The sequence below is a fragment of the Triturus cristatus genome, chromosome 4_1 (assembly GCF_964204655.1).
Source record: "Triturus cristatus chromosome 4_1, aTriCri1.1, whole genome shotgun sequence".
NCBI lineage: Eukaryota > Metazoa > Chordata > Amphibia > Caudata > Salamandridae > Triturus > Triturus cristatus.
This window is the reverse complement of record NC_140585.1, coordinates 395,799,637-395,871,725: the sequence shown is the minus strand read 5'-3', so window position 1 is coordinate 395,871,725 and position 72,089 is coordinate 395,799,637.

Sequence of the window (72,089 nt, the reverse complement as noted above, 5' to 3'; positions counted from 1 at the left end):
CAGTGTAATCTGAGACGGGATATGCCTCTGTCCAACGGGAAAGAGCGCATACAACTACGAGGACATATTTGAATCCTCGACATCGTTCCATCTGGATATAATCCATCTGGAGGACTTCAAAAGGGTGATCGGGAGGTTGAAATCCACCCTGCTCTACAGGTACGCCTTTACCTGGATTGAACTGACAACAAATCATACAAGTTCGGACTTTCTGTTTGGCTGCAGCTCGTAAGTGTTTGTTGAACCAAATGTGTTGAATACTGTCTAACATAGCTTTTTCTCCTAGATGTGCTGGACTATGTATTGTGTTAATGATAATTTGAACCATTGAGTCGGGGAGAAACCATATAGATTTTCCCTTCGTCATCCATCCCTGATCTGTTTGGATCCCTCCTAATTCAGTCCATTTCTTTATTTCCTCTGCTGTAGCATGTGTCTGTATGTCAATTACATCAAGGGCGGGATCCCTAACTGTCATGCAGTGTGTCGATGTCGGAACTATTGTCTTTGTCAAGTCAGTTGCATGAGTCCTATTCTGTGCTGTTTGCTTAGCTGTTCGGTCTGCTAAGTCGTTACCCTGGGAAATAATATCGGTGACTTTTGTATGGGCTTTGCACTTCATGATAGATATTGAAGTAGGTAGATGTATCGCATCTAATAGAGCTTGAATGAGGGGACCGTGTTGAATGTTGGCACCGTGAGAAGTCAAATAACCTCTCTCTCGCCAAAGGACTCCGAAGTCGTGTACAACTCCGAATGCATAACGTGAATCTGTGTATATGTTAACCTTTCTATTCTTGGCTTGAATACAGGCTTGTGTCAGGGCAATGAGCTCTGCTGCTTGAGCTGATAATGTGTCAATACAATTTGTTTCAATAACTTCGGTGTCTGTCGTGACTGCATAAGCGGCCACTAACTCTCCTGTACTTGGTCTCATACATGAACCATCTACATAAAATGTCAGGTCGGGGTCTGGTAATGGGACATCTGTCAAGTCTTGTCTGGGTTTTGTCGTAACAGTAATGACTTCAATGCAATCATGTGCCAGTGGGTCTGTTCCACTTAATGGCAAGAGTGTGGCAGGATTTAATGTACTACAACGTCTGATTTCTATATGTGGTTGAAACAATGTTAGTTCGTAACCTGTTAGTCGTGCTATAGTCAAGTGTTGTGTTTGTGTCCGGTTCAAGAGAACCTCTACTGCGTGTGGTACTTGTACTGTCAATTGATGTCCTAATACTATGGAATCGCTTTGTCTGATCGCTAGAGCTGTCGCTGCGACTGATTTCAGGCACGCAGGAAGAGCTTGAGCTACGGGATCTAATGTGCTAGAAAAGTAAGCACATGGCTTGTGTGATCCTGCTTGTTCCTGAGTGAGTACTGACAAAGCAGTACCTTCACGTTCTGTAACAAAGAGTGTAAAAGGCTTACTGTAACATGGTGTCGCTAAAACAGGTGCTTGGCATAAAGCTTTCTTTAAGTCTTCAAAAGCTTGTGTATGTTCTGGAGTCCAAGGGAGGACAGTCGATGTCACTGCCTCCTGGGTTGTCAACTGAATGAGTGGTTTTGCTAAAAATGCGTATTGGGGAATCCACTGCCTACAATACGAAGTGAGGCCTATGAAGGCCCGTACCTCCTTTTGTGTCTTGGGTGGTGGCATGTTTACAATAAACTGAATGCGGTCAGGTGTGAGCTGTCTCCCCCGTTTGGACAGCAAGTGCCCTAGGTACACAACTTGCTGGGCACAGAATTGCAGCTTTGAAGGGGACACCTTGTGCCCCTTGTCGGCCAGAAAATGTAAAACCGTCAGTGATGCTTTTTCACATTCGGGTTCGCTTCGGGCGGTGATCAGCAGATCATCGACATACTGAAGCAGTGCAGTGTTTACTGGCATGTGGATACTGTCAAGTTGTCTTTTCAGTGTTTGGCTGTAGATGCTAGGACTTTCTGTAAATCCTTGAGGTGCGCGTGCGAATTTAAAACTTCGTCCATTTAAACTAAATCCGAACAAATATTGGCTTTCCGGATCGATTGGGACGCTGAAGAAGGCGTTCTTGAGGTCAATTACAGTAAAGAACGTTGCTTCTGAATCAATGGCTGTCAGTAATGAAGAGATATCTGGGACCACGGGATATTGTGGTACAATGCATTTATTCAATTCGCGCAGATCAATAACTAATCGATATACTGGGGGTGCTTTTGGATCAGTTCGTTTAAGAATTGGAATGATCGGAGAATTACATATATTGGAGTCGGTTTCCACAACCACTCCTTGTGCAATGAGCTCGTCAATGATTTGCAGTAAGGCCACTACAGCATCTGGAGGTAACTTGTATTGTCGCATTCGTGGTAATACCACTCCTGCTTTGAGTGTGACTCGATATGGTGTAATGTGCATACAACCTACATCAGTGGGGCCTTTTGCCCATAAATGTGCAGGTAGATTCTGTAACCGGTGATCCATGTCTCTTGACACGTAGTGACCTTTAAAGTCACGCAAAAATAGTCGTACTCCGTCCGGAGAACAACATATTATAGCTCCTAGAGCTTTCAATGTTTTTATACCTAACAAGTTTTCTGGGCATGATTTTGTAAGCAATAGATCTGTAGTCCGTGTCAATGGACCAACTGTAAGTGCAAGCGGTTGCGATACTTCGTTAATAGTAGGCTTTCCTGAGAAACCAAGGGAAATATTTTGTGAGCCTGAGAGAGGTGCCCCTGGGACTTCGTTATGACTTATAGTTGTTCTGCTTGCCCCTGTATCAAGTAGAAACTTTCTGTCTTTCCCTAACACTTGACTCTGTACATAAGGACCCTCTTGATCTACAGGAACCTCAATAAGGGGTAAGCCAACTTCCCTCTCTAGGCTATTTCATGTGTATCGTTGATATTCTGGATAGTCATTTTGTGCATACTGGTACATCTGTTGCGTCGTGTTCTGTGTTGCGGCAATAGGTTGTGACTGTGGTACCACTACGGTCTGTTGTGGAACCGGCATAGACTGTGCATGTTGAGGTGCTTGTTGTTGGATCTGATCCTGTCTAGGCGGACGTGGTCTCTCCTTGGTTTTACCCGTAGAGATATTATGTTTCAGAACTGCACAATCGTTTATATAATGACCTGGCTGTTTACAATAGTTGCATGTCCCTTTAACGGGAACCGCTGAATTACTGGACTGTGTCGCACCCTTTTTATGACCGTCAGCTGGAACTGACTGAGCGACGAGCATTTTCATTTTTGTGTCTTTCATACGTCTTTGTTCGTGTTCTTGTTCTTCTCTAATTCTATTCTGGTGATACTGTAACATTTGTAACATTTGTGAAGGAGTGTTAGCTTGCCAAGTGCTCTCAACTTTCAATACTCTATTTTTAACCTGTGGCAGGGAATTCTCGACTAGTTTTGTTACAAAAAGATGTGGATATGAATCGCTACTTGCTTTCAGGCCGCTATTAATACCAAAACATTTTTCAAATCGGGAATAAAAATCACTAGTGTCTTCATCGGGTTTCTGTTTACAAGCTGAGATTGCTCCCCAGTCTTCCTTTTTCGTAGTTAATAAACGTGGCAATACTTGTACTAATAATCCTGGTAATGCTTTAGTTTTGTCCCCAAGCCCTACACCTGCAGTTCGGGCATTTTCTTCGTTTTCTAATACTGTCCAATCAATCTTTTGGTCTCTCACTTCCCACTCTTTTTCTTTGAGTTTCTCATAAATACCGGCAGGCAATAATACTTTCAATATTTTCATAATATCAGGATAGGTATAATCACCCATGAGTAACATGTCCTTTAGTTCACGGTGAAAACCTGCTGGATCTTTGTCATGGCTGGGCACTAATTTTTTCATTTCCAATAGTTCTATTTTAGTTATGGGCGTGTACACAAACACGCGTCTAAACGTATTATCATCATTCCTGACTGGGTGTACTTCACGTAAGGGATTCTGTCTGTCCATGTAATACGTTTTTCTTTCCATGGGAGGAACTGGATCATGTTCTGGACACAAAAAGGCACTATATCTATGTCGGTATTCTAGAATTACTTTAATTAGATCGGTACCTAGACCTCTCCATTTATTCATGAGTAGTTCTATCAGTATATCAGGTAGGGGACCAGGATCGGAGTGTTGGCCTTTATATAATATAAGGAGATGTTGTATCATGTATATACTAGCTAAACGCTGCTCATCTGGTGTGAGATTCAGAAACGTGTGTGCTAGCGCATCATCACTGTATTTTTCAGAACTGTCAGCCCATTGTACTGCTGACCTGGCTAATTCTTGTTCATCCATAGAATCGAGCACATGGTACCCCCTTCGTTCTCGAAGTAATTTATCAGTAGCCTGGAATAAGTGTTCAGGGGTCCTTGGATTTGAGATAGCTGTTTGAAAAATTCTGTTACATTCTGGACGTATCGGACGTATCGGATTGTTAAAAGATCTTCCTTTTCCCACATAAGCTATCGTTTGTCTAGCTGGTAATTCTAATTGTCCTGTGTTCATTTCTGACTGTTCCTCCTCCTCTTCCTCTGATTCAGTTTTATCTGCTTCTAATCTTCTTTCATGTATTCGTTCTACTTCTTTTCTGATCTTTCGGTGCATGACTTCTATATTCTTCTGTTTATCATGTTTTCCGTCTGCTATATTCTGACCCCATCTGGTAAGTACTTGCATTTCCTCCGGATCTACCTCAGGCCTATCTCTGTTTCTGATTAAGCAGTTTATGAAAAAGCGTAACAATAATTTTTGCATATCTACTTTCTGGTATTCCATGGCCTCGCCAATACTTTCAGGACCTTGCCCTGTTTGGACAAAGCGATATATTTTGTCTAGATGTTCAACCATTCCTGGTAACGTCATTAAATAGTTTGCGACTCGTCGTAAACGTACTGAAGATAGCAACATTCTGTCGTGTTTACCTGGCACTGGGTCATATCTACAATCTGTAAGAGGCTCATTTAATATATTGTCATTAGCTCTTTGAGGTGTACGTTGGTGTGCTAAATCCCTATAAGTCAATCTAGTTGCTGGCGGTGGCGTGGAAAAACCTCCTGTCGCACCTCCTGAGGTGCCAAGTCCAAAAGGATTTGTTGGGTGTAGGGTAGAGAGTGTCGGTGCAGGACGGATTGTAGAGACAGATGGAACGGTCTGAACGTGAGGAGGAGTTTGTTGCTGCGGAGGTGGGTGCAGCTGTTCTTGGGGTTGAGCGTCGTTAACAGGTGGTGTGCGTTGCTGCGCACCATTAGCATATTCGGGGGCTGCATCATCTAAATAGGAAGAAAGGAAAATGTCCTTTGCGGTCTTGGGATGTACTTTAATCGGAAGTAATGGAGGTGGCAGATCTTTTGGTACTTCCAAGGTGGCCTTAGGCAAACCATGGGCCAGAAGAGGATACATACCATTCATAAGAGTGTTTCGTTGTCTGTCTACTTGTTCTGTTTTTACTCGGATACCTTCGTCAATTACTACGTTTTCTCTGGCTCTTTCTGAATCTTCCCTACTTTTCTCTTCCTTTCTGAGCGCTTTCTCTGTGCGCCTATGCGATTCTTTACGCCATAATTCAATGGCATCTTTCTGTGACTGTCTGGCTTTCTTTTTCCATAATACTTCTTCTACTCTCATGATGCAATCTGCATCCCATGTTCCAGCAGCGGGCCATCTCTGACTCTCTGCTAAATCCTTGGTGTAGTCCACCCATAGATCAAGATATAATACGGCATCTAGGCCATGTTTATGGTACATAAAGTACCCTGGAGTGTCCCTAGGTGGAATGGGAACAGCTTCCTCGAGTATCCCTTTTCTAGTTTTTATCTGTCTTAGTTTTGAAAATAACGGCATCTTAAACCTTGCTACTTGATTCTTACTCGGACTTGAACACAATAATTACAATAAACACAATAATGAAGATCGAACAATCACTCATACCACGACATTTAAAACATATCACAACATTTTAGAACGAACAATAATAATTAGAATAAAACTAGTTAACTGCATAATACTAGATATACTGTATGTACTGCTAAACAGTACAGATACACTGCTAAAACAGTGCAAACCAGGTCTGTGTACCCAAACCCGTCTTGACCGGCACAAACTAATGTGCACGTCTAGATGCGTCCCCAGCAACGGTACTCACCGGGAAGCACGGAACGGAAGGCCTCGGAAGTCTGGACTGGACTAGACCAAACTGGACTGGACTGGACTCGTGACTTAGATACTTCGGAACTTCGGAATCTGGTGGGCCTCTGTATACCTCGGATCTTGCTCTCTCAGCTAGGCTCTGGTCGGGATTCTCCGCACTCCTCACCGCCTCGTCTGGGTGTTGATCGCAGCCTCAGTCGCCCCCGTTGGCCTGAGGGAGATACAGGAAATCCTGCGGGTACGCGTAATTGTCCGTCCGGCTGTGGCAGGAGACCGGGTCTGCAACGCACCTCCGGCGCGTGGGGTGTGAGAGGTGTCCCTATTCGGGCGCCAATTATGTGGTAAATTTAAATTACCTAGACTTAATTTATGCGGTAAAATTCAATAAGAATAACTCAGTAAAAATAAGAGGCAGAATCCGTGGTATTTGAGGTTATAAAAGGGAATTTATTCCTTACAAAGGAATTATGGTTCGAACCAGGCAATCGAGTTCCGTCACCACGAAGGTTCAGGAAGGGATCAGCAATACATTATTGACAGGTTATCATATTTATAAGAAAATGCATTACAGTAAAGACAGATGCAGGAGGCGTAACAGCTGATAAGAATACACATACGTAATGAAAAAGGCGTTACAATAGGCGTGCAAAAAGGCGTATCCTAGAAACGTCATTATGATGATGACACAAGTGGGTGGATCCATAAGAGAATCCTGCAAAGTCAGCAAAAATACATGGCAGAGATGCGCGTGCAGCCGCATGACGTGTGATTGACGTGTAACTAGAGGGTGAAGGGAACTTGACATTTAGCCCTACATGTGGAGACAGAAGTCTGGGATGTCAGGACAACCTAGTCCCAAATCATATCTAATATCTTGTGTTTAAGGAACTATATTATCTAGAAGGAAAAGTCTTTTCGGACAAAGTCTATTCTATACTGACTGCTAGTGCGTGTACAAGCGTCTAGGTGTCTACATGAGATGCGAGGGGGCATGGGCCTACCATGGTAACGAAAGTCATGAATTACTTGCACGGAGACAGTAAGGCCGGGCCCTTTGCTCTGCAGCTGGAGGGATGTTTACCTAAGCTACTAGACAGGAATGCATTTCTCGAGGAGCGGAACAGATAACTTGAAGGCTGAATACAGTTTTGGCAGGCAACATGCCGGGCTAGGCACCGTTAGCCGCGCAGGAAGTAAGACAAAGTTCATGGATGCAGATGCAGGTCCAGGCTGGAGCATTCAGAGGCAGAGGCAGGAAAAGCTTGATGGCAGAATTCAGGGCCTACCTTGCCAGAGCTGGAAAACGTGAAAAGTATACCATAAAAAGACGGTGGCAAGGCATACTTAGGAACGGAATATCTGACCCATTCATGGCAGATCTGAAAGAGGACATATTAACGTTGGACACAATTGTATTTGCGTCTTCATAGCTTGAAGTGGAGGGAACATACATGTACCTGTAGCATGTACATGGAGCCGTTGGGGTCTAGATAGGGAACACAATTGATCATAAAAAATTCATATTTCCTCACAGCAACAATTGATTGTGGTTTTGCCCAGTTACCCACCCCTCCCGAGGTGGGTCTGCCGAGAAAAGGCCGGTGTGCAACCGCAAGTCCACTCGCTCTATGCATAGTAGGAGGAGGCCTCTGAGGATACATCCACTGTACCCATTATCAACTTCTTCCCAAGTTTTATTGGAAACAATGACCATCCTCGCTCTGAATTCTTCGTCGTAATGAAGCCAGGCAAAACCCCCAAACTCCATATGAGCCTTTCTGATTGTATCCAAATATTTAAAAATAGACACCGATCTATCTTGAAACATTCCCAATAAACGCTTGCAATGATTAGGAAAGCTGAAGTCCAAGAATCTATAGATGTTGGAACTCTTGGCCTCATAGCTTGTTCCCAAGCTTCTTCCCTAGAAACCTCAGTGGATTGAATTTCTCTATGAAAAAGCTTCTATAAAATCCCCTTTCCAGATTTTCGCTTTTGTATTTTTGCTTAAATGAGAGCTCAGAGGCATGGATAAACCCATATATGTAAGTCTTTTTAAACCTTCCACCTTCGATTTCTCATCTTTTTCGTTACATTTTTCTTCTTCATTGTGTTTAGTTTTATTTAATTCTGACAGATCGCCCTCATTTTTAACTTTGTCAGATGATATTTTTTCGGGCAAAATGAAAACCTCTGTCCCACACCTTTATCCTCAATAATCACCTCAGTTGATTTCCGTTTTTTTAACTTTTGATACACAGTAACTATCACTAAAAACTTTTTCACCTGTTCTTAAAGGTTTGTCCCAAATTGATGTCCTCCTTCTTCTGTCCCCTTCTTGGTATACTTTGCGCTTCACGCCGTCCCTCCAGTTATTCTCTGTGTCGTTATCCTGAAAAATATGATCCTTGGACATTTGTTTAGAGACCCCCGCCTACCTGGTTTAAAAAACCCTGAGGGTAATTCCTCATTGTCATCCCCAATTTCCCCTTCTTCTAATTCCATTGAATCATCATCCCCACACTCCTCAAATTTAACATTTTTGTATTTGTCAATACAGCCTAGCTGTACACCATCCCCCACCCCACCATCATAAATCCTCCAATTAACATCCTCTTGAAAACGTGAAATTCTTTGCTCGTCCAAAATTGAGCAGGACGCTTTAGACCTACTTAATAGCTTATTACTGCACTTCACTTCCTTTTGCAGCGTTGTTCCCACGCTGGCCTGCAAGTCGCTAAAACTTGCTGCCACAGGATAGTCTGGAACCACTGTTGATGATATGCCGTTCCCTATCTTCCCATCATGAACCCATACCCATTTACCTGAACTTTCCTGACCCCTCCTGGATGTACGTCACATATCTGTATCCTTAACCCGTTCCGTGCTCATGACGGAACCACTCCGTCATGAGCCATGGGTGCGCTGTGCTCATGACGGATTGGTTCCGTCATGCTGCGGCCGTTGGCGGCCGCTACGCCCACGCGGCGCTAATTCCCCGCCTGTGCGGGCGATTAGCGCAGTGGGCGGAGACGTGACGGAACCACTCCGTCATGAACACAGCTCACCCGTGACTCATGACGGAGTCGTTCCGTCACGAGCACGGCCGCACCGTAACTGCCCCCAAACCCCCCCAGCGCCGCGGCGGAATTCCTGCCGCGGCGAAGGGGTTAATAAAGCCATGCTTAATGCATACATTCTCTTTATTCTGACTCAAAATAACAGCTTGACCCCCCCTTAAATGCTTGGGAGCCTGATTGCATCCATCTTATTTCCATGGAAGCCTCGTCATCTGGCATGTTATTCTGATGCAACATTACATTGTCCTTCTCACAAGAAACTATAGGGTATAATAACATCTCATCTGTAAGTCAGTAAATTTTGAGCCATTTGTGACCTTTTACCAAAAATAGGAATATTCCTTTTTACCTTACTTAAATTCAAAGTAGCATCCTGCTCAAAAAAATTATTTCTGCATACAAGTCACCACTAGGTGGCATTAACGCGACATTTTCTACCAAAATCTCTTCACCTTTAATACTGCAGGCTCCTTTAAGGAATTTCCCTGTTCCTAGGAGCCTGCCCCTCACCAAGCGTGTGCGTGACCTGCCTCTCCCTCTTTTCAAAACCGGGAAGGCAGGCTGCCGGAAAGAGATAGATGATTTTCATTGTTAACTTTTTCTTTATCTGCCAAACTGCTAGTCTTATGACACTCGTTAATAGGAGAGTCATCAGAAGAAGAACATGCTAATACGGCGGCACAAACGCCGTCTGCTGACGCCCTCCTTTTCTTCTCTAAACCTGTCCAGGCCTGCCCAAGGATGCCTGGAACCAATAAGTCCTGCCGCCCCGCCTCGCAAGGAAGTCTCAGAGCCTCCCTAACTTGTGCAGACGACTCGGCCATAATTAAACCCAGAAACGGCCGTGCAACGTAGAAAAACGCTTTGCCTACCTTTGCCCTCACACTGTGACTGAAGAACGCAGCGTTCTAAACGTCGCGTTCTAAGGCAGGCGCCTCACCCGCCTGATCGCTGCTGCCTGGACTATACCATTGGCCCGAATCCGCCCGGGGGTGGACATTCTTCGAATACCACCCCCAGGAGCCCCAATTGAGCACATATATCAGTCATAGCATGCTCAGCGTGCAACTTTTAGTGTGACGTACATGGTGTAAATGGAGTGTTTGTGGCCAAGTGCACAAAATCATTAAATAACTTATGGCCTAAACCGCAAGCACAAGCTTTGGTGTAGTGGGGGTGCAAGTGTGTGGAGTCATCATCACCTCGACTTCAATCCCAAGCGCGAGCTCCTAGGTGCGAGGAAACAGTGTCCTGAGCATGCCAGTGGTGCGCCAACAATGTTGTAACCAGCGTGCCTGGGAACACGCAAAGGGGCACTCAGAGTGACATGCAACAGAAGACTAGATTGCATATTATCTGTAAGTCAACGCCAAGCGAGAATCAATGGCGTCGGCATCATTGTTTATGGAAACACGTCGAAGCGGCGTGCAACTTTCAGAGAGGCCAAATCGCACTGTAAGATTAGTTTAACTGTCCAACATTCGGGTTGTTTCCAGGTACTTTCTCCTAGTGCAGGTATTGGATGAGATACATTATGGTGTGACATTATGTTGGGCACCTAAAGAACTGTAAGATGTCTCTAAAAGAATTAAATATGTGCTTAAAGTACTATGCTTAGGTTCAGGTGAGAGGTCCTTCACCAGAGGGGTGTTGAAACTGCGGCAGAGAGTATTGTTGCTTGTGTTTACTATTTTTGTGAATACCATATTGAAATTGCATCAGATAGTATTGATACTTGTGTTATCTCTATTTTTATTTAATGCAATATTTTAATTGTGGCAGAGAGTATTGTTGCATTTGTTCCAGTGCCCCGGACCCTGTTGTTGTATGCAGAAGGAGGCTGGGTGAAGTGGTGATGGTTGAGTCCTTGTTTTGAGTACATACTCCTGGTCCTGTTGTATACAGTAGGGGGTGAGTCAGAGCCTGCAGTATAGGATAAGTGTGGTTGCAGGCTATAATTTAATGTGCTCTTCCCTTAGGGGTTGAGGAGATGTTGTTAGTGTCATGTGTGTTACACCCTATGTTTTCAAGAGTCCTTCCTCAGGGGTTAAGGATTGTATTGTGGATTGCATTTGGTGTGTATCGTCCTACCTTAGGGGTTGAGGAGTGGTTAGGTGAGGTCATGCAGTGTCACACCCTAGATTTTCGAGAGTCCTTCCTAAGGGGTTAAGGATTAGTGTGTGTACAGTAGAGGGCTGTGAGCAGTCTCTGGTCTTGCCATTTATTTAGTAGGTTTATAAAGGTGTGTACAATACAGGGCTGTGAGTAGTCCCTGCTCCTGTTGAGTCCTACCTAAGGGGTTAAGGATTAAGTATGTGCAGTAGAGGGTGTGAGAAGTCCCTGGTCCTGCCATGCATTGTATAGCCTTGATAATTTATTTTATTGGTGTGGTATTTGTATTACTTGTGATAGTGTGCAGTAGGAGGTGCAGTAATTGTATTTACCTGTTGTGATAATTTATGAGTGTAATTGTACTTTCCTGTTTTGCTCATTTAAGAGTTTTAATATTTGTAGGACTTAATGACTGTCATATTTTCCATTTTACGTCCTGTTGTACTTTCATTTATTTCTTCAAGGGGAGGAGATGTGTTGTTATAATGCATCCTCTCCAAAGTTACCCAGTTGTCTGCTGCTCAGCCAGTGTGTGTGATGTAATGGAATGTTGATGAGTGCTTTTGCCTGGAAGAGTGTTAGTTGGAGAGAGTGAGCTGAGCAGTGAGGATGCTGCTTGTGGTGGGCTATTTCACCTGCAAAACTAACGTATAACCTGTAACTTAACTACAACTTCTTCAATAAACTGATGACTTATATTCCATGTGACCAGGCAGCCCGACTTCCTGCCTACTGGGAGGATAACTTTGTTTGCAACACAGTCTTAGCTGCACCTGTTCACAATGGTTGGGAAGTTTGTTTATGGCCAAGGTATAGTTGTTCTATAGAGAGGGGTGTTTCCACTACTCTTGCCCCATCTTGTAAAAAAATTATACTTTGAATGCACTTCACACAGCATGCCAAGGCCAGTTAGAAGCTTTTTTTGAACAAGAGCAAAAATTGGTTTAGTGACATTGACCCAGAGACCCTAGTTTCAATCACAGCTTCCCAGTTTGACCAAACTGTGTGATCCTGGACAATTACTTGTCTTCCACTTGACTCCTTTTCCAGGATCATAACACTTGAGAGCACCTTAAAACAATTCAGTTCAGGATGTGCGCTGTATAAAAAGCTCGTATAAATAGTTTGATTGACGATCAAGTTGCTTCTTATAGAACAGCACGGATGGCATTGTATAGGTGGCAGAAGACAACTAACTTGCTTCTTGGGCACTAATAAAATTGTCATCAGGATAGAAGGGGACGCATTCGATACCCATCCAGAATCGGAATTCCACAATAGCTACTTAAGAAACCTGGTTTCAATCCTAGCTTTCAAGGTTGACCACACAGCATGACCCTAGGAGGTTCCATTTCTTCCTTGTACATTAGTTTCCATGATCGTCTCTTCTTAAAGAACCGTCAATAGATGCAGTTTAGGATACACAATGTACATCAATCTGTAGTGTAGAAGACCATAATGTTGTTCAATGTATTAAAATAAGAACTTCTATAGGAGAAACAAGACAACTGAATCGGGTCAGGTGTATTGCATAAGAAGCATGTCGACGAAAGCATCGCTGTACATGGGAGTCCAACTCTCAGACATTTGCTAAGCAGCTATGTGGAAAAAGGATTGATGGAGAGAACGCATCAGCCTGAAACAAAACAAGGCAGTCTGAGAAAAGACACTTTGCACAGCAAAGCAGCTTTGTACAAAGCACTCATAAGAGGGCCCACCATGCAGAAGTAGCTGACTCTCTAAAAGGAGGGAAGTTGCCTCATCAGTAGCTAGACACAGCTAGCCAAAAGGGATGCATTGGTTGCTCTTATGGGACAAAGAGGCCAGGGACATCAATGATACTTACTAGAGCCCTAAACATTAAGAGTTGTGCTAACTGCAAAAATAAACATTATTAGGGAACCGCAGATGACTGCATTTAACATTCGAATCCATGCAAACACAGGCATGCAACAATACAAAGACTATTTGTGTTATGTTGACGAGCAACAAGCCTCTGTTTTGCTTTTGCCTACTGTGACTGTTCACATTTTATAACCCAAACTTGAGGTGCCCCATAGCATGTGTGCATTTATGTGTTGCCTTTGCTTGTATGCCCCTGAATAACAAAACCAGAGATGTGATGTGTCTTTGCTGATGATTTGATATCAAGCAAGTGTAGATATTTCTGTGGCGAAGGAGGGAGATTCAAGAACTGCTCCTGTTAAAGATGATGTTGATAAGTGTAATTAAGATGCCTTTTGAAGCAAGACCATAGGCCAAAGCACTGGCAGATGCACTTTACAAAATTGCCTTAACAGAGTCAGTGGATGAGAGTGAGTGAGAGAGAGTGTGTGTGTGCGTGCGTTTGCAGGCGGGTGTGTATGCATATATATCTGTGTGTGAGAGCTCGTGTGTGTGTATAAAATGGAATAAGAGTAGAAAACTGATGCAGTTGTTTTGAAGAAAAAAATAATTTACATATCTTGAAAAAACACCAATAAATTGGAAGTTTGCAGAACCAGGGGCGCTAGGTGGTGCACGACCAAAATGGCCGCACGCCTGTGAGAATCCTCTCGCTTGGCGGCATCATCCTTTCAATATCCTGATGAGATACACACTCACACCGCAAATGATGCTCGCTGTGTATCCCTGAACTCAATGCCCAGCTCCGACTCGAAAATTAGCCGTCGGGGAGTCCGCCTGCTGCTCCTGAGCGACGCTATGCCCTGAACCCCTGCTAAGTGGGTTACCACGCTGGATGCGCGCCTGGCTTTGCCTGCTACGTGAACTGGGCCTTGGCGGAATCATGCCACGAATCGGCCTGCTACCTGGAGCTGCCTGGGCTCCCTAGTACTGCCGGATTGCAGCCTCACTCTCAAACACTACTGACTGGAATGACAAGAGTGCGGTAAGAGGCGGCGGCTGAGCCCCCACAGTAATCGCGCTGCTGTCCCACGCCCTCCCGCAGATCATTCCATACTCCTGGCTTTGACGAGCGGAGTGAGGGGGATGCTTATGCCTGCACTGGCTGCTGCTCACCACTAAACGTTCTGCCTGACAGAGTCCACATCTCCACCAGGCTCCTGGCTTAGACCCTACCTGCAGAGACATTATTTCTGGAGCCAGTGCTCGTCGCGCCAAACCAGGGTGCAAAGTGGTGTGAGTTGCTGCTGCTGGGCCCCTCTCACTGGATACTGCAGAACCTTCTATTTCCCTCTCTGCTGGCTATCCCAACGCTACTGCCCTCAGGTGTAACACTTCTGCGGGGCTCCTTTTCCTGGGCCGGTTGCACACCCGGTGCCCCTTCTTCTTCACGTCGGACACGGGAGGGCGGCAGACTTTATCGTTCCCCTGTCCTCAGGGACATAGCCCTCCCTTGCTGAGGTACAAGGTGCTGATCACTATTGACTCTCCAGACACAAGCAAGAAAACTCACCTGACGCTGCCCGAAGGGAACATTGACAGGAGTGCTGTTAGATGACCTCTCCACTCTCTTGGTAACTGCTAGGTTCTGTCGCGGCTCTATCCCCCCCCCCCCTCCTTCAGTGTTTCCGCCTGCTGAACGTCATCTTCTTTTGATAATGGAGAAAGCAGACGGTCGGCAACCCAAGATACATTTTGAAACTGCTACAAGATCTAGCTCGGACGAACCAGAACAACCCAATGAAGAGCAAGCACAGACGCAATCGGCGACTCAAGAAGCTGATATCAAAAGCTTATTACTGGCCATATAACATAGCCTCGCAGACATCTCCAGCAAAATGGATTCCATGAGCAGTCGCATGGATTTCATAGTTCAGAAAGTTGACGAGCATGATGGATTAATCAAAGAGGCAGAAAGGCGAATTTCTGACAACGAGGATGCTATGGTGCAGGTGAAGCAACAAGTCGTGCAAATGAACAAACTCCTCAAAATCATTGCTGCTAAAAATGAGGATTTAGAGGTGCGCAGTAGGCACAATAACATCCGCGTCATTGGGGTTCCTGGAGAGCGGCAACACTGGGCGCATAGAAGACTTCATCACCTGCTTCGAGACACATTTGGCGCTTCACACGTCCTTGACTGCGTCTGGATTTATTCCGGCTCCCGTAGTCCCTTACGGAGTGCGTACACTCATTGGACTTAACCCGCCGCCACCCAAGCCTAATTTTTCCGAGCGTTGCCCTTCATTGTACTCGCTCGTCCCCCTCGACGTTGGACTTGCCACCTCTGACCTCCTCCCGCATTTGATTGCTTCCTCAAGTCACTTCGCCTTTGGGTGCCAGATGTGTAGGATCCTTCTTCTGGATTCCCCTCTCCCCCCACATTGATTGCCTACAGAGCACCTCAAATTGAATTGTGTAACCATCATCCTGATGATGACCTCAAGTTAGGAAGGTCGAAACGCCGTCGACTCTACAACGCCAGTTGCGGCATTTTTATGGGTCACCACAAACAATGAAATTATGTTTTGTGATTGTAAATACTTTGTTTGACCTTCACTGATTACCTTATTATTCCTTTGCGCCGCCTCACGTTGTTCCCTAATCACCTGTGTCACTGCGCCGTTTATTCACCACAACACATCCAGTGCACATCTGATTGTTATGGTTACTGCAATTTAGTTGTAATTCTGTGCCTCTATATGCAAATAACAACCTTCTCACTGTCCTTTGGTCTCCCTTGTTCCTTTCCTGTGCTATGTGATTGATACACTTTTTAAACCAGTCCCCCCGCTTGATTTACCTGTTGAGATGTTGTTTTATTGTTACATTTGGCGCTGAGGCCTTCTTCTCTCAACTGATAGTGGAGAAGGCACACCGATCACTGAGCCCTAGGCCTCCCCCCGGCAGCACTCCTCGCCCGATTGTAGCCCGTCTGCTGAATTACCAAGATCGCCACGTGGCGCTGAGATTGGCTAGAGAACGAGAAACCCTCTACCACAATGACACTAAATTCACCATTTATTCAGATTTCACGTCTGCAGTCCAGGATGCAGGGCACAAATTTCTACTGGCCAAACAAAAGCTTCGGAAGACGCAAATTGAATACGCACTTATGTACCCGGCACACCTGCGAGTTATGTACCAAGGTAAACAACAATTCTTCATGAATGGGCAGCAGGTGGATGACTTTCTCAAGAACATCAAGAAACATTCTTCGTAGCGGGAGTCCCAGGAACGCCTCTCCAGATCTCCATCACCAACTTCGGATTGAATCTTGATGGCATGACTCTGATCCCTAGTGTTAAAGCTTCATGTGCTGCCTCTAACTGTACTTTATATCTGACTCTAGGTGCTTGGGCAGACACACATAATTATGATCTGCTGCCGACGAGAGGAAATATGACCCGTCTTTTGTGCGATTGGATCGACTTGTTGCTTACCAGAGAAAGATACGTGTTCTGGGATTTGTATGTACAACAGGGTTTCGGGGTGGCGGGCACGGCCTACCTTATGATAATAATTCGGACTATGCCAAGCACCCCCCTTTCCCCGCTCCCCCCCATGTCATTGGGAAGATGTCCTTACAGCTATGGGAGAAGGGAGAACCTCGCTGCCCACTAACGACCCCCCTACGGGTGTTCCCCATACTAGATTGGGGTATCTGATTCCGACTATAATGATACTGTTTGGTTGGGTTCTGGGAGGGCAACAAAATGCCAGCACGATTGGGGTGCTGTTGTGGGAGGGGGTGGGTTGGGAATTTTTCACTCAAGTTTTTATCATTGTCCTTAACCAGCAGGTAGTCAGGAGAACATGCATTACTTTATATATCCACACTCATATGTCCGGATCACAACATGATGTTTACACAACGTTCAACTATGCCTTCGCAGACTGAAGCACTAAAATTACATTTCCTCACGTGGAACGTCAGGGGACTGGGGGATCCACGTAAAGGTAGGAAAATACTTACCTATCTTGACAGGCACCAAATTCATATTGCCATGCTCCAAGAAACACACTTTGATCCACATCACAATCCCATGTTCGCCAGTAAGTGGGCTACAGACCTAGTCTTCTCCTCGTATTCTACATACTCTCGGGGTACGGTGGTCCTTATTAACCCCTTCCATGCATCGGACGGCCCCCGGCCGTCCGACGTCACAGTGGGCGTGTGCTGAGGATGGCCAGGGGCCGTCCGAATTGCGCACGTGTGGACGAAGCGGTTAAACGGAAAACTCCTTTCATTCTGGGTGGGACATATAATTCGCTGGGGAGGAGCTGCATGATCTGGGGAATGCTTGGCACACAGTCTGTCACTCTGGTGTGTTGCTATGGTCCGAATATAGACAATCCGGTGTATTTCACTGCTTTATGGGGCAAATCCTTATGACTGGATCCACTCACATCATCTGGGGGGGGATTTTAACACAACTTTTCATCCTGCCACTGACAGAGCCAACCCTCTCCCTCACCACTACACCAAAACTCAGGGCACTTTGGCAGACTTGTTCACCGCTCATGGGCTTACTGATGCGTGGAGACATGTACACCCATGTGGGAGAGAAGGTACACATTACACAGCGGTACACTCTACCTGGGCGCGGTTAGATTACTGGGTTGTTTCCCATGGGGTAGTTCCGTGGATCAATGATGTTGAGCATCTAGCTAGAACCTACTCTGATCATGCCCCAGTTCGCAGATCGATCTCACCACCAATTCAAACGCTACTCCAAGATGCTGAAGGCTCATGCCAGAGGCTTTGCTGGACACTGCATTTAGGGCTGAACTGGGTACAGAAATGACAGAATTTTTCCAGAGAAACACAGGCTCCATTGCGCACATGGGCACAGTCTGGGAAGCCTTCAAGGTCACGATGAGGGGGTCCTGCATTGCTAAAAGCTTCGGTGTCCTACGGGATATCCAATGCAGTTTGCGGAAACTTGAGGACGACTGAAGCAACTGGAGGGGGGGTTGTGGCAGGGTACTGTCAGGAATTCCCACCACACAAATCATTGTTTATCCTGCGTTATTTGCAAACACCCGTATGGTGGAAAACTTCATATTGCAATACTCCAACAAAAATTGCCTTAATTGAAACCTGTGTCTTTTGTTATGTCTTAGTTTTCTATTTGTTTTGGCCAATACTTATTGTCTATAGGAATCCTTTGCCAATGTTTGTTGAAGTGTATGTATCAATGCTTGTTGTGTTTATTAAGCAGTGACACCTGTATTAAAATGAGGGCTGCTCTTGGCAGTTGAGAACATGAGCACACACCCGGACACCTGTATTAAAATGAGGGCTGCTCCTGGCAGTTGAGAACATGAGCACACACCCGGCGACACCCAGGATCCTGACTATAAATAGCCCAGGGTTTCTGTCACTCATTGCTTGGCTTTCTGTTTTCCCATCAAAGAAGGATTCCTCTCTGCGCGTCATCAAGGAGAGCATCATCAAGGATTAGAGCCTCGCCGTGTCAACATCACGTGACCACGTCTTCAGGAAAAGCTCTCCGTCTTCGAGCCGGCTCAGACGGAGTGTAGGACCTTTCAGAAAACCAGATCACGTGTGCAGGGCAAATCGGCCATCGCGTGAAAGAGCTAAGTGTTCTTGTTTATGTTTATGTTTTAGAAATTTTTATAGCGCGCAAACACCCAGGGGTGTCTCGGCGCTTAACTGATCAGATGATGGCTATAGCAGATCTTAATGTGGGAAAAGCCAGGTTTTTAATTTCTTCCTAAAACTAAGGAGAGTGGGGGCAGTTTTGATGTTAAAAGGGAGTGAATTCCATAGTCTAGCTGTGGAAATTACAAAGCATCTGTCACCCCAGTAGGCTTTCCTTGTGCAGTGGACATTGAGCAGATGAGCTGAGGATGAGCGAAGAGTTCTGGGGTTTTCGAGAGGACGAAGGGCATCTTTAAGAAACTGCGGACCTGAGTTGTTGGTGGCTTTGTAGGCAATACACAGTGCCTTAAATTGTGTACGGCTCCTGACAGGAAGCCAATGAAGCTGTCGGATGTGAGGAGTGATGGAGGTGAACTTGGGAATGCCCAATAAGATTCTGGCTGAGGCATTCTGCACCAACTGAAGCCTATTAAGAGCTTTTTCCTGTGCATTGAGAAGGAGGGCATTACAATAGTCCATTCTGGCAAAACCGAGAGTGCTGATCAGAGTTTTACCAGCTGAAGTGGGGAGGTAGGGAAGAAGCTTCTTGATTTTCTTCAGAGTGAAGAAGGAGGTGGAGACTACCGAGTTGACGTGGTGGTGGAAGAGCAGTCTGTCATCGATTATGACTCCGTGGTTGCGGACCTTAGTGACAGGTTCTGGTGGAGATCCCATCTCGTTGGGCCACCATAGGGGGGACCAGGCAGGTTCCAATTTCCCGAATGTCATAACCTCTGTCTTTTCAGAGTTCAGTTTTAGACAGTTTGAAGACATCCAGGAGCTGATGGCGAGCATTCCCTCTTGAAAGTTTGCTGCAACTGTAAGTCCATCATTATGTACAGATAGAACCAGCTGGGTGTCATCGGCATAGGTTGTGAGACTAATGCCGTAGGACTTAATCACCCTCGCTAAGTCCGAAACATAGATATTAAACAGGGTCGGACTTAGCGAGGAGCCCTGTGGTACTCCGCATGGAAGGGAGAACGTGTGGGAGAAGAAAGGGCCCAGTTTTACAGCCTGTGAACGATTGGCCAGAAAGGAGGCGAGAAGTTCTTTGGCGTTGTTCTGGATGCCAATTGCTGAGACACGGTCGATCAGAGTGACATGATCGACCGTGTCAAAAGCCGCAGATAGATCAAGCAGTATTAATACTGCCGCGCCGCCTTTGTCTAATGTCATTCTTATTTCGTCAGCTGCTTTTATTAAGGCTGTCTCGGTTCCGTGTCCCTGCCTAAATCCAAATTGAGTGTCGTCCAGTAAGTTATTTTCATCAATGAATTTGGAAAGCTGTATATTCATTACTTTTTCAAATATTTTTGCAGGGAAAGGAAGACATGCAATGGGTCTGTAGCTGATTGGGGAAGCAGGATCAAGGGTGGGTTTTTTCAAGAGAGCCTTGATGATGGCTATTTTCCAAACTGTGGGATATGAGCCAGTAGTGAACATAGTATTACAAATGTTGGTCAAGGCGGGGGAGATGGCATCAGGGATGAGGTTGAGGATGGAAGGTGGACATGGGTCTAGGGGTGATCCTGATTTGGTGTTGGAGATTAGACGAGAGACTTGTTCCTCAGAGACTGATTTGAAGTTACAGAAGGAGGGAACGTTGATGGCTGGAGATTGTTTAATTATGCTGGTTGAAGAAGATTCGTGAAGAAAAAAAGCTGAAAAGATAGAAGTGACTTTGTCCATAAAGAAATCTGCGAGGGAGTTGCAGAGGGATTGAGACGTATCAGAAGGGGGAACAGGGGGGTTTGAGAGATGATTAACCACTTGAAACAATTTTCTTGCAGAGTTTTGAGCCTGATTAATTTGGGAAGTATAGTAGATCGTTTTTTCTGAGGCGATGAGGTCCTTGTATTTGGATAGGGCGCTTTTATATGAAATTTTGTCAATAGGGTTGTAGTGCCTGCGCCAGTGTCTTTCCAAATTTCTACAATGTTGTCTTTGTAGACGTAGGGATTCAGAGAACCATGGGGCAGAAGGAGATTTTCTATTGCGATGAGAGGTTTTGGGAGGTGCCAATTTGGAGCATGCCGTGTCCAGGATGTTGAGGTAGTTACTAGAAGCTAGTGACGGATCCGGTTCCATTGTATTGATGCCATCGGTCAGTATAGAAGCAAGATGAGAGATATCGATGTTTTTCCAGTCTCGTGTTGAGATAGGGGACGTTAGTCCGTTTTGAGATGAAGGGGACTTGGTTTTAATAGGAAAACAGACTGCTGAATGATCTGTCCAAATAAGGGGAATAGGAGGGGAAATCAGAATGTCAAGGTTATTGGTGAATATCCCATCAAGGGTGTGACCTGCTTTATGGGTAGGCTGGGTGACAATTTGATGAAGTCCTACTGCTGAAAGATCACTAATAAGGGCAATAGTATCCTTGTCGCTTAGGGATTCTAAATGAAAATTGAAGTCTCCTAATATGGTATATTGAGGAGCTCCAGCTGTAACTTCGATTAAGTTGTTAAGGCTATTAAGGAAGTTAGATCTAGGGCCAGGAGGGCGGTAGAGCAAAGTGCCAGCGAATGAATGATTGCCGGAGAGGCTGATAGAGAAGGAAAAAGCTTCACAGTCTCTGTAATTAAGAGCAGTGGTTTTGATTTTATAGTGGTTTCTATAGATGATGGCTATACCGCCACTCTTTTTTTTGGTTCTATCCAATCTGTGAACACAGTAACTTTCAGGGAGGGCTGCTTTGAAGTCAGAGCCAGAGGAGTTGTCACCCCAAGTCTCGGTGATGAAAAATAAATCGACATTGTGTGACACAATGAACTCGAGGATATCGAGTTTGTGTTTTGGGAGGGAGCGCACATTGATGAGTGCTGCTAGAACCTGTTTAGGGGTATTAGCAGGAGGAGTGTGGTTAATACAAGCAGGACATTTGTAAGGACCTATCAGAGGATCCGTATATAAAAATTGTGGTATAGAGTGCGGTAGGTTGGCCGAAGGGTTAAGTTCTAGTAGTTGAGAGGAGGTATATTTGATCAAGGTAGGGGCTATGGGGGTCTGAGGGACGAATGGGCCAGGGGGGGTGGCCCTGGGCCCGGTCCCGGCGCGGACGGGCGCAGACGGGCTTGCCTCAAACGCGCCTTTGGCGCGCAGATGGCGCGCCCGCTGCGCTCGTCCGCTGCGCGTCCGGTAAGTACACATGTTTTATAGACGAATGGAGACGTGGGGGGGGGCGTGGCCGACAATAGTGGGCGTGGCCTGGGGAGTCCCAGGGAATGGCGGCAAGATAATTATGTTGTAACCCGTGGCAGCGATAAATCCGCTGTGCGGGGGATGCCCAATGAGTGAAAAACAAATAATAAGTGCCCAGGGAGAAGAATCGGTAAGTTAAAAGCACAATTTCACACACAAATGTTAAGAGCTGCAAGCGATCGTTCTCCCATCTTCCGCCTCAGGAGATTACTGTCTCAGGCTCGCGCTTGTATTCAGCGCGTTTAAGTAGCTTTTGGCAGGGGGGGCGTGGCCGACAATAGTGGGCGTGGCCTGGGGAGTCCCAGGGAATGGCGGCAAGATAATTATGTTGTAACCCGTGGCAGCGATAAATCCGCTGTCGGGGGAATGCCCAATGAGTGAAGAACAAATAATAAGTGCCCAGGGAGAAGAATCGGTAAGTTAAAAACACAATTTCACACACAAATGTTAAGAGCTGCAAGCGATCGTTCTCCCATCTTCCGCCTCAGGAGATTACTGTCTCAGGCTCGCGCTTGTATTCAGCGCGTTTAAGTAGCTTTTGGCAGGGGGGGCGTGGCCGACAATAGTGGGCGTGGCCTCGGGAGTCCCAGGGAATGGCGGCAAGATAATTATGTTGTAACCCGTGGCAGCGATAAATCCGCTGTCGGGGGAATGCCCAATGAGTGAAGAACAAATAATAAGTGCCCAGGGAGAAGAATCGGTAAGTTAAAAACACAATTTCACACACAAATGTTAAGAGCTGCAAGCGATCGTTCTCCCGGCTTCCGCCTCAGGAGATTACCGTCTCAGGTTCGCGCTTGTATTCAGCGCGTTTAAGTAGCTTTTGGCGAGGGGGTGTGGCCGACAATAGTGGGCGTGGCCTGGGGAGTCCCAGGGAATGGCGGCAAGATAATTATGTTGTAACCCGTGGCAGCGATAAATCCGCTGTGTGGGGGATGCCCAATGAGTGAAAAACAAATAATAAGTGCCCAGGGAGAAAAATCGGTAAGTTAAAAGCACAATTTCACACACAAATGTTAAGAGCTGCAAGCGATCGTTCTCCCGGCTTCCGCCTCAGGAGATTACTGTCTCACAAATTCATTTGGTTTATTTGTCATGTCTGAAAGAACAAGCTTATGTGTTTTAACTCACAGATCTTTGGGTAATTTGTCACTAGTTGATTTGTTTGTTCGAAATAGCAAAAATTATTATGATGCTGATGTTTTTTGCAGGTACTTGTTGTTCGCGCTTTGAGCAGTTAAAAAGTAATCAGTATTCCTGGAACTTTTAAAACACCAACAAGTTGTGTGCACGCGTATTTGGCAGCGTGTGGCCAACGCGATCTTGTGTAATGAGAATTGTTTTATATTTTGACGCATATCATGTTGGGTGCTATTGGGCCCTATTGAGAGCATTTAAAAGCACATCAGACCTAAATCGAATTTTGATTTCCCCAGAGTTTGGGGACCTTAAGCACTGTTGAGCAAGGTGTTATGTGGTTGTTTTTGAAGAGACATTGTAACGCACAATAAGGTGAGATAATAATGTTTTGAGATAACAAATATTCTAAGTGAATTTGCATAAAACAGAATACAAGGTCTAATACAATCCTTATTTATGTTTATAGAAAAACTAAAGTTCCATGCCTTTAATGTTTATGAGAGACCACCTATGCAAACTAACCTAACACCAAGAAAAGGTAATTTGAATGTAAAAATATTATGGTGTAGTATTGCTTTTAACTCTGGGTAGTGAGGGTTTTCTATGCTTATGTATATATATTCTTTGTATGTTTTAGGATACACATAGGTGGTTTGCCATGTCAACTTTACAGAACCTGGCTGGTCCAGACGGTACACCCACTTCTTGGTGAAGCACAAAACGTAGCAGTCTCTTTTCTTCTTTGTCTTTCCTCCCAAACCCCCTTCCCTCTTTGGGCACCTGCCAGGGCTTCTGTTTTGGTCAGCAGCACTGAGAGGTGTTCAGGGAGGGTTGTGGAACAAGCATCGTTCCTGCAGACAGACCTGGTTTTCAGGTGAGTGGCTGGACTCACATTTAACAGGTACCTCTGGACTTCAGCTGGTAGCATTTAGGGACAAGCTCTCTGACTATAAAGACACTGCCGTGCGAGAAGCTTGTTTCCAAGGGAAGTATTTATTTTACGGCACGTAAATACGGGGAGGGCGAGAGACCAGATAGAGCTTTTGCAATGGAAGTCCGCCAACCTCGCTTCTCCAATTATGTCCTCGAAATTCATGATCGCCCTGGTACAAGATATAGAGACAGCCTTGATATCCTTAAGGTTTTTGCTGAGTTCTACACCGACCTTTATAGCACCCGCAGAACGAAACCTCCTGACCTCTCAATCTACTTGAAAGATATAGCCCTGGGTTGGCGGGGTGACGCTCAGAGGGAATTTCTCTTGGCTTCTCTCAATATTGACGAGATACGAGCTGCAATTAGGAAGATGAAGTCAGGGAAGGCCCTGGGCTCTGATGGCCTTCCCATTGATTTCTACAAAACCTATATTGACCAACTACTCCCCATACTAAAAAAAGTCTACGAGGAAGCTCAGGAACTGGAGATCCTTCCGGATTCGATGAGGGAGGATCTCATCACTTCTCTCCTTAAACCAGGTAAATCTGCTAATGTTTGTGACTCCTACCGCCCTCTCTCTCTAATCAATAATGATGCGAAAATCCATGCCAAAATACTGGCTAACCAACTCAGCCTGCTGATGGAGAAGCTAGTCCTTCCGGACCAGGCTGGTTTCATTCCAGGTAGGGCGACATCACATAACTTGCGTACCCTTTTCTTACTCCTGCAAAATGTAGATCCTCAACTGGCTTTCATTGCAGTTTTTTAGACACCACGAAGGCCTTTGATTCAGTGGAATGGGACTACCTCTTTGTCATACTGAAATGCATGGGGCTGCCTAAGGGCTTCCTGGCATGGATTCGCCTCCTGTATACTGCTCCGGTAGCAAAGGTTCTAATCAATGGGCACACCTTTCCCTCTTTTCCCATCACCTGGGCCACCCGGCAGGGATTCTCGCTCTCTCCTCTTTTGTTTGTGCTAGCTGTTGAGCCCCTTGCGGACAAAATTAGGCAACATCACCAAGATAAGGCATTTCACTGCTTTCTTCGCCTGATTCTCATTTCCCTTTACACAGACGATATCACCCTCTAAGTTACCTCTGGTGTATCACCCTAAGATGCCCGTCTTACAAGAAGGTGCCTTTAAAAAAACTAAAGCTAAATACGATATCAATTACTGGAGGGATCTTTATCTAAATGGAAAGTTCCACACAATGCAGCAGCTGTTTTCAAAGCAGACACCCTCTCCCATGGACATTTTCTTGTATGTCCGACTGCGATAAGGTTTTAAAGAGAACACCCCTGCATACCCTCTAGAACATCAGGACGTCGCCCCACTGCGCAGAATCTTACACACCGATTCTGCTTCACATTTAGTTTCTACACTATATCACAGCCTATACAACAACCCGGTTCCAACTCACTGCGCTGCTAGAGATAAAGGGAGTGCTGAGACAGGGCAAGAAATCACTGACAAACAATGGACGTTTTGTTGCACCCAGACAGAATAAATCTCATCTAGTAGTCGCTTACGCATCACACATTATAAATTCTTGCACCGCACCTATTACACTCCGGTCAAACTGCGTAGATTTAAACTACGTGACACTGATAAATGCGACCGGTGTGCCATTGAGGCGACGAACTTCCTGCACCTTGCTTGGGACTGTGGTGTCATACAGGCCTACTGGCGACAAGTAATTACTGCATTGGAGCAAATGACTTCACTTCAACTCCAGCTTTCCCCCGTTCTGGCCCTTTTGGGGTATATGAAACTCTGGCTGTGGCGCATCGGAAATTTGTGTCATTTGGTCTTCTTTTGGCTAAAAGACGAATAGCGTGCAGGTGGGGTCGGGGCAGGGCACCCAAATTTAAGGAATGGATCACTGACATGATATTTTGGCAGGAACAAACATTCATATATGCGGAACTTCTACGCCTCACTTCGTGCCCTCCGGATATTTGGGAGCACCTAAAGACGTACCTCCTTGCGCACCCGATCGTTGACACGAATGCTACACATGTAATCTGTAGTTGAACGCAAAATTCGACCCCTGGCCGTATCTATACGGTGCATGCATGTTCTGCAGCAGAGGTTATAGATCCAGTTTACACAGACAAGTACTCTATTTCCATTTGTTAGTCTGTTGCATAGATTAATGTTAATGTGATTACTGCTCTGCATGTTGATTCAGACATCGTTATGTGATTACAAGTGACTGCAACTCCTCCTTCAAACATGTATTTACCTGTTTACCGTATATGCTTTGCTGGATGTATGATTAAAAAATTGTTTTTTTTAAAAAGATCAATAAACTCATATTTAGTGAGTGTTATGTTTGTCAAAAAATAATATATATTCCACTTGCCAATAAACACCACTAAAAAGCAAGTGAAGATTATGTTCCTAGAACTGTATCCTTTCTACTTACTCCCACCCATCAAGCTATTCATGAGCCTCAGGAACACAGAGGCAGCAGAACATAGGCCAAAAGTCATTATGCTAAATCAGTACGTTACAAAGGGAGTTATGAAAGCTGACAAATTCTTTGACTCATTACTAAGACTATCTTGGTGGTCAGCCTAAGTTAAATACAGTGTGCTGAAGATTCTAGCTGCAGCCAACATGCCCACCATTTTGTTAATACTGGGAAGAGGGAACCTATCCTCCACCACCCTTTTTTCAGTTTCGGTACCTTTACACAAAGCCTGATATCACTTTTCTCCTTGTCTGCTACAGGGACAGACGCTAACCACGCTGTGGCTTTAATATGTTTTATTATGCTATTAGGCTGTGTCTATATTGATAAGTATATTCCTTACAGTGTATGTGACTGGATTTGCCCCCTTTTTCAGCTGAATAGTGTGAACATAACCATGAACACAACCTATTCTATCAGTAAATACCTCAGGATAATCTTTGACTAGACTTATTTGTAAATCCTTTGCTTAAGTGTTCACATGATTAACAATAACTTGTGGAGAAAGATTGGGGGCTAAAGACATACCTCCTTGCTTCTGGTGTGACCAGCTCAACACAGCATCACCTACAACTGAAACACATACTTTTCCTTCAGTTCTGTTGCATGTAAACTCAATTGTGGCATTGAAGTAACCTACCAATCCTATGGGCTTTGCCACCGTAACTGTATGACTTCTGGTTAATCCAAATTCACTTTGCTCATAAATTTCTTTTCACAATCGCGATCAGAGATGAGTGTAAGGGAAACCCCATAATTCATTATTAGGGATACTTCAATACCATTTAGAGAAACAATATCTGAGGGCTGATCATAATTTACATCATTGACACTTTCTTTAGCTTGCAAGACCACATCTTTCAATTCAGATAACTTTAAAAATGTTGCAGGTAGATTTTACACTCCTGCCATATCTTGCAAATGTACCCTTTTCCACATGTTTTAAAACTGATTTCATAGCAGGCAATCTTTGTGGTTTGCCATGTTCCCAAGGTTACAACAGCAGAACCACGCTCCTCTGAATCTAATATGTTCTTTGGTTTGATCGTGGGTTGGGTGTATATAGCTTACACCATCGTGGAGATGTCCATTTCATTACATAATTCTGCCACAGAAGCTAGGGAGTGTTCATCTTGTTTGGCTAGATTTATCACTTCACTTAGGTCATTTTTTGGCCAAAGCTCTTCTATTATTTTGTTACTCTTGCCTCTGAGCTTTCTCTGCCCCCCCCCCCCCCCCCCCCTTAACATGCACTTACGTGCCATTTTACACCATGCGGTAATAAAATGTTCTACAGATTCAGCTCATTCTTGGACTCTCATACCAACATAATATCGCTCAATAACAGTACAAATCTTGGGAAGGTAATGCTTGTGGATAGCTACTTTATATTCACTGAAACTAGCTGTAGCATTGTTCCCCTCATCATTGTGAATATTTTCAAATAGATCCTGCCCCTCGGCAACAAGGCTATGAAGTAATAAAGATGCTTTCTTTTCTGCGTTAAAATTCGACTCACAGACCTTTAAGTAATTAGTCAATACTTTTTTTCATTCCTGCCACCTAAGAGATGTTTTTACAGGAGCGACTAAAAAGATGGAAGAGGAGCAGTAATATTTTGCACTGAATAAAAATATTTAAACCTTAACGTAATGATGAAGAAAACACAAAAAAACAAACTCCAGTATACAGTCTTATACCCAAGGAATACTCTCAGCAGTATCCAAAATCATACCTGAACTATATGGAAAACGAGCTGGTTAAAAAACTGTACAAACCTAATAAGGTCAATCAATCAATCAATGAAAACTGTAATGTTTCACGAGAGCAAATTAGAGCACAGTTAAATCTTTTCACCACTAGATGTCAGGCTATACAAAAGAAAAGTCAAAACAGGGACTCACTTCATGCTGCTTCTTCTCAGGAGTTGAAAACATTAGTTTATAATCCCTTAATGTGCTGAAGAAGATGTCCCAGCTTTTAAGAGAAATAAGAGAATCTTCACAACGTGGCAAGTAAGTGCAACCACACAGATGAACAAAACAATTTTACGACGCACACAGCTCTTGGAAGAGGTTCAGTGGTAAATAAAGCCTTTCCATGGGCGAAGGGGCACCGATCTCTTCAGTTTGCCCCGTAAATGAAATCAGCAGCGATTAGAGCAGGACAAAGAAATGGCAGCACGAGTCTCACAGTGTAGAAAACAGGAACACTAGAAGACAAATAGTTGCGTAATAATGGAGAAAAAAACTCCACTTGCTAGGGAGCTGCTTGGTACGGAGGGGACGTGTCGAGTCCGATGGATTAATATAAATCACAAGGACGACCAAGGCAGTTCCGTGTCATGCACTGTATAATAGTGCCACTTCTGCACTAGGCAGCTCTCTGGCCTTTCATTCCCCAATGGCAAACGCATGCAAATAAGATACACTCACTTCCTACATTCTACCTGGAGGTCTTTTCAAGTCGACCATCTGCTGCTACTCGATGCCCAATGGAGCTGGCATCCATTTAAAGCAAATAATTGCCTAGTCTAAGGTCACAAGTTGGAGAACAACAAATGCCCCATTTACTAGTACTCATGTTTATTTGTTATTAACAAATGGTATAGGAGGGGACATTTCTGGTCATAGACACTAGGGTGGGATGTGACTTTACCATACTGCTTCTGGATGTGTCAGTGACTGCTGACACGCAGATCATCTTTCAACACTGACAGTGCCAATCGGTCTCGCTTTGCTAAGGCTTTACCTGGGCCAGATGCTTTTAAAATGTGCCAGCATTGGCAAAGCCAATAGGAGAATGCCCCTCCTGAGAGTGACTTCCTTATACTTTCAAGATGGAAACCATGCTGTGTGACTCAGCGCAGTGACAATCGTAATTGTATAGAAAATTATATCTTCAGACTTCTTGCTTTAAAGTCTTTATATACAAACATTTAAACAACTAATTACTGCCTACTGATAACAACTCAAAAACTTAAAAAATGATGGAATATATTCAGCTCTAATTTTCCAGAAATGTCTGGTCACAGATCTGACTTAGAGTTCTCCACGGCTGTGAGTCAGACTCCATGCCTCTTCCATATTATTTCTAAGCCACAGGACTTTTTATTGATGCTGGAACAAATATTCAAAGATGGAGTGTCAGACAATAACAGATGCTAGTGATTTACTTGTACCATTTATCTGTCATTCTCTACACTTCTACTGGCCAAAAGTTAGCAATTCCATCACCAATATCAAGTTGCCGAACTCTGAGGTTAATATACAACTTTTCATATTTCAGTACAACCTACTGAAACGCAGAATTAACTGCCATTTAATCAGAGTGTTGGATATTTTACTCTCCCCCACTTTTCAAAAGTTTCATAGAAAAAGAACAAGAACCTCCAACTCACACCCAGTGGTGGAACTCTACTGCAATCACCAAACCTGAATCCAAACTCCTTGTGAACCAGAACATAGGAGGATGTCTGATCACTTATTGAAACCATTTCACAGCATCCTGTGCCACCTACTCTTAATCACACCATTAATAATGAATATGTGGAGTCGCGCAAATTAAGATGGCCGCCTCCTGCTGCGTTTTAGCAGCATTTGCCTTTTATTGATGTTTTTGTACTGATTACAGGATAGCCTTATAGTTTGTTTTGGCCTGAAGAAGCCCAGCACTGCTCAGGGCTGCTTCTGCGGTGCTTCGCATTTCAAGTTTCGTGAAGTTCTCTGCTCTGGGCTGCTTGTCGGTGTGTAGCTCCAGGTACTGCCCGTTTCCTCCTTTTTATGTCACAAGGGTGGAGTTATTTTCAGGAAAGGGTACAGCTTGGGCCTAGGTCACTCCCACAGTGGGTTTTAGCTGCTGCACAGCCCATTTCCACACTGTTTTTTACTCCTACTTATTCCTGATTGACTTTTTTCATACATTATTGTGACTTATACTTATCATATTTATTTTGGCTATGGATAGCTAGAATTCTCAAGGTCGGTCTAGTGAACGCAAACAGAATATTTCTCCTCCACCAGTTACATCTAAATTAGTGTATATTAATGATCCTTCGTTATCCATCTTACTGGAGGAATTACAAGCTGTCAGCTCCAATACAGATAACATTACGTCTGAAATTAAAAATTTACGCAAAGATATGTCTGGTCTTTCTATGAAAATTTCTGACAATGCCATTAAAATTCAAGATAATAAAACGAACATTGACAACCTCATACCTATTGCAGCAAAAATAGTACCAATTAGTAAATTATTAATAGACTTGGAAAACCGCAATCGTCAATACAACTTGTGAATTTTTAATTTCCCAGAGAATGTGGAAGGTTATGACCGCAGGTTATATTTGGAAAACATATTGCCTGGCCTTTTCCATATAACATTTCTTGAACATTTTGAAATTGACAAGGCACATAGAATTCCTTCCCATCGTAGCCCAAGACAGGATAGGCCTTGCCAGATGATAATTAAGGTATTGCGTCATCACCATGTAGTTTTGATAAAACAGCAGGTAGAGACATTCCTACTTTGATGGTTAATGGGAATAACATTTTCATTCATCTGGATTTTGATAAGGAGACTGTTAAAATTCATAAAGAATTTGCTGATCTTCGACAAAGACTAAGAAACTCTGGTCATACATATATGGATTGTTTGATCCGTCCTCTATGCGCATTTGGAAAGATGGCTGTTCAAAGTCTTTTCAGCATCCAGATGATCTTCAACGTTTTTGTGGTCAACATTCACAGCTCTCCATGGAAAGGAATGACACTGCTACTTGAAAGCAGTGCTTAAAGATTTCATTATAGCTAGCCTTTCTAGTAGAGTTTTATTGTAAGGGCATGTAGAGTAAGATCGTTCCTGACATGCGTGTGTGCGATTCAAGAATATTATTTATGTTTCTATGTTGTTTGGTCTTTTTTGTGTGTTTTTATCTTTCTTTCTCTCCTCTTTCTCATTATTAGAGCTACTTTTCTCATTTAAATCTATCTGTTTCCTCACTTCTTTTCTGTGTCTCTTTTTCTTCTTTGCTACGCAAACGAATGATGGACGGAATGCTGAATAAATCATACATTCACCCCCAGTCAAGAGATCTGGGTTAAATCCATTGTTCTTTTGCTCACCATGCCACCCCAGTTTAGACCCAGCCATATGCAAATCAGTCTTGACCCTGAGCCTCATGGGAACAGTCCAGACCGAACTGCCAAGCCAGGTCCTCCCTGGACCAGAAACAAGCCCAGACATGGGTCCCGTGCTCTCCGTGCCACTGGAGTCAAGCTATCCTGGCTGATGAGGGCTGAAAGCCCGAAACCGGTCCTAGGAAGCTTGTTTCCAGTCCAGGGAGGACCAGGCCTGGCAGTTCGGGCTGGACTGTTTCCATTGGGCGCAGGGTCAAGACTGATTTGCATATGGCTGGGTCCAAACTGGAATGGCATGGTGAGCAAACAAATGATGGATTTAGGCCCAGATCTCTGTACTGGGGTGAATGTGTGACATTGTTCTGCATTCTGTCCAGCAATTGTTCTTTTTGCATTTTTTTCTTCTTTGACAATGACTAATATTAACAGCATTAAAATTGTTTAATTTAATGTGAAAGGTTTATGGCACCTTGCTAAACGCACTAAGGTTTTAGATTACTTATCCAGACATAAGGCGGATATATGTTTACTTCAGAAGACTCATATAGATGATACTGTCTTATCTTACATAAAAAAATGGGTGGGTCCTATTATTTCTTCTTTCGCTCTTAATAGGAAAAATGGAGTTGCTATTCTTTTTGCGAAAAAATTACATGTTCAGATTTTACATAAATGTTCTGATACTGAACTGCCGTTTTATTATAGCTACTATCAAAATTGGTAATAATGTGTTATATCTACTTAATGTGTAAGGTCCCACAAACGATGATCCAGATTTCTGGTTCCATTTTACTTCTAAAGGTCTAAAATTGGGCACGGTACCTCTTGTTATTGGAGGTGACTTTAATCTTATATGTGATCCTTTGCAGCATAGAATTTCCCAAACCAAATACTGTTCTTCAAAAGCGTTTTTCATTTTTAAATCCTTTTTTCAAACTACCAAAATGGTCGATGTTTGGCGGTTACATAATCCTACTGGGAAGCAGTTTAATAGTTTTTTTAGCCGCATGATTCATATTCTCTACTTCATTATTTACTAATATCCTTTAATCCTACTATTCAGAATATTGATATGAAAACTGCTTCTGGGTCTTTGTCGCTTTGATTATAGTCCTTCCAAGACCTGATAAGGACCCTTCTTTGGTTACAAATTATCATCCTATTTCTTCAATAGATCAAGACTGTAAACTTAATGCAAAGATGATTGCAACTAGGTTAGTGAAGTGATGGTCGGAGCGCTTGCAGTAATTCACAAGTTCTTTATTCAAGAATGATACATGAAAACAGGTGAGCGCCAGGATACACCTCCACCTCCTAACCCAGACTAACTGCAACTCCCAGAACCCGAATGTCACTGACACAGTGACATTCCATGCACGCACACACTCACCTTAAAGGTACATCCAAACCACGAGACACACAACACTAAAGTAGGACACAAGACATCCCCCCCCCTTAATACAACAAAACAGACAGCTAACTAACCCAAAAATACAAAAAAAAAAAAAAACAAGCACAGCTTTCCCCCACATACACAAAGAGAACACAAAGCACAAAACAACCGTACTACACAATATACTCCTTGAGCCAACTAGGCAAAATCTTTTTCCTTTTGCCTGGTCCCATGCAACCATCGCCAGAAATAACATCCCCCTGTAGAGGTATCGTGACACTTCCCTGTGGAGGTACCATGGTTGGCTGACACAACATAGACCCTTCCCCCTCTGTAACAGAAGAAGTATCCTTGGCACCCCCATGACATAACTCATCCTCCTGAGCCCCCTCACAGTCCCGTACACATTCCACAGCTAGCTGCGACTGTAGATTACTATTCTCAAAATAATCCTCCACCCAGTCAAAATCTTCCCTTTGATCCTCCACATGATTACCTCCATCTTGACTACCAATCACAGCTATGTCTTTCAAATTCCACACCTTCCCATCACTTAATCTAACCGAATTCCTCAAAACTTCCATTACTTGCTGAGGTGCCTCAAATTTACTCTCTCCTTTAACAACTTTGAACGGTTTCTTGACCCGTACCCAATCACCAACCTCAATATTCGCCTCCTTGGCACCATGGACCCTATCATAATAAACCTTTGTCTTTGAATGTACTTCTTCCAATCTTCCTCGTACATCACTAGGAGACCAATGATGTACTCCACTTTGTACTAACCACTTAGGATTGTACTTACTCCTTGGCATTCTACCCCTCATCATGACAAAAGGAGGCAAACCAGTTTGAACTTGAGAAGTAATTCTGTATGACCACACAGCTTTTTGTACTTGTATCCTCCAATCCAGATTTTTGTTCATTGACGCCTGAATGACTCCTTTAATCATCCTATTAAAACGTTCCACCGTACCATTCCCACTTGGATTGTACAGCGCAGTGGTTTTGTGTTTAATCCCACACCTTTTAAAATACTCTTTAGCCATATTTGAAAGAAATTGCACCCCATTGTCCGTAAGAATGCAACCCGGTAAGCCTTCCATCACAAAGATATTATCCAAAAATCTTAAAACGGACTGAGTATCTGCCTTCTCCACAAATTCTACAACTGGCCACTTGGTAAACAAATCTATAGCTACCAACCCATACTCTTTCAATTCACCAACCGGTCCAAAAATGTCCACCGCAATAGTATCCCATGGCAAACCCGGAATCAAACCTTCACTCATTGTGGGTCTTAAAGTTTTCAGAGATTTGTCCGCCGAGCAACAAACCGAACAACTCTTCACAAAACTTTCAATCTCCTTGTCAATTCCCGGCCACCAGAACATCCCCTTCACAATCAACTTCGTTCTGACAATTCCAAAATGCCCCTCATGGCATAATTGTAAAATCCTTCCACGCAACGTTTTTGGAGGAATTATTCTATCACCTCTCAACAATAGATCCCTGTCTAGAACCAATTCCATCCGTACCTCCCAATAAGATTGCAAACCTCCCATGATACTTGCCTTCCACGGCCACCCCTTACAAACGTAATCCACAACTCTCTCCAACACCTCGTCCTTAGACTGTTCCTCCAGCCATTCACCTTTACTTATAGCAGCTGCACCAGAATCATGTACTAAGGCTATACTACAATTCCCCCAAGGATCATCCACACACTCCTCCAACGGAGCGGGCAATCTTGATAGGCAATCCGCCATTACGTTTTCCTTGCCCGGAACATGCACCATCTTATAAATGAACTCCTTCATCCTCATTGAAATTCTGGCCAATCTAGCCGAAGCAACTGCTGTACCCTCACTAGATAAAATGCGAACCAAAGGTCGGTGATCCGTACGAATCACCACAGGTTTCCCCCACACAAAAGCACGAAAATGTTCAAGTGCCCATGCACACGCCAATGCCTCTCTCTCTATGATCGGATATTTACTTTCCACTGGTGACAATGCTCTAGAAGCAAATAAGATAATCTCCTCTTTTCCATCTTTCCCTTTTTGTGACAATACAGCACCAAGCCCCTTGTCGCTAGCATCCGTGGTCAACAAACAGTCTAAATTCAGATCAAAACTAGCAAGAGCATTCACTGCTTGAAGGTCCACCTTGACTTCCCTAAATTCTCTTTCACACACCTTATTCCAATCAAATTTGGCATTTTTCTTTAAAAGTCAACGAATATTGTAAACTTTCGATGCAAAGTTCCTTATGAACTTCGCACAATACTCTGCCATGCCCAAAAATGATCTTATCTCTTCCTTAGACACAGGAGCTGGTGACCTAATGATGTTTTCAACCAATGTTGGTTTTGGCCTTACCCCTTCCTCACTTATGATGTGCCCCAGATACGAGACACTCCTCTGACCGAACTTACATTTAGTCAGCTCAACTGTTAGCCCCACTGACTGTAAAGTTTCTAAAACCTGAATTAATTTGTTATCATGTTCCACTTTATCTTTCCCTGCTACCAAAATGGCATCTTGGAAAAAACGCACACCATCCACATCACCAAACAATCTGTGCATTTGTCTTTGAAAAACCGCTGCAGCGGATGCAAACCCAAAAGGCATTCGTGTGAATTGATAGCACCCAAATGGCGTAATAAAAGCTGTGAGGCTCCTCGAATCTGCTTCCAAAACAACCTGATGGTAGGCCGCAGATAGGTCGATGGTAGAAAACCACGTAGCCCCTCTCAAAGATGAAACCATCTCATTGATTTTGGGTAAAGGAAACTTTTCTATCACAATGTTATTGTTTAAATGGCGCAAGTCTATGCATAGCCGGATTTTTCCGTTAGGCTTGCGGGCAACTACAACCGGAGAAATCCATGCTGATGTCTCCACCTCTTCAATAACCCCCTTGCTCAACAAATTCTGTATTTCACTTTTTACCTCATCCCTAATTAATATCGGAATGGGTCTTGCTTTGTGAACTTTAGGTTGTGCATCCTTTCTCAGTACTATTTTGTGCTCAAACCCTCTGAGCTCCCCTAAGTCTTTCCCAAACACCTTAGGAAATTTTCTGCTCAACATTTCACCCATCTTACTGCACTCATCCATTATCAGCACCTTTTCCACACTATTAGGATCTAGAATTATATGCAGATCCTTTTGATCGAACCATCCCAACACTGACGGTCCCCTCTTAGCTATATACAATTTTCCTCTTGTGGATCTCCCTTTAAATAGGAATGTCAACCATCTGAAACCTAACATATCAATTTTTTCTCCAGTATAACTCACGAGATTTACATCTGATTTGTTTAAATGGTTCCCAATTTTTCCTACAAATTTTTCTTTCCAAATTTCTTCATTTATAATTGTGTACGGTGATCCTGAATCCGCATACACCATTACCTTAACTCCACCTAAGGATAACTCACAAATAGGTTTCCCATCCATAGAATTATCCTCTATGTTCAACATGAAGTTTCCCCTCACGCTCTTCACACATTCTTCCTCACCATCACCATCTTCCTCATCATCATCCCATATGTACTTTACATTGCTGCGCCTACGACACATTTTGCTAAAATGCCCTAACAACCCACAAATACCACACTTTTTCTTCAAAGCCAGGCACATTTTGCTAAAAGCTAAATGTTCTTTGCTGTCGCAACGATAGCATCTTCTCTACTCAGTCTTAAAATCTCTCACTTGGTTCCTCGTGGGTTGATTTGTCCATCTCAGCTTAGCTTTACTTTGTATTTTAAATACTCCCTCTGTCGCCTTTTCCGGATCCTTCTCTGCTGCCTTGACCACCGTCGCACATCTCCCAGACATTTCTGACTTCCTCATTATGGCCAGCACATCCTCCAGTGGTGCGTCACCATTCACCCATAAGCGGTCTTGTAGAGGCGAATTGTTATTGTGCATGACCAAATGATCTCTAATTAAGTCATCGTGTAGATCACCAAACTTGCAATCTATCGCCAATTTCTTCAAATCATCTAACCAGTCATCAACAGTCTCATTTTTGGCTTGCTTCCTCTGAAAAAATCTGTGCCTAATTACACCTATGCAAACCTTCGGGGCAAAATATTTGTCCATATCTTTTATCGCATTCTCAAAAGTATTTAAATTTGCATCTGACACTTTGGACATTCTTGAATAAGTTTTTAGCCCCATAGGTCCTAAAGAATGTAGGAGTATTCTCTTTTTCTGTTCTGGTTTCATTTTCCCCGCTTCATCAACAGCCGAGATATAGTTAATAAAGTACTCTTTCCATTCTAACCATTTGATACCTGGTTCTGCTCCTGTTGCCCAAAAGGTGTGCGGGTTACTTATTGAATAATTCTGATGTGCCATCTCCACAGTTGTGGGATTTCCTTCGTTATCCCCTTCACTCATATTCCAATTTTTAATAACACAAATTTAATTTCTGGTTCAATATTCCTTGTTTGGGGTATTCCCCCGGCAGTCTCACCTGTTCTCGCTGCACTCCGCTGCTCCGAACACCTTGTGCTTCACTTTATTTGTTTATTTGTTTTTGAGTTCCCCTTCAGCGCCGTACGAACGTGTTGCTTGATTACCAACGCTGAAATTGACTAATGAGAGAGAAAAAAAAATGGCCGCCACGCTGGGTCACGCAACGTGACCTTGCGTGGCTGCGTTGAAGTATTCCTAAGCACTGCGCATGCTCCTGACGTGTCCAGATGCTCCTCTTACGTCAGGAGCGCCTCGCGCATACAGTTCCGGAATCTCCACTGCGATTTGTATCTCGCAATCAGCGCGGACCCTCCAACCGTCCGAGACTCTCCTGGACGGACAAGTATGTGAAACTGTTTCTTTTCTTGTTCTTTGTCCGCCGTCACCCGTCCAAATAGCGTAACACTCGAGAAAGGATAACCACAAAAACAAAAAAAAATATCCACTTCCTCAGTTTAAAAAAAAATAATAATAATTCTTCGCACGCCGCTGCTCCAAATCCCAATCATCGCCAATTGAAGTGATGGTCGGAGCGCTTGCAGTAATTCACAAGTTCTTTATTCAAGAATGATACATGAAAACAGGTGAGCGCCAGGATACACCTCCACCTCCTAACCCAGACTAACTGCAACTCCCAGAACCCGAATGTCACTGACACAGTGACATTCCATGCACGCACACACTCACCTTAAAGGTACATCCAAACCACGAGACACACGACACTAAAGTAGGACACAACAGTTAGCGAATGTACTTTCTCATATTGTACATATTGAACAGTCTGGCTTTATGAGAAACAGGCATTGGGTAAATAATGTCAGAATATTATTTCATACGACTGATGATGGATCATTCCTGCCTTTTCCAGCAGGTGTCTTAGCCTTAGATGCGGAAAAGGCTTTTGATTGAATACATTGGCAATAGCTTTTGCGCACCTTGTATGCCTTTAATTTTGGTACTTTATTTGTTCGTATGATTTCAGCTTTATACTCCAGTCCATCTGCAAAACTTTTTATTAATGGTCAACTTTCTAGTAAATGTTTCCTCTTTAGGGGAACTAGGCAAGGTTGCCCACTATCCCCTTTGCGTTTTCTTCTTGCCCTTATTAATTGCCATTAGGAATTGTGTAGAAATTGAAGGCATTTTGATGCACAAAGTTCCTATTAAAACGTCCACACATATGGATGATATACTCTTATATATTAGTAATGGAGAATCTTCCATTCCTTCATTATTAAGTTTAATTGATGTATTTTCTCAGATTTCAGGTTATAAGCTTATCACTAATAAAACTGTATTTTTTTCCGTTAAATGTTCATTGTTCACCTGATATGCTCACAAATACAGACATTGTTTGGTGATAAGATAAGCTTAAATACCAAGGCATAATATTTTCTAACCTCATTAAGCATTTGCTTTCATTCATTTTTTAGTTTATCTTAGCTTATATTAAGGCTACATTTCAAGAATGGTCTATGCTACATTTATCTAAGTGGGAAAAATAGATGCAATTAAAATGATTATTGCTCCAAAACTCTTTAATCTTCTTTCTATGATACCTACTCAGCTCCCTCTTGAATTTTATGAGAACATTGACAAATATTTCTCAAAATTTATTTGGAATCACAAATCTCATTTAAGTTATAAAAACCTAAAATTGACTAAAAACAATGGTGGGTTTGGTTTGCCAGATTTCCTTGTTTATCATAAAACTTTTTTTTACAACAAAGTACTCTTTGGTTTCAACGTATAGAATCTAATAATTTATATCTTCTTGGTTTCATATTGAACAAAGTTTGATATCACTGTTTCCTTTCACTGCTTTGCTCACAATGTCCAATTCTACTGTTTTGTTAAAGCAATCAGTAATATTGAAATTTACAAAATGGATCTTGGTTTCAGTTTTTCAGTGTCCTATCTCACATATGCTAAATTTATTGTTATGGTATAATCCTTTAATATCATTACCTCGCCACACAACGTTTTGGCTCTCATGGATTAAGGGGAGTATTTTCTATTTAAAGGGTATTTACCTCGATGATGCCTTTTTAAGTTTTGATGAATTACAACAAAGATTTCATTTGCAATTGACAGAGGTTTATAAATATGAATTGTTATGTAACTCTGTCCTTGATGCATTCCCGAATGGTATTCCTTTCAATGCTTCCTCTGATCTGTAATTATATATTCGAACAATAGCTTCTTCTTCCCATGTGGTGTCATTGTTATATAAAACAAGCATTTGCAATGCAAAAGGTCTCGCATTTGCAAGACTTTGAGCTATTGGCATTGTAAATGAATAAATAAAAGGCATTGTCATTTAGAATGCCAATAGCTTAAACTATAGCAAATGTGAGACCTATTGCATTGCAAATGCTTGTTTGAAGAGGAAAGTGCCAACTACACCCTGCAGAAGTGAAAGTGCCCATTTTGCTCATGCGCCCCAGGGGCTGTCGAACCACATGTGCTGTTTTCACATTAAAAAGCCAATTTTGTGACGTACTGCCCATTCAAATGGATTAGTGTGCTCTGGTTTTCATTTCCTCACTCAGGACGTCAGCAGACTGGTTGTTATCGAGTGATAATGTCACAAGGCGTGACCATGTGACAGTGCATGGAAGGTGCATCTGTTTCACCCCCCCTCATTCACTTCCAACCGAAATTTCAGTTGTAGAAAACTGCATGGCAGCTATGGTAAATATTAGAGACCCCGAGTGAGGAGTAGCAAAATGACATCACTGTAGACCCACATGAGAGGCATCTGCATGCCACAATATTACAGACCCACCCACACCGTGGACACACCGTTACCTACTATATAGCTAGCATGATCATTAATACACAGGGTGGTTAACTTTTACAAGTCCCAACTTGGCATGTGTTAATATCAGAGTAGAACCTATCCTAACATTTGGCAGGCACTCTTACTTTAAATCTGATGTAGCTGATAGTTTGAGCAGGGGTCAAACTTGACTCCTATAAATCAGTATCTACCCCTGCTTGTACATTAAAGTACATGAATCACACGGAATGTAACAACGAGCATTGCTAAAAATGCTAGCGTGAAAAACGTTCTGACGAAGGTTGCTATTAACGTTCTGTTGGTGCTTATCCATACAAAACATAAGTGCCCTTACAATGTGGAGAAATAAAAGGTTTGCAAGTGGGCAAGTATACTCCAATGTGCTAGCCCTTCAAAGATTTCAATGATTAGCAATTACTTTTGGTTCACTCAACCCCGCTGTGTGACCATATAATATATCCTGCTGCCGAGAGCTAAACCGGTTGTTAAAGGCCCTGAACCCCGGCTCGAGCCTATAACGAGAGAGAGGGACTTTAACAACAGGTATAGCCTGAGGCAGAAGGGCTAATGTTCATATACAATGAAACCACAGGTTCGTTAGAGATACTTGGGGGAGGGACCACTGTTCAATAGCTCGACTAGCAACGAAATAAAGGTTTTTTCAATGGCCAAGGTACAAAAACACCAATGTGGAAGAGGCCGTGTCTAACACTTGTATGTAACTATTCCCTGCAGTTCCTAAATACAAATACTCGCTAACTATGGCATACTAACAAAAGAAATTGGCTGCTAAAGTGTTTCCAGGTAAGTAAATATACACGATGTCCACTACCCACACTTTTCTAGCTTCTCTCGGTACAGCCAGTCTCAGTTTCACCAAACTGATAATGCAGACGCATAATCTACCTTATAAATAAAAAGAATGGTTTCATTCTTTGGGCATAAGGACTAAATCACCAATGAGATATGATGGGTCCCTCGAGTTCCTTTTCACGGAGCCTTGCCTCTTATTTTATTTAAATTCGACAGTAATTCAAAACGAATGCCTTTTTCCCCAATCTGACATATTTTTGCGCACATCCGAATGGGAATTGTTAACCTATCGCCCGCCTTGTTGCCCGTCGCAAGAGATTGTACATCTCTCTGAAATAAGCATCCTGTGATCCACAAACTGACAGGCCACTACGACAGGTCGGTGAGTTGGGTGCCTGTGGCTAAGTCTAACCTAGCTGTCACGGACTTTAGTCTTCACAGCATAAGCTCATCATTTCATCCTTCTGTAAGCGATAAAAATACGCACCACTCAGTGCACTAGATATTATTAAGCATCCACGTGTGGAATGGCACTGGCGATTGATGGTTGGCTCTTCCTGCTGCTGCTTGTGCATCACCCGCCATCCATTCCCAACCGAGATTTTAATTGTAGAAAGCTACATGACAGCCATAATTACTAATTATTTGAGACACCCGAGTGAGGAAGAAAAAAATCACTTTAATGTAGGCCCGACAGGGAGGCATATGAATGCCACGGTGTTACTGACACACCCACAAGCACCGATTCGTCGACACCGAAAAGACATTCGGAGCCGAACAATAAAACACTCCCAAAGGGTTCGTATTCGGAACCAAGGAAAGCCTCGGAACCAAAAAAAATACTGCCATTAATATGTGTTGTGGGTGTCTGATATTCACCTGAAGTGCTTCTATAGGGTGGTAGAACAGCATATGAGGTGGTGAGGTTTGCTGCTCTAGTCTTTGTTTGATATGTACCTTTGACTGTGAACATTCGATGTGGTTCAGTATTATTTCAACACCCAGAGGACTCATCATGCAGCCTCACACCTTCTTCTTGTGAATCATTACCAGCCTACGCTGATTGCATCAAACCTGAACACAGCAGCATCACCCTGCTGGGGGCCCCCAAAGTTGACTTCCAACACCCTTTCTGTTTCAGAAAGGCCGGCACACAAAGGCTGTCGGAATCCGACATTGTAGTCCCTCAGGCGGAAAGAGCCGCCATTGGGATTACAGGAGGCTTTCCAAATGGCAGACAGGCTCTCTGAGCCTGTCAGAAGCCATTCGGAAATCCACTTTGGATTCATTTCCGACCAACTCCATCCAAATGTGTCAGTCGGAAATTAATGTATTCAGCCTTACGTGTCGGATTATGGTGGGCTTTCTGCCACTCCCTTTTACTCCACATAGTATTCACTTTGTGCTTAAGAATTGTTTCAGGGATTGGTTCTTTGTCGGTTTTAAGTGAATCCAGATAGTATGTCACCACTGACCTATAGCATACATCACCTATATTGAGTAGGTAAATTAATTCCAGACCAAATGTTGTTTAGTTCTCATACAGTAACCACTGGGATGGAGTCCTGATGAAGGCTTTAGCCGATACGCGCTTTGTCTGTACACAAGACGCCAATTTTGTTACATCAGCATAAAGAAGGATGAGGTTCAGATTGATTGTATAATCAAGGGTTAAAAGAAGACTGTTAGTCTCTTGTACATTGTGAAATGGAGAAACAATGTTATTTGATGAATTTATGAGTATAAATGTGATACTTAGGCTGCTATGAGCAAAAACAAACATAGAAATATGACAACTGTCAAAAATATTAGATGAGGATATATTTTTGTAAATCGAAAAAGAGATAACACATATATATATAGATATTTTTTTGCTATAAAAGAAGAAAAAAAGTGAATAAAAAGAATAATTTCCACATAAAAAAACGATCAATTTTGTTCATGTTGTTTTTTTATGTCATATATCTCTGGAATTGATATACCTATCATGTGTTAAATATCGCCTTGCCTAGGGTTTCCCATAGTGTAATTTCCCTGTCCAGGCCTTTCATCCTAGATTCAGGGGCCCCGGTTTCTTTACAAAATTTTGTGCACAAATCCTTGCATGGTATGGGTCCTATTTCATTTTACAGAAATCCTCCCATACTGTCTCCAAGTGCTCTCAGGTCTAATATCCTACCCTTAATCACCACACCTCTTTTCTAGAACGAGAGAAATTGTGGCAGCACTTTTTCCTATCTTTTATTTTTTTTTGTCCTCATATATGCCACCAAATGATGTTTGCTCTAAATGGAAACTCTCCGTGCCTTTCACACAGACCAACTCGATTTCCGCCCCCGGGGTCTGTGTGCGGCAGACCGGGTTCCCCCAGAGGTAGGCTGTCTCCTTGTCCAACTCCCGTTCCCTTCTATGAACTTACACCCTTATGCATCAAGCCAAAATCCAGTCGGTAAAATACCGATTCGGTAATAGCTCCCGGTATTGTGTTAAAAATACCCAATCCCAATGCATCAACCCAAAACCCGAGCAAATAACGAATCGCTAAATAAATAACCTCGAACATACCGAATCGCTAATACCCAAAATGCTAATTTACCGAATCGCTAAATACCGAATTCGCAATTACCGAAATCACTATTAGCTCCCGGAAATTGCCAATAGCAAATAACGAATCGCACCCCAATGCAAGAAAACTCGCTAATACCGAAAATCCCAAAAATCGCTATTTTGCCAGAGCTAAATAAGGGGAATCAAAACCTGGAGGTAAAGTCACACAAAAAAAAAAAAAAAAAAAAAAAAAATTCCTACATGTGCAAATGATTGAGGCAATCACTAAACCCTTAAATTTGGCCCAGGAGACCCTGTTGGCTCCCCCAAAATGGCTGCCCTCTACGTGCTTGCAAGGAGGATGCGGATCAATGCAGCAGGACAGCGCAGGAGAAGGGTACAGGAGAGAGTGTTCAGACTGCGCATAACCCTGCTCGGCCAGAATGAGGACGAGGTGTACCAGAAATATCGCCTCAATCGCGCTATGATCATGCGCCTGATTGCAGACCTGGAACCATTACTGCAGCACCAGACCCACCGGACAAATGCAATCCCTGCGCACGTTCAGGTACTATGCAGCCTGCACCTACTGGCCTCAGGGAGTTTCCAGGGGGTAATTGCGGTTGCCGGAGGTGTTTCGCAAAGCGCACTGTCACGCTTCTTCCAAAAATTCCTAGATGCCATGCTGACAATGCTCCACAGACACATCAGCTTCCCCACAACCCCACAGCAGTTGGACCGCACAAAACAGGCATTCTACCAGGTGGCACAATTTCCACATGTGATTGGATGCATCGACTGCACGCATATCCCCATATGCCCTCCGTCAGCAAATGAGTACCTTTTCAGGAACCGCAAGTCATACCACTCGATCAACGTGCAGGTTGTGTGCGATGCCAACAACATCATAACGGACCTAGTGGCACAATTCCCAGGGAGCACACACGACTCATACATCTTCCGCAACAGTGGAATGCACAGGCGACTACTCAATGGCGAATTTGGAGAGGGACTCCTGTTAGGTAAGTAGAACTACGCTTCCCCACACCAACACCACACATGTATGTACATCACCAATGCTAAGTCTATGCTTCTATCTTCTAGGTGACAGTGCTTACGCCCTGCGGGAATACATACTAACCCCATACCTAAATCCAGCAACCCCGCAGGAACATCGCTACAACGCTGCACACATCAGCACGAGGAATGTGATAGAGCGGACTTTTGGGATTCTCAAGAGCCGCTTCCGTATCCTCCACAAGACTGGCGGCGCAATGCTATACCAACCAGACACATGCTGTTGAATAATTGCTGTATGTGCAATGCTGCACAACATTGCCACCAGAAGGGGGATACCCATGGAGGTGGACAGGGATGACGACCCCCAGGCTGACCAACCACCCGCCCAACGACGACCGGCACACATCCCAAACACAGCAGAGGGCCATAGGAGGCGGACAGACATAACGCAAAATCATTTTTGACCCTGGGTAAAATGAGACATTACAAGTTGGTGTTGGGTGCAACTGTTTAATGCACAGTAGCACTGAGGATTGTGCAACAGAACTAGCATTGTGAATCATGCTCCGATTGCATAAATGTAAATAAAAGGTTCCTTAAAGTCAGGCCTGTGCAAACAGGATAATTGGATGGCCATGGTTGCTCCACCATGGACCTGCAGCATGTCCAATTTTCTAGTGCCGCTTGCCACGTACACCAAGCCTCCGCTCAGGTGCATCCATACCCTCACCACGGCCTGTCCCCATGGAGGCACGCGAACTTCGGCGCCTGGTGCTGGCCTCTGCCAGTGACACGCTGCTGACACTGGAGGCAGCCTCACTGGTGTCATCCCCTCCCAATGCTGCAGCACTGCATGTGCTGCTCTGAAGTTGTTCCACAGCAGTGGTGATGTGTCTCAGTGACTTGGCAACATCACCGCAGAAGTGCCCAAGGTCCACCTGCAGGGAGACTGTGCGGCGTGCCAACACAGCGGTGCAGTTGCTGTGCCGTTGTATGGCCTTGGTAGCGGCGGCAGAACGCAACATTAGCTGCCGGTTACTCCTCCTCTGGGACTCATGGCCCTCCCTGATGGCACGGGTGAGCTCACGTACCTCCTCCCTGAGCTGAGCATTGCCATCAGCAACCGCAGTGGTCTGGTCCCTGACCGCCGTGCCCATGTCCCTGACCGCGGAGCCCATGTCGGTGACTGCTGCAGTCATGGCGCGCATCTCCCTCGCTAGGCGCACGATGTTGCAGCTGATGCTAGCCACATGTCTTCCCTGCAGGTTCTGTGTGCGCAGCATCCTCTCCTCAATTGCAGAGGTTGTTGGGACATCCTGGTCAGCTGAGGAGACGGAACTGCGACGGGCCCTGTGACGCCGTGCGTGTCTTGAGCCTCCATGTGGTGCAGCAGGTGGTGTGGATGTGCGCTGCGTGGGTGCCAATTGAGGGGGGGGGGGTTGCCATCTCCTGCAAGGGCGCAACTTGGTGCCTGTGCCTCTGCGGTATTGTGGCTGCACTGGCTGCAGGCTGGCTTGCTGGTGCCGTTGCTTGTGGCGCAGGTGGTGGTGCCTTGGCTTGTGGCGCAGGTGCCTTGGCTTGTGGCACTGGTGCTGGTGCCGATGATTGTGGCGCTGGTGGAGGTGGTGGGGTGGCAGGTGTTGGCGGTGCGTGCGCATCCTGCACAGTCTTCTGGTCTGACTCCACGGGTGTCTCAGAGATGATCAGCTGGTCGCTGTCGTCAGAGTCCCCAGGTGATGCATCTGTGTGTGAAACAGTGCATGATTAGTGGGATGATTACACCTACATAGTGTTGTACCCATCAATGTCCCTCTGTGGTCCAACAAATGAACAGTCTACAGCCATGTACAACATATGTGTTGTGTGAGGATTTACGCCTGTGCCTGCACTCTGGGCTGACTAGACTACAACTCCCAAGATGCAGTAGTGTCATGTGTGGAACTGTCTGTGCCAGAGCTGCAGACACAGTGAGATTGGGCTGGGGGCATGGGTATGGATTTACGCTATGCTGGGTGTGGCACAGGCATGCATCTTACCTTGGGCACTTGTGGCTGCGCCGGACGTGTCCATCTGGATCACCCCCACGACGGCTTCCCGCTCTATCGTCCCTTCCACAAGGTCCTCCAGGGCTGTGTTGGATGGTGCAGTGCTTGTTCCGCCTCCAGTCCTTCTTGCCTCCCGGAGCCTCTCAGCAATCCTCTCTTTTGCGCGCTTCCGGAGGTCATACCACCGTTTTTTGAGATCGTCGATGCTGCGGCTAGTGACGCCAACCGCATTGATCCTCTCACGGATGCGCTGCCAGATGCGCCGCTTCTCGGTCTCAGGCACCTTGAGGGACAGCTTGCCAAAGAGGCGGTCGTGTTTGCTGGACACTCCCTCGATGAGGTACTCCAGCTCCCTGTCTGAAAACTTCTTCTTGCGCTTGCGTGCAGATTCAGCGCTGGATGGCACTTCCTGCGACATGATGGATGTGTGCTGTGACTTGCAGAATCTATGTGGCCTCACTCTGCACAGCCTGTCCTTCTTTCCAGCTCCTGTCTGCTCCTCTGTCGAGGCTATGTGGGTGGGGCAGCAGTATTTCCTGGTTGGTGATGTCATCAGCCTGTTCCCGGAGCGACGCGGCAATTTGCGATTTCGCTATTACCGATTCGGTAATTGCTACTTCGGTATTACCGAACTCGCTATTAGCCAAATCGGTATTACCGAACGCGCTATTTGCTAGTGGGGCCGTTTGCGTGCCCCGCTATTAAGGAATCGGTAAATTTAGCGATTTTTAAGGAATCGCTAAATTTTACCGAATCTGTTGATGCATGCCAATTACCGATTCCTTAATGGCGATTCCTTATTTTTCGCTATTAAGGAATCGGTATTAGTTTGGTTGATGCATATGCCCCATAGTGAGTACTAGGGAGGACCGGACCACAGACCCCTGGCATAATCATTGGACAGATGTTATTATTTCTTCACCCAGGCAATTAGTGCAGACCAGATCTTATTGGTACCTGCTTCGTCACAGGCCATGTCTGACTGGCTAATCATCATGATGTTTTTTAGACAGTCCGCAAATCTGGGTGGGGTCTCGGACTTCCATTGTCTACAGATTTCTCTCCTGGCTATAACTATCACATAAAACACAAATTGTGAAGCAGCGTTCATCTTATACCCCGGTGAAAGACCAAAAAAACCCAGTCTAGGACAACATATGATCGGTGTAGATAGAACCTCCTCTAAAAAGTACATATAGCCACCCAATAGCTAGAAATCTTTGGACAATCAATAAACATATGTTGATCGTCCGCTGCCGGAAGTTTACACCTGGGGCAATAATAATTATCTGACGCTACCCTGGATAGTTTGGCCGGTGTCCAATAAACCCTATAGGCTGTAAATAGATGGTTCCTCCTCAAATTCGCAAGTTTAATTACTCTGTGAGACATTGAGAATGCATCCCTCCAGATTTTCTGTACCTCCTCCATGCTCCCTATTAAACCATTGCCCCAGAGTTTCCCTATCTCAGAATCTAAACAATCCTCTACCCCGATAAGTGTCTTATACCAGAAGGAGACCTCACGTTTCCAGCCTCCCCCCGCAGATGGAGTCTAAGATTGGGATGTCCACTGCAGACCCCCATGATTGTCTTGCCTACCACGCGGACAGTTGGTAAAACTTAAATCTGGTTAGGGACCTGTTGGTTAAATTTACAAGGGACTCCCAGTCCATAAGCCTAGAGTCAAGACATAGGTCACCCCATGTTTTAAACCCTGCTGCTTTAAGTGGCTGAGACAATTGATCTAAAAGGCATTCAGGAGTGCCTGGGGAGTCCCAGATTGGAGCATATAGGCCAGTGGTTCCCAAACTGGGGTCCGGGGACCCCCAGGGGTCCGTGACACATTCCCAGGGGGTCCGCAGACAGCAGTTTTAAAAGCACTGCAAAGTTCCTTGTATAATGAGCAGTTTTTGGGCAGCAATACAAGTGTCATGATAACTTCAGTGATTAATCTACATGCTTGAGAGAGATGGGGGTTTTGTCCAGTGGCAGCTTTGATTCATCTAAGGAAGTGTAGATGTTTAAAATGCCTGCTGCAAACAATGTCTACCATGCATTAAAATACCAGTATTTTGTTTTGTGCATAGCTCAGTGGGTTCCTGCTTTTGCCACGAAGATTATTTTTTTATTGTGCAGTTCACAAGTTCCAATCATAATCTAGCACAGTGAGCTATAAACTGACATCGAAGAGCTGCATGCAAACTGCATGGTACAAGTTAGTAAGTTATGCTTTTTCCCAGTCTTTCATGATCTCGATGTTGCTAAAAAGGTTTGCTTGCGTAGGAAAAAATCATTATTATTAAAGTCAACGCTAACCTCTGTGTTATATTCTGAATCCCGAGTTTGTGCTTCTCCAGAGCAAGCACTCTTAAAAATACTCCTACCAGTATGGATGACATGCAAATCCTACACCTTGTAGTCCCCTTTGCCTTATGTAACATTTTCTATTAACTGATCTACACATGTATGATTCATTGTCTCTGTATGTGTGTGATGTAAAGTGCTCTGACACCCTACAGTGGTATGAGAGGTGCTATAAAATAAATTAAATACATGTGCTATGGTGAGATGAGAGGCACTGTTGGAGGGTAGTATTGAGGGAATCATTGAAGATTGTCAATCATTGAAAATTGTCAATCATTGAAGATTGACAAAAGATTGTTGTATCCTGGTGCATAGTAAGGTCATTATTTACTATGCTTTAAAAGCTAATACAATTCAATATATAATGACAAATGTCTTGTAAAATGCACCATTTTCCCCCAAATTGTTTATGGGGAGAGCCCCTTTAAGCCCCCTTTGTAGTGGTCAGGCTCACTCGCAGCAATTGGTGTGCACTGTACAGGGGACTGGTCTGACAACATTTGCCAGTGCAACGTTAGGTTTCCAGTCCAGCCTTGGCAGGAGGAGCAGCTTCGGGCAGCGAAATAAAACCAAACAATGAAAAGTTAGTTGCTAGATGCAGCACCATCCTTCTCATTAAGATTTTTTTATTTTTGCAAATATTTTTAATATAAAAATACTAATCTTTAGTAATTCAAGTCTAGTTTTTGTTTGATGTGCACACGTGTGTTTATTTTTTTCGAATTACAGTTTTAATGTTTGACATTTAAATCATACAAATTGCTTGGGGGTCCCCGGCTTCCAGCAGTGACTCAATGGGGGTCCTCAGGAGTGAAAAGTTTGGGAACCACTGATATAGGCTATAATAAGGTATCCCCAATGTTATCCGGATGTATCCCCAATTTTTAAGCGCCGTCTGTAGGATCTTAAGGCGGACCTTTTTGAAGAATTTTTGATCTCCAAATTTAAAGAGGAAAAACTCCAAGCCCTGTGGCCGGTCATGTAACATTGCCTGGAAAAGGCGGCCCTTTGAAGAAAAGTCCAACTTATTGGCCAGAATTCTGAAATTTTTAAAGTGAAAAGCATGGCAGTATACGAATAAGTCGGGTAAGGCCAAGCCACCTACATTCAAGCCTCTCCTCAGTTTCTTCCAGGCTATCCTAGGTGATTTTGTGGCCCATATAAACGATCCTATCTTCCCTTGAAGACTAGCAATATTCTTGTCATTAAATGATAATGGGATAGAATTAAAAAGAAACGTTATTTTGGGGAGGATAATCATTTTAACAAGATTTACTCTCCCGTAGATATTGAGTGGAAGGCTTCCCCATCTTAACATTAACTTACTTGCTTCCTTCACAACTCTCTGCCAACTAGTTTGTGGGATATCAGCCAATTTTTCGGTTAGATGTATTCCAAGATATCTAATTTTTTGTTTAGCCCCCTCTATAGGGATTAAATTGTTCCAGCCCATTATATCTGTTTTTTCCTTATTGATTTTATACCCAGATACTCTTCCAAATTCCTCTACTAATTCAAAGAGCCGCAGGATTGCCTCAACATGGTTAGAGGTGTACAAGAGGAGGTCATCGGCGTACAGGGCAGTTTTAAGCGCTAACTCTCCGATTTTAAAAGGTGTGATTGTGTTATCCCTTCTAAGTGTACAGACAAAAGGCTCTATATACACGTCAAACAATAAAGGGGACAGGGGGCATCCCTGCCTCGTACCTCTAGCAATATTAAACCATTCTGATAGGCCGCCATTCACTAAGACCTTTGCTCACGGGTTCCGATATAAAGATTTAACAGCTTCGATAAAAATTGAGGGGAAGCCGAACCTCATCATGGTAGCCCAGAGGTACCCCCAGTTGACCTGATCGAAGGCTTTGGCTGCATCGATTGCTATGATAGCAAGAGGCAGCCCTCTCTCCTCTGCATAATCTATTGCCCCTATTGCCTGAAACGTACGTTCGTTGAGCTGCCTCCCCGGTATAAACCCTCTCTGGTCTGAGTGTATGATTGTTTTAATGGATCTGGCTAATCTAGTGGCCAGTATCCCAGAAAAAATCTTTAAATCAGAATTTAACAGTGAGATGGGTCTGTACGACTCAATTTTTTGTGGATCTTTATTTTGCTTGGCTATCAGGGTTATGGTGGCTTCAGCCCAGGATGGGGGGATACTATCTCCTTGTAAGAGAATTCTGTTAAAGAGTGTCCTAAGCACTGGAACTACTATTTCAAAATTATCAGAATATATTTCAACCGGCAGACCATCTGGTCCGGCGGCTTTACCTCTACTCATTTTCTTAAGTTGTTCCTGTATTTCACCATCCATAATTTCACTAGCTAAATAGGTCTTTTCGGATTCAGACAATTGGGGTAGATCTCTCAAATTAAGCCAGTCAGCAGCCTCCTCCAGTCCAGGTCTGGTGTCCTCTTGATACAGAGCCAACATAAACCCCCTGGCCTCTTCTTTAATCAGCTCGTCCTCTGATATCAATAATCCAGATTCTCTTTGTACCAACGTCTTAATGTTGTTCCTGACCCTATCCATCCTAGACTTCCATGCTAGGAGAGCACCACAATTTTCTCCATACCCAAAATTCTTAAGTCTGCTGACTTCCCACCTTTCCTTAATGATCTTATCGCTCCTAGCCTTAAATGCTGCTTGTAGTTCCAGCAACTCTCTCTCTACTTTCGGAATACTCTCTCCATCTTCCAGGGCAGCCAGTTGTAGATCTAATTCTTTCTTCTTTATAGCTTTAAGATCATCTATTTCTTTTTTCTTAATGATTTTCCTCCTATAAGTCATTTGCGAACCCAACAGCCCCCGTAAATAGGCCTTAAAGGACTCCCAAACAATTTGCACAGTAGAGGAAACAAGATTAAAATTAAAGAAATCAATTATTCTTACTTTTACCTCTACCTTTACTTTTTCATCCAGGAGGAGTGTTCTATCAAGTGTCCATCTATATTCAATATTCCTAGATCCCAAATTAAGTACAAGTTCGACCACTGAATGATCCGAGATACCCACCGAGGTATAACAGACTGATACAATGTTTGCAAGCAGTACCTGATCAGCCAAGAAGAAATCTATTCTAGAGAATTGCTTGTACTTTTTGCTATAAAAAGAATACTCTCTTTTGGTTGCGTATTTCACTCTCCATAGGTCCAGTAAATTAAAGTCCTTCATGATATTCCTCAGTGATGATACAGTTTTAGTGGGGGCACAATATTTGACCCTAGAGGTCCGGTCCAGCTTCGAAGACCAAATTAAAATCTCCCCCTAATATAACCGGGACTGGATTCTGTAATAGGCATGCACTAAGTTTTAAGATGGGACTTGGGTTATCCTCATTTGGACCATAGTACACTGCACAGGTAAAGGATAAGCCACCTAAAGAGAGAGCTGCCACGAGCCATCTGCCCGATTGGTCAGTGTCCCATTTCTGGACCTTAATCCCTCTATTCGATCTAACAACAATTGCTACACCTCTTGTACACCCCTTCTGTCGTGAAGATAGTACATTCTGCACCCACCCCAATTTACCAAAAACTTGGTCACATACTTTAGCCTCTAGGTGTGTTTCCTGTAGTAAATAGAGATGGGCTTCCGTACTATTTAAATACTCGCAAACCCTCGATTGTTTCCTTCTGCCCCCTAAACCATTAACATTCCAGGAGAGGAATTTTATACCACTCAATCCACTCATGATCTGCCCGTAATTACCATACATCTAGAGCCATTGGCACAAAAGACAATCTTGCATAGTATGAGGACAATTTTTCCCAATTTACCCACCGCTTTGTAACCCCACCCAAACACTCCCATGAGGAACCCTCCCTTCATACCTGGCGTTGGTATCGCCTTTCAGGAGCCCCTCCCAGGGGACACAGCAATGTAATTATTACATAAAATCAAAAATCTAAAAGGCGACACGATGACAGTAGTTTCACCCACCACTCCCACTGTGAACAGGAATCAATTAGTTATTTGTTCCTTTTATTATATATATTCCACTCCATTATACTTTTATATATATTTTTTTTTTGTACCTACACCTCTTGTTTTGTAGCACCCCACCTCTTTTTTTTCCCCTTCTTGAGACTGCCCACAGATCTTTTAATGTTTCCCATTCACCATCTCTTTTTAAAAATTTTTTTATTAATGTAAAGTATATATATATTTTTTTTTAATTATTATTTTCCCCCTTTATATATATATATATATATATTTTCCCCTCCCCTTTTATATATTTTTTTCCCCATTTTCCTTTCCCCCCTCTAAAGCCTAAAGTGGAGTTACTGACCCCCCTTTTTTTTTTTTACTGTTTCATCTGGGATAGGAGGACATCAACATCTTCTGGTTGGCTGTAATTGTACATTTTGTTCCTCCACATAATTTTCGAAAGGGCAGGAAATTTAATTTGGACTTGTGCTCCAAGAGACCTTAATTCCGGCCTTCTAGAGCCCAGCTCCCACTGTCTCTGCGCAGTTCTTCCCCCGATATCTGATCTAATTTGATAAGGATGTGCCTGATGGTGGAGAGTCGAGCGAGATAGGCATCTATCTAAAATTAATTCTTTGACGCTGTATGTTTGAAAATTAACGAGAATTTTCCTTGGTGCTTTCCTATCTGGATGTAGTCTAAAGGGGTCCCTATGCACCCTTTGAATCTCTGCCTCCAGGTCAATATCGGGCCGATCTTTCAAAACTCCGTCCCTCAGTAGTTTACAGACAAAACCCTTAATGTCTGCCATCTCTTCTCCTTCGGGGATCTTCAAGATTCTGAGGTTGTTCCTGCGGGCTTGCATTTCTAATCTTTCCATATCCATTGTAAGAGACCGATTCTGGATTTTTAATGTATCAATGACCTTAGAGTTTCCTTGGACAGATTCTGACAGGGCAGTAACTTTAAGCTCAAGTGATCCAGTCCACGTGCAAATATCATCGAGCCTGGACTCTAGAAGGTCAAACCTATTGTGAATACTTTTTTGGTTATTCTCGGAGATTTTGAACTTAGCCATAAGATCCCCCCTTAATGACTGAAATAAGGAACCCAGCCTACCCCCATCACCATCATGGTTGTCTGATAGCAGAGGGCTCCTCTGAACCCCAGCCGGCAACTGGAGCGGAGCTAGGGCTTGAGATTGACAATGCCCATTAAGGTCTGCTATGACCTGTGGAGGCGAAGGAACTAGAGCCCCCAATGAGACCGGGGGAGCTTGAGACGAAAACAGGCTGCTTGCTGAAAGGCCCTGATTTGCACTCTCACCCCCTAGGTCCAGCATATTCTCTAAAGGTGCATACCGATTCTCCAGCTCTAAGGAAGGATTACCACACTCCTGACCTGATGTAGCCATCTCAGCTCCCCCCTCAAGGCCTACAACCTGCTCCATAATTTTAAAGAAGGTCTTAAGCGACAGAGTATTCTTCTGAGACTGTTGAGCCACCTTGGGACCTTTTGCCCTTTTAATACTTCCTGGTTTTTTCTTCTTCTTATGGGGGATAAGCGGAGTTGGACCCTCCCTTGCCACAGGGTCGAGCACCCCCTTTGACCTTAGCTCTTGCTGTGACCTTAGTTGGTATCTATTTCTATTTTTTAAGGGTGAGATTGACTGCACTCTCTGCACTCCCGTAGGGTCTCTCCTGCTCTTACACCCTGAGAAAATAGACACCTGCGCCCCTGGGCTTCTTCCTCGCAGGGCAGCCACCCCCTCCTCACTACTGGGGTTAACTGGTTGGACCTCGACAGAAATCAGATCCATAAAATCCCACTGACTGTCCTCCCCTGCTTGGAAACTCCTTACCAAGATCAGCCGTTGAGGAATGGGGTACAGATGGAGAGAGTTGCTGCAAACCGGCCCACGAAACTGAGTAGATACGAGTGCAGCCCATGCCCTACACCAGAGATCCCTCCGACGTCCTCTGGGCCGCCATGCTGATGTATTCCTTGCTTCCTGGAAGGCTCGATCCGCCTCTACCGCCTCTGCTGATACGTCGTACATCCGTCTCCTCTGGGTCCTAGTGCCACAGAGCGCTGCCAAATCCGCCTTGTTTCAGGGCGTTTTTACAAAAAAAGGAGAAAAAGCCAGATTACCCACTAATCGAAGAACAGGGGGAAAGAGAACACCATCTGCTCACCGGTGGGAGTCGAGAAAACCCCCGCTCATGTCGCCAAATCGCCTAATCGCCTTTACATGCTATGCCGCCTCGGAGCCCCTGCGACCGGCGTCAGCCTGCCGCCGATATGTTCCTTCCACTTTTTCATATCTAGCAACCAAGCTTTTGAATAGCGCCACCCTCCCTCCCCCATCAGTTCACATTAGGAAACTGCCATTGATATGCCCATTACAGTTCAGGAAAAACCTTAATACACAATTTTTTTTCCATTATTTAGATTAGGTTGTACTGCTGATTCTTAGTACCAGGTTGCCATTACAGTTGCCCTATACAAAAGCATACAACATAACAACACAACAAAACATGCATCACTCCCTTGGCTGTTTAACAGGGAGTCCAATGGGATGGTCTTCCATCTCTCCCGGGCAGCCTTCATGTAATACTGTCTTAGTGGTTTAAAGATGTTCCCAGTGGAATGGCACCCTGCCAACCCCTTGGAATGCTTCTAATAGTATGGTACTCTGTTGCTCCTGGGCAGACACCATACACTATTCCCATGGTAGTTTGACCGTCGATCCAAAGGGATGGTACTCTGTTTTTTCTTCTGGGGTGTCACAAAATACTCCCTTTGCAGTTTAACAGTGCATCCTAAAGGATGGTTCTCAGTCGCTTCTCGAGGGCATGTCATACAACACTTCCTTTAGCTTAACAGTGCATCTGATTAGATGGTTCTCAGTCGGTCCTGTGGGGGAGGGTGTCAGATGATACTTCATTGCTGGTTGAACAGTGCCTCCAATGGGATGGTACTCTTTTGCTCATAGGAGATGTCATACAACGATCCATTGTTGGTGTAACAGTACCTCTAATGGGAAGGTGCTCTGTCATTCCTGGGGGTTGTCCCTGGGTGGCTTAACAGTGCCTCTAATGAGATAGTTTCTTGTTGCTCCTGGGTGGATTTCCTATGATACTCCTTGGGATGGAGGACTTCATACAGTGCCCCCTTGATGATTTAATGGTACATGCAATGGTCTGGTACTCAGTGGCTCCTTGGGGGGAACGGGTGTCACATGATACTCCCTTGGTGACTTAACAGTGCATCCGTTGGGATGGTCCTTCGCATTTCCAGGACATGCTCCACAGAGTACTCTTTTGGCAGTCTAACAGTACATCCAATAAGAAGGTATTCTGTAGGCTCTGTGTAGTACTTCTTTGGCGGTCTAACAGTGCCTCCAATGGGATGGTACTCTCTCATCACCAGAGGGATATCATGGAATACTCCCTTTTAGGTTTAACGGTGCCTCATAAGTGTTGGTACCATGCTGCTCCTAGGGTGCTTCATATAATGCTTCTTTGATGCTTTAACAATGGCCCAGTGGCTTGATTCTATGCCGCTCCTGGGTGGACTTCATATAACTAGTGGCCCCCTGGGATGCAATATAAGGCAGTTGCTGCATATGATAGTGCCAGTACGAGACGTGCTGGCTTTGCAAATGCTTGTTTTCAATCCCGTTTTGTATCAGTCTGCGCAGCTATTGGCCTAGCATCACCCATGAAGATGATGCATGCGCATACGTGGCTGATACTATTCACACACACTCCACAACACACCATGCGTCAGCGCAGCCACATTCAACGCACTATACCTCCACCATATCATCAAACCATACACACACCTCACCCAACACGACACACATAGACTAAACGACATCCTTTCAACCATCCTTTGTAACACCACCCATGGAACTGGATGCAAATCAAAGAACTGTGCAACCTCTCAAAGGGTATGAAGCGCAAATAAATATTACAATTGGAAAATCCAGAAAGCACTTTGATGAGCCTCGCAAAGGGTAGTGAAGCACCATAGATATACATTAGCCCAACAAAAAACATGCACATCTCATTTTTCGGGGAGAAGGGTGGTTTATATAGTTCGAAATTGACCAGCAGGTATCAGAGCGCTTTACATGAGCACCAGTTGCATTACAGACGGGCACATTCATTTTTAGGCACCGGGAGAGGGAGTAAGTGATTTTCCCAGAATCACAGAATCATGTGTTGAGCCTCCCCCGAGACTCGAATCCGGTTCCCCAGCTTCAAAGTCGGACGCTCTAGTCGTTGCGATCTGTAGATATAAAGCACAGACATTTTTTGGCAATACACAATGTACGTTTAAAAAAATACATCAAATACATCAATCATTAGTATATGAGGAAATAATGGGAAAACATAGATATTTGCCATCCAATTAAACAAAAAACAAACGAGCGCAAAGATTGATTAAAAATCTGTACTCCTTTTTTCAGTTGCATTTTGAACTCTTCAAATATATCTTCGAGATCACATATAATTAATTTTTTGATATATTAGAAAATGTGATATTCTAAAATAAGGTAACTGACCATGTTTTTTAACAGTAGTCTCGAGTGGCTTCTTCGCTGCATTAATGGTTTACAAAAACAACAAGAAGGGATGATCATACACAGAAAAGGAAAAAGGACATTTTTATTTTTATTTATGACAACTGTATATTTTTGAGATAAAAGGGTTCCTTAGTTTGCAAAAAACTCAAAGTGATAACATTTTTATAACAAATTGGAATTACTCAGTGATTACATTTAGGGTTCAGAATTTTATGGTATTTATTTTTTACATATTTCATCTGTAATTATCCATAATTATTTGTTGTTCTTTCTATCCCTATTCTCCATATTTATATTGTTTTATTAAAAAATAAACCTGAAACTAGTATAGTTTTTCTGTTATTAAACCGATAAAGGGACATTTGTAACTAACTGGATGCTTCATGGTTGCATGAATGCTACGATGTCATATATATTGAATGACTCATATGGCGCACACTCATGACATTAGCATGTTATGCACAACTACAACTGTTTAAAGCTTCATCAAGAAAACCTGTCCCTTATTAGGTCTGGTGTTAGCCAAGACCGTTTGATTTTGCTTAAATTGTATGTAATACACATGATTTAAGCCAGCCCTCTTCATCTGTTCCTCTGTTATTGTTTCATTCAAATTTTCTTTCACCCTCTCCAGTAATCAGCATGGGGCACTGGATCATCTCACACCAGCCATTGACTAACTTCACTAAGAGTGACTTCATTCTTCGCTTTCACGAGCAGTACATCCACACACAAATTAGTTCCCTTAAGTGCTCGTGACTACTACAGCAATGTGTGCTTTCTCAGAAAAAAAACGTTTTTGCTTTTAGCCACTTTTTAAATAATAGCTTGGAGCGGCCCACCAAGTGAGACGCACCTGGCCTTGGTGCGAGTGGAGTGCCCCCCCCAAACATCGAAATATGCCTCAGAGGACGTGGAGAGGCTCTATCCACCGGATGTCCCATGTAGACAGCGCGATGAGCCGAAGACACTGAGCCTGCCAAAAAGAACACAGGCATTATTGGGACCTTATTGCTGTTTGTTTCTGCTGACCCTGCATTTCAGAGGACATTTGCCGGTTTTCCATTCCACGCCTCGCGGTACCCGCTGCGCGGGTCCCGCTTCGCTGCGAGGCACTTTCCAACACCTGGGAGCAGCTGACTGGGGCGTACCTGGGGCTGAGGGCTGCGAGCACAAGGGATAGGACTCCATCTCCCAGGAGTCTCTGGTCATCCCCCGCCCGCTCCACCTGGGCCGCTCTCCCTCATCGCCCCGCCCCTAACAGATCTGAGCACGGATTTAAGCGAGGAGTGCTTATTGCTACGTGGGACCTTATTGCTGTTTGTTTCTGCTGACCCTGCATTTCAGAGGACATTTGCCGGTTTTCCATTCCACGCCTCGCGGTACCCGCTGCGCGGGTCCCGCTTCGCTGCGAGGCACTTTCCAACACCTGGGAGCAGCTGACTGGGGCGTACCTGGGGCTGAGGGCTGCGAGCACAAGGGATAGGACTCCATCTCCCAGGAGTCTCTGGTCATCCCCCGCCCGCTCCACCTGGGCCGCTCTCCCTCATCGCCCCGCCCCCAACAATCCTCCCACCTCTGCAACATCCACAAAGGAGTCTGCATCTGCCGCTGCGCGGGAGCGCGCGGGAGCACGCCGGGAGAAGCCCGGGACAAGGGCGGGACCGTCTGTGGCCGTCCGGGGCCGGAGGAGGCCGGGCTGGGCCCTATTATTAACATTTTCTTCCTAATTACGTATTTTTGAACCTTATTAACTGGTATAATTATTATTGTTACTGTTTGTGTCTAAAGTGACGTTAAAGTCCCCATATTTGGAAGGATAAATACTGTGGCCTGAGTGGCATCGCTGATTGAGTATTGAGGTTGGTTATATCCCCGCCCGCTGTATCTTAATAAGAATAACAAAAATGCCCTTAAGGTCTGGTAAGGAGAGGCAAGTTCAGGTCTCAACCTCTAATGGTACTTTCACTGGTACAATTGATCAGTTTTTTAAACGTTCTACTGCTATATTAGAGAAGGAGATCGCCCTGGTTGAAAAACGCCTTTCGCTTGATATTATTACTGGCAAGCGGTCTTCACTAGGTAAAATCAATGAGGCTGTCTCCCCTGTCCCACTTTCCACGTTGAACTCGGACAGTAATGTAGAAGTAATGTTGGTAACTGCTCCTGAGATTCATACTGTGGAGATAGTGGATTCTAACCAGGAAAATGCTTTTAATACTGCGCACGTTAACTTACCAAATAGCGGGACCACTTGCCTAGATCAGTCCAGGGATAATTCTGGTCTTTCAGACTCACCAAATCTCAATATTAGTACTGAACTAATGGATTCCCTTTCCCATCCACAACAAACACCCACTCATAACCCTGGGAAACGCAAGAGGGTAGTCTCACCGGACATGGAGGAACGAGCTGAGGGGTTGGGAAATGCCTCACCATCCCCCCCACAGCTACCCAATATTAACGCTACTGCCCAGCAAGGGGGAGGTGAGACTATGATTAGCATTACAGAAGAGATATTTTTGGCTAAAATTGAGTTGCTATTCAAATCTCTACTTTTACCTCTTTTTGAAAGGACAAGGTTACTAAATACAAAAACGGATTCCTTAGATCTGCTAGTGAAGGATAATATAGCGACCTCTGACAGAATCCTCGCCAGCTTAGCAATTGCTGGTCTGACCCCTCCTGTCCCGACCATTCCGAAGCCCACCATTATGATGAACAATAAAGCGGGGGGTAATAGTTCACAAGTGGGACCCTCTATACCCAAGGCCCCGCAAAAAACTGTACCCGCTCCTAAGAAAGCAGTTTCTACAGAGAACCCTGCAAGGCCAAAGCCTGTAAAAAACCAGCAGGTTCAGAAAAACTCAACTTCCGTTAGGGGCAAAAATATTAGTCATCAGCCCATCGCCAAACCCATCGCAAAGAAACAGTGTGTGAACCTCCCACCGGAGTCAGTGCCTTATACAATTGTTTTAACTGGCGTGGCTCCGCTTGTAGATGGCAAGAGGGAAACACACAAGGATCTTTACAATAAGGTTACATTCTGGCTTAATAAAAACCGGCCACTCCCTCCTAACCTAAATCCTGAAATACTTAATGTAAGGAGGGTGGATTGGATAGGTTTTGGTAAGAAAGATCTTGAGGGGTATTGTGTGGTGGTTAGCTTTAGAGAGCCTTGGGTTGCCGAATACATTTGCAGGGAACCAAGATTCGGTAGAGTTGGGGATGTACAAACTTTACTATTGCATTATTTTTATCCAGCTTTATATGCAAATAGATCCCACACCCCGTTTCATCACTCAAGAAGGGACAGGTCTAGAGGGAGATTCCATTTTGACACTCCGCTCTATCCAATGTTTTATCCCCACCTTGCGAACCGGTTTGCTCCCCTTTCCGGCCTGGAAGGTGTGGATTGACATGATGTAGAACAATCGATTACTGGGCGTTCTAGTGCTGTAGTAACTTGCTCTTTAAATAATGTGAGTGTCCCTGGGGTAGAGACTGTCCCTGTGTCTAGCGCAAATTCACAGAGGGTGGAAATAAGGGAAACATTCTTGTCAGGTACCCCTAGACAGACGATCACTAAGGCTGTCGCCAACCCAACCGCCAAGATGGCAGAGAAAACAACTTACACCCTCGCAGTCTTGTCTTGGAATATAGCGGGCTTAAGGGGGAAAGCGTCAGAGGCTGATTGGGGCTCCTTTGTGGATTTACATGATGTTATTATCCTGCAGGAAAGTTGGTCAACCGACGCTATTTATCGGGTTGGCTACCTTAATTACTACAAACCAGCTAGTAAAGGATCGAAGGGTCGCCCTTCAGGAGGTCTAGTTATTTGGATTAGACAATCCTTAGCCATTACTATCACGGAACTTCCTACTCTGAGTAATGACATCCTAGCGTTGAAATTAACCGGTAAAAATAACCAGGACCTTTGTTTGTTCAACATATATACTAGAGGGTTACCAGGTGGGAAGCCTGCGGGAGTGGTAGCTGAACTTGACTCCCTACTGAATAATATTAGTAGTGACAAATGTGTCATGGTGGCAGGTGATTTCAACTGTTGTTTCGAACCGTTTCCTAATCTTGATAGCGGGGGATATGGGGAAATTGATCAGATTTGGAATATTCCCCCTTTGTCTATTCCTCCAATTAAAAAAGTCACGGAGGCAGTTATGCAGTGGTTGGGTCTTTGCCTTGAATGGGATTTGCGTGCAGCGAATGGAAGGACCAAATCAGACCAGATGGGAAAAGTTACATTTGATAACTCCCTAAACTCGAGCCGCATTGATTATTTTTTGTTAAAGATAGAGTTTTGGAAAATATTGGTGGACATGGAAATAGTCACTAGATCCGAGAGTGATCATAACCCCCTGGTAATAAAATTATCAGTGGATGAGGGTCTCCGCATGAACCCTGCAACAAATATTGATACAGCAGACGCTGGTCTCACAAATGATTGCAGAAGGGTAAGATGGGCTGGGCTCCAAGACAATACTGCTACTATTAGCAGGATTGCCATGGAGGTCCTAGCGGCTACAAAACAGATGGTACCCATACTTGAGGCTGGAACCCCACTTGACCAAATAGGGACAATTCATGAGTCTCTTTTTAGTAAAATTAAGTCTTTTTTTATCAAACCCGTAAAAGGAGGAATTAATGTCCCAGCACAATCTAGGTTGAAATGGTATGATAAGACCTGTAGTATTGCCCACAGCTCTCTGTTAAGGGCTATTAAATCCAAATCATGTCCGGATATAAGGATAGCCAGGGTGAATTATAAGAAAGCATTAAAAGAGGCAAAAATCAAATGGGATGATCAGCGTTGGTTAGATTTATACCAGGCAAGTACCTCATCTAACCAACAAAAATTTTGGGAGGTTGTGAAATGGGGAGGGGCGGGGGAATTACATACTCCAGTAAACCACGTCCCTGCAGAGCAATGGGTCAAGCATTACGAGGCACAGTTCAGCCACACGGAACGGATCTCCCTTACTACTATTAGGGAAGATGCCAGTGTGCAGTCTGAGGTGTCCTCACTTGATCACATTGTTTTCACTGAAACTGAAGCTATTTCTGCTCTTAAACAAGTGCAGAATGGCAAAGCCCCCGGCATGGACTGCATCCCTGCGGACCTCTTCAAATATGATCAAACACACTGGGTCCCGTACATATTAATCTTAGCAAATGCTATAGCTAGAGGGACTAGGATCCCAAACTCCTGGAAAGGGGCTGAGATTTTGCCAGTGCACAAAAAAGGGGATAGATCTGATGCGGGAAATTACCGCCCCATCAGCCTCATCGATGCCCTACAAAAAGTAATAGCCAGAATGCTGTTAGGGAAAATCCATTCGTGGATGTCAGAAGTAGATATTCTGTCTCCAATGCAGGCGGGTTTTAGAGCACACATTAGCACAGTTGATCAGATATTAAGATTTGTCATGATCTATTGGAAAACTGTGTTATTGAGAGACGGGAAGATCTTCGCTGCATTTGTGGACCTCAAATCAGCGTTTGATCTGGTCCCCAGAGGGAAGATGTGGGCAGCATTGAGAAGGATGGGGGTCCCTAGTGCACTATTAGAAATTACCATCAGGATGCATGAGGGTAACTTTGCAAGAGTCAGATGGGGTCGCCAGGGCCAGGTTACCGATTCCTTCCCCGTAACTCGCGGTGTGAGGCAGGGTTGTGTCCTGGCCCCCACCCTATTTGTACTCTTTATTAATCAGGTGGTTAAGTTCCTCTCAGATACCCCCACTGATGCTCCTTCACTGGGTGGGACCAAATTCCCTCTTTTAATTTTTGCAGATGATACTCTCATATTGGCCAAAACACAGAAGGGTTTACAGGCAGCAATAAATAAATTCATGGACTTTTGCAATATGAATGATCTTGAGATCAATATTAATAAAACCAAGTTCATGGTCCTGACTAAGAAAAAGCCACTGAGGGGCCATGTTTTAATGAATGGGTCTAGACTGGAGCAGGTTGATGTAATGACTTATCTTGGTGTTACCTTGGATTATAGGCTACAATGGAAAGATCAAGTAGCGGTACTCTGTTTGAAATTTGCCCGCTTGACTGGTTGTCTAGTAAAAGTACAGCGGTGTTCCCTGACTAAAAGAGTACTGCCCGCACTTAAAATTTATAGTGCTAAAATCAGCTCAGCCATATTATATGGGGCCGATATTTGGGGATGTGTGGACCTGGCTGTCCTGGATAGGATACAGAATAAATTCCTTCGAAACTTAGTTAGTCTCCCCCCCTCAACACCAGTCCTTCCACTTTTGATGGACATGGGCATGCATACCATTAAACACCAGGCCCTCTATAGGATGGTGGCGTTATGGAGACGCATATGGTCCACCCCGGAGCTGGCCATGTTTGCCCGTGAATTACAGGATGTGAGAATGCAACAAGGGGCAGGTGACATACCGTGGCTAAAGCTAATTAAGAACACTCTTACCGAAATGGGTCTTCCCTTGCTTTGGTCGGAGCCGGGTTCTCAAACCTTCCCTACCAAGAATGAATTTAAACTTCTCTTTTGGTCTATGGTAAAAACGGAACATGTGGCACTTTCTGAGAAAATGAATTTGACAGGCCAGTTTTTGCTCCACAAAGCAGTACCTAACAAAGAAGTATACTGGGATGTTATCCTTAAAACATTAGATAGGAAACTATACCATCAGTTCCGTGTAGGTACACTGCCTCTGAGGGCTTTTACTAGTGGCTGGCAGAGGTTGGAGTCAAGTTTCTGTCCCTGTTGTACCGTTTGCAAAGAAACACTAGGTCATTTTTTATTTGTCTGTACTGCTTATTGTGAACCACGTAATAAGTGGCTGAAACCTATATGTACTAGACTAAACACCCGAGTGAGTAGTGAAGCATTGTACATCTTGAGAACCAACACTTCTGAATGGCTAACCATAGGATTGGCCAAATTCCTTGGGTGGGCTTGGCTGATAAGGATTAAGTCAGTCAGCTCATAGTATCATGACCCAAATAACTTGTATACTGAGTTATCCCACTGATTTTTTGGCCTATGATTTTATTAGTATTGACGATCTGCTATTTTTATATATGCTCAAATGTTTTTACAATTCCCCTTGACGTCTTTACAAGCATGTTTAATTGAGATTTTTAACTAGATTTGCCTTGCCTTAACTTTTCTTGTCTTGTTTCTTTTTGATTTGTTTAGTATGTGTATTTAAATATTTATGATTTTATGACTTCGGCGCACTAATTGTATTTAATGTAATTTTGTGTATATGTGTGTCTTTTATGATGAAAAATCGAAATAAAGACGGTAAAAACTGATAATAGCTTGGGACTGGCAGCTAACTCAACAATAAAGTTTTGCAAAAACCATGGCAAAAAAAAATACGCTTTGACACATGCAAAAGGCTGGCAGCCAATGCGAGACGTACTGGCTTTGCCAATGCTTGATTTTGATCCCCTTGTGTATCAGTCTGCACAGCTATTGGACTAGCATAATGATACACAGCATCAAACCTCTCTCAACAGCATATATATTTTTCATATTGTTCCAAATTTAGAGATAAATGCAGACAGAGAAAATAGGGCTTATGTCTGTATTTATCTGTAAAAATCGGTAAAAACAGAAAACTGAGAGGCTTAATTATTTTTAAACACAATAGTTTTCACACAGTAAATAAGAGGTGCATGGTATAGTTCTGAAAGAGTTTTCTAATTTATCACTGGTGTGATTCAACAGTAATGTTTGCATATCATTAAGGGATGAAAGAGTGATCAACTCCACTCCCCCTTACTGGCCCACTTCGGGGCCTTTCTTAAGGTTAAGGAGGTTGTTGCCTGGGGTTTAGACAATCACTGTAATGCCACTTTATAAGTGTAGGCAATGACCTGAACAGCTGTGTTGGCAGCCAAGTGGCTCCAATAGTCTTTGACAGTAAAAGGGACACTTCTCAACCTCACACTGGGCCATTATGTTTTGCACCTGATAAATGAAGATACATGGGTTAACTGATGACATCATCCAGCGATTGATAGTGTTTTCTAAACGTTTGATTGTTAAACATATATACTAAGCTACTACATAAGCTAAATTAGTATACTTTGTGTAGTACTAATCAGTGAAAATATTTCTAACCTATATTATGTGAGTGGGTGTGTGACTGTATCCATGTGTGAGTGGGTGTCTGAGTGGTTGTATAGGTGTCTGATTGGGTGTGTGAATGGCTGTAGAGATGAATGAGTGGGTGTGTCAGTAGCTGTATTGGTGAGTGAGTGGATCTGTGAGTGGCTGTATGGGTGACTGTAGTGGCTTTTGAGTGGTTTGTGGATGGTTGAGTGGGTGTGTAAGTGACTATATGGGTGACTGAGTGGCTGTGTGAGCGACCATATGGATGAGTCACTGGGTGTGTAAGTGGTTGTATGGGAGAGTAAGTGGCTGTTTCAGTGGATGTATGGGTAACTGAGTGGGAGTGTGAGTGGCTGTATCGGAGAGTGGGTGTCTGTGTGATTGGCTGTATGGGTGAGTGAGTGGACATGTGAGTGATTGTGTGAGTGTGTGAATGGGTATTTAAGTGGTTTTGTGGGTCTGTGAGTGGGTATGTGAGTGGCTGTATGGGTGAGTGAGTTAATGTGTGAGTGGCTGTATAGGTGAGTGAGTGGGTGTGTGAGTAGCTCTTTGGACTAAATGTAGAGGCTCATCCAGGGCACCATGTTTCAACTGTGCTGCGATATTAGTTGTGCACAGGTATTAAGCCCATCCAGGGCAGAATACCGAGTAATGTATGTCTTTAATTTTGCTGTGATACATTATGCACTCAATATTTGATTTTGGCTGAGATATGAATTTGCACAAGTATTAACACTGATGCTGTATAATCCGAATGAGATATTTATAATTATAATGGGGCAAGTCGGAACTGCTGTTTAATCATTTACGAATCCCTTCTTTATGTTTGTAATTATGCTTGCAATACGATAAATAATGTCAGTTTCCAGTGCGCCTGGTGATACTGACGAAGGAGACAGCCAAAACGCGTCTGTTCTCTGCAAGTGAAATCTTACGAACTCACCCCCGCGAGTGCTTTTTAAAAAAAATTATTGGATACGTGAACACAGAACTATTATTTGAAAAGCGGCTACACCCCGCGAGATGAGCATTCGCCCGCGAGTGCACGGGCAAAGGTGATTAAGAGCGTGAAAATATATATATATATATATACATATATATATTTTATTTTTTTCCACACAAAAAACAAAGCTTACAGAGAGATTATAGTTAGGAAATTGAATAAAAAAAACTTAGACATTCACTGAAAAAAACAAAGGTTACAGGGACGTTATAGTTAGGCTTACGTTTCACTGGTACAAAACCAGTGAAATTCAGCAGTTATAGTTAGCTGGGCTAACTATAACTCACGTCCCCGCAATGCGCTGCTTATGACCTCACATATTACATCCTAAAGCCCCTGTCGCACTGCTGGTTGGAGGATGAAGTCCCTAAACAAACAATCAGTACCAAAGCAAACGTCATTAGTCCATACAGTGATGCTAAATCATGGCAAATAAGACAAATATAGTCCATAGTATCTCTTCTTCTTTTATGCATGGTGTATATTTTCCAGTCTTGTTACACATAGCAAAGCAAAAGGGCAGCCAACATGTGTTTTATCCTTTGGACTTTTTCAAGGCTAAAACGTCCTTTCCAAGCAGTAAGAAAAAGGACCGTATTGCAATTTTGGCTGTTGTAGATCAAGAAAACTGTGACCAGCTATGTCTGGCCTTACGCAAGAACCCTTGCATACGAGAGAGGTACGTTCTGCATACAAGCAGAGTCATGCGTGACGACTGCTAATCTCCACTCCATTAAAATTGTAATGCGAACAGCGTAAGCAAGCAAACAGTGAGTTGCCACAAAGTACAAGGCTGAGTCCCACCCACAACTTGCACTTAAGCTCAACATGATGATGATGCCAGTACTCATTCAATATTTGCAGAGGTAAAGTAAATAGACAGCAGAACTGCAAGTACATGGGTGAGTTTCCTACAGTATCAATTTATTTCTGGCAATTACTACAAATACTATTTCACTCCCACTTATACAAAGGAGCATGTCTACACCTTCCTTGTACCTCTTCACCATCTCTTCCTCTACATTTCTAGGAATCATCTCTTTTTCTGCAATACTACTACTGTCTTTACTTCATAACAGCTGTATACACTAATTCATTCTCTTGTACTTAGCTTTCTTCATTAAATTAAGAGTCAGTAGTAGATGTACGCTTCCATTCTCCTTTGAACATTTAGCAAAAGTTAGTTTTATTAATTAGCATAGACAACACTGTTTTATCCAGTGTTTTCATTCAGTTTAGTATCAAAATAAATAGTATGTGCTTCAGAATTAACACTTCTCAACCATACTCTCAATATATAATATTTGTTTGAGTGCTCCTCTTCTCGTCTTAGTGTCCCTCATTTTTCATAACAAATTCTGTATTACTCTAATTCTAATAGGCATGACAACACACTCGACCAAAAATGACCCAGCACTGTGTAACCCCAAACCGTATGTATAAAGGAGCCCTCCTCTGACCGGCATCTGAGGCAAATGGGAGAGGAAATAGCCCCCATCTTCCATAGGCGGAGACGGGTGTAATACACTCGATGAAGGTATTTAAACTGGATCAGCCGGTATCTCGAGGACACCGCTGAACCCCTAGGGCTAGCTAGAGCATCAGTCCAATCGTCGTCAGAGAGGGTTCATCTTGGCATGTGTGGTCAGTGTCTGATAAAGTTGGTGGATTTTGTGTCCCCCCAGATCACCCATCAATTACCTACCCTCTAGGGGGTGGAAATCCGGCAATGATGTAAGGTGCTTAATCAGGGGAGATAAGGCGTGGCGGAGCTGGAGGTATTTATGGAACTGGGACTTATGGAGATCGAACTCCTCCTGCAGCCTTTGAAAGGTTTTAAGTGTGGGCCCACGCATCACATCGCCCAGTGTCGAGATCCCTATGGTAGCCTAGCGACGGAAACCGGGTAAACCCGAGACCGGTCTGAGGTATGTGCCCCACCAGAGGGGCGTCTCGCGCGTAAGCATGCCCCACCAACCCATGGACCTCAAAACACGTCTCCATATCTGAATCACCGTGCGGCTGGACGGAGGAAGGGCCTCTAGAGCAGAGTTGCTGTATAGGAGACCTAGTAGTGGGTACCCCTCCAGGAAGAGACGTTCCACCACTAATGCCGGGTCGTCTTGCGGACTATACCACCAGTCGTTGATGACGAGCAGCTGGGAATGCCCAGTAGTAGGACTGCATGTCTGCTGCTGCAATACCTCCACAAAAAGTGGATTGGACACAGGTCGCTAAAGCCACCCGGACCGCTCTGCCGCCCCAAAGGAAACTATTGAGGAGAGTGTTCACCTGGCGAAACCAGGACGGCGGAATAAAGTGCGGATAATTCTGAAGTCTATATAACAAGCGCAGCAAGGACACCATTTTAAAAATTGCAGAGCGGCCATATAGAGACAGAGGAAGAAGGTACCATATTGTTGTCTCCTCCCGGACCTTAGGGAGCAAGGGGGCAATATTAAGCGACCACGCCAAGGTGGGATCTCTAGTGATGTGGACCCCAAGGTATTTAAAGCCGTCCCGTGCCACGACTAGCTGTGAGGCCCAGTCTTGACTGCCCTGATCCCCACAAATCGGGAACAGCGTTGACTTAGACGGATTAGCGTGAAGCCCAGTCGTTTCGCCAAAGACACGCAAAATTGGTAGCCATATGGGGGCGTAAAAAGTTACCGGGGAACCCGTTAGGGCCAGGTGCGCGGCCCGGGTGAATATTGGCGAGGGCGGCCTGCAATTCATCTAAGGAGATGGGTTCATCGAGGGCATCTCTTTGCTCATCAGATAAACGTTTCGGAGGAGTATCAGCGAGGAAGTAATCTATGAGCGGATCAGTGAGTTCTTCGCGAGCACTTTAAAGTGTAGCATAGAACTCAGCGAAGACCTGTACCACTGCCTCTGGGGAGGAACACAAGGTGCCCGCAGAGGACCGAAGTACGGGGACCTGCGTCGGAGAGGACCTGGCCTGGCAGAGTCTATGAAGCATTTGGCTGGATTTATCGCCCCCTTGAAATATCCGGTATTGAGTCGCCAGCCAGGCATCATTGGCAGTGTTCGTAAGCAGCTGGTGAAGCTGCTGTTGGACCTGGAGCAAATTGCAGCGAGCCCCACCATCGGAACCCTCCAACACTGCATCTTGGAGAGTGCTTTGTCGCTCCTCCAGTTCCAGTACCTGCGCCAGACGGCGTTTCTTCTCCCCCATGCGGTAACTAATATCAACCCCAAGTATCGTGGGAAGGCCTCCCACAGCGAAACCTTGGATGAAACCGACCCAACGTTTGAGGCGAAATAGTCCACCGTGGCACGGTGAAGTGCCTCCTGGTAGTCGGGATCCCGAAGCAGCCACAGTGACATGCGCCAGCGATAGGGGGGAGCGACTAGCCTGCAAACGAAGTATGAGTTGAGTAGGTGAATGGTCCGACAAGCCATGTGGAAGGATGGAGGCATGCATAACCCTATGTGTGTAGCTATGTGAAAGAAACATGTAGTCTAAGCGGGAAAGCGTGGGGTGCACCGACGACACATATGTGTATCCCGGCTCAAAAGGGTGAAGGGCCCGCCAAGGGTCCATCCAGCCCAGGGTGTGCGCAAGAATATTGAGTTTAGATCTGAGAGGGGGAACTGTCGAGGGCTGAGCTCTCCATCTGTCAAGAGGGAGGCCATAATGTCATTCCAGTCTCCTCCAAGGAGGATCAGGCCGTCAGGAAATTCTCCCCAAAGCTGCAACAGTTTGTCCACAAACGTCTGACTAAGGGGCGGTGGGGCATATATACTGCCCAGCGTTATCCGCTCACCAGCCCAAATGCCCGACACAACTGTCAAGCGGCCGCCAGGATCTAGCCACTGATAAGTAACCTGGACGGGGACCCTACAGTGAAGAAGTATGGCCGTACCGCGTGCGCCTCTGGAGAAGCCTGAGTGATACACTACATCATCTGGACAGTCACGGGGTCTTGTTGCCGAGCAGGTGAGTCTCCTGTAGGAGCAGTACATCGGCAGAGTAGCGTTTGGCCTGGGTCAGTACCGCCCCACGCTTAACCTTATTCAGCAGGCCCGCAAATTCCAGGACACTATATTGAGGTCCCCCAGTGGAGTATCTCTAACTGTGTGAGTCATGGGCCTCAGGTAGAGCGAAGTACGGATGTGCATATATGCCTGTGGAGCGGTGCGGTGCAAATAACAAACAACAACACAAACTGTGGTCTCAAACTCGATGCACCTCACTCCATAGTGTCCGTCTTGTTCTGAGTGCGCCAGTTGGAGCGGGAGCGGTGCCGCCGGCGAGAGGAGTCCCCGCCCTGGCAGCCACCCCTATGTGAGCTCTGAGAGAAGTCTGAATCAAGAGGAGGTGGGGTGTGTGGTTTAAGGTGTTAGCGCTCATCAGTCCATGCAAAGACCTCCTCCGGAGTGTCGAAAAAATATGATTTGGATTGATACAGTACTTTCATGCGGGCAGGGAACATAAGAGCGTAGGAGCGGTTTAGGTCACGTAGGCGCCGCTTCGCAGCCACAAAGGATTGTCGCTGCTGCTGGACGATCCAGGTGTAGTCCGGGAAAGCCATGATGGGGTGCGACTCGTAGACAATTTCCTCCTTATGTGTTCGGGCAAAGCGCAGAATGACATCGCGGTCTGCGTAATTGAGAAGGCAGGCAACGATTGGGGGCGGGCGCTCGCCCAGCGGAGGTTTCCGTGTCAGGGCGCGATGCGCTCTCTCAACCATGAAGCAGGGCGAGACGTCCTCAGCAGGCAGCAGCGCCTTGAGCCAGGCCGAGAGGAAAGTGCCCATCGAGGACCCCTCGCAGCCCTCCGGAAAGCCCACGAAGCGGACATTATTGAGGCGGGCCCTCCCTTCTGCGTCTTCGGCCCGAGCCGCAAGCTCCTTGGAAACCATGGCCAGTTTGTCGACCCTCTTCTGGAGGGCGGACACAGTGTCCTCCACAGTTGAGACTCTCGTCTCGGCCTCTGTGATCCGGTCAACGCCTTCCTGAAGTCCTGTCGGAGAAACGCCACCTCTGACCCCACCGCACCGATCTGGGTCTCGAGGGCCGCATGGGACTGCGATATGGCCTCCAGGAGAGTCGCAGTGTCCGAGGAGACACCCCCAATGGTCTCCCTTCCGGGCGGAGAGGCTGTGGTAAATTGGTCTATGGTAGGTTGCTT